The 72089-nt window shown below is 35.7% G+C and overlaps 3 protein-coding genes across 3 annotated transcripts; all 3 read left to right on the top strand.

Annotated features, from left to right (window-relative positions):
- Positions 1-41670: 41670 nt before the first annotated feature.
- LOC115445046 lies at positions 41671-42921 on the top strand. Its single transcript, XM_030171128.1, has 3 exons — positions 41671-41821; positions 42269-42476; positions 42852-42921. Exons 1-3 carry the CDS (start codon positions 41671-41673, stop codon positions 42919-42921), a joined length of 429 nt encoding a protein of 142 aa, XP_030026988.1.
- Positions 42922-55229: 12308 nt separating this feature from the next.
- On the top strand, positions 55230-56591 carry LOC115445057. Its single transcript, XM_030171141.2, has 2 exons — positions 55230-55504; positions 56149-56591. Exons 1-2 carry the CDS (start codon positions 55450-55452, stop codon positions 56580-56582), a joined length of 489 nt encoding a protein of 162 aa, XP_030027001.1. The 5' UTR covers positions 55230-55449; the 3' UTR covers positions 56583-56591.
- Positions 56592-58517: 1926 nt separating this feature from the next.
- Positions 58518-59491, top strand: LOC115445070. The gene is made up of 2 exons (XM_030171157.2): positions 58518-58628; positions 58921-59491. The coding sequence occupies exons 1-2, from the start codon at positions 58547-58549 to the stop codon at positions 59421-59423; spliced, it is 585 nt and encodes a 194-aa protein (XP_030027017.1). The 5' UTR covers positions 58518-58546; the 3' UTR covers positions 59424-59491.
- Positions 59492-72089: the final 12598 nt, after the last annotated feature.

Here is a 72089-nt window from a genome sequence, read left to right as displayed (position 1 = left end):
TTAAAGCGTCGCGTCTGAAACGTTTCTCGAGAACAATATCGACGTCACCGGTGACACTTACTTTTATTTTGATTGCGACACTGATACAGTTTAGTAAATTTTAATAACGAAGCCTTGAGTGTTGCGCACGTATACGGCAATGAATAATTGGTGAGTGCGGTCCGTCGCTCTTACACTGGCGATTCATTATCGTTACGGTCTCGCTCCGACGGAGATCTACGATATAGCTCTCTGATTGACCCCGCATTAAAAATTACACACAAACAGATAGAGGATACGGATACTAATAACGTAACCGTGTACTTCCTTTGTTTCGATTCGTTTCCAGAATCGATCAAACATTTATAAATGCAGGTAGCGATCGATGGAGGTTGCGGCGGAGGTTCATAATGTACGTAAATAGACACTAATGGGCACAAATTGAACGTAAGAATGATTCACAGACATGTAATGGCTCCTTTGATTCGTCAGGTTAATTTGGTAGGGGCCGAGCGGGTGGCGAGCGCGGTGGCGAGCGCGGCGGCCGCCGGAGGGTCGAATAAATATGTCCCAAAGAGTTAAGTGGGAGAAGTGCGGAGCGGAGACCGCGTCCGACGTTTGCTCTTCCACTCGTGTTGTTGCACCACTTATTACACACAAAGTTCTGTTAAAGTTTTCTCCGACACTCGAGCGCGAGTTTAATTTACTCGATAGTGTAAATAAAGCGGGCGGAGTGGGAAGTTTCGCGGCGAGCAGCCCCTGGCGACGCCCGGCGACGCCCGCCGACACCCGGCTGCGGTCGAGTGATAATAACGTCCCGCCGCGTGGGACTTCCTTATTAATCGAGAACGACAAATTTTAACGACAAGAATTAATGAATCTCGTTACATGGGTTAATCCCCCGCTCGTAAAGTGTGCGCTCGGAGGTAGTTAAGGTGCGCGGGGCGGGCATCACACCGCCGTACGACGCTCTGGCACCGGCATCTGCTTCAACCGCACACCTTACGTACCGGCCTGCTATTTTACACCTATAGTTTGACACTATAATTACATATTTTTCATATCATCTGGGTTTTCGAGCTGACATTCGAACTTAGCGTATTTAATATTTATGATATCCACTACGGATTGTACAGTATTTAATTTCTCAAATATTCAAAATGTAAAACAATATTTTGGATCCTTATGAATGTCATTAGTCAACTGCTCCAAATAGAAGAAGTTTGTCCTTCAACTTTACCAATGATGAAATAAGAAATGCGACAACAAAGTGAGTGCCGTTATAGCAAATTCATTTTAGTTTTGAACATGGTATAATTGAAATAGAAATAGTCTTGTGTCGGTAAGATGAAACAAGTGCACAGGCGGGCGAGCACAGCGTGCCGCCCGCTCGCGCCGCGCCGCGAGGGTATCCGAGATATATTGTCCAGTTAACGACCATGTGCGAATGGAACTTTATTGTAATTGCCTTTAGTAAGACCCGACAGGGTCACTGCGGATGGTCCTTACCGACCTCCTGTTTTGCAAACTTTCTTCTTCGGCAAGAAATATTTCAAGTTGAAGGGTTGCGTCAACAGTTTAACGATAATTTAGAATGAATGTCAATAATGGTCGTACATAAAAGCGTATGTGTTTAGTTCGTTTACACAGCGTCGATTAATTATAAATTAAATCATTTGTAAGGCACACGGGTGCGCCTATTCATCAGGTGAAGAGGTGTGTGGCACATTAGGGAACGCGGCGGCCTCAAAGCCAGAAGACTGATTATGTCTATCCGCAATTTCTCTCCGGCCCTATTCTCACAAGCGAAAACTAGCGAGTTTTCCACCGTGCTATTAAGCGGTCGCTTTTACATTTGTCCTTATAATGGAAAATGTGCTACTAATTAATTTAAAGCGAAACTCATTTATGTCGAAATGCGTCTCTATTAAGCGATGATGGGACGAACGCCTTTCGGCGCTACTCTTACGCGTTCCGCTGTGAATAGTTTGATTGTTTCTGCGCGTTGATAAGTGGTTTTGATCCGTTTCGCAATAGCGTTTGGCGTGTGTCCGGCCACTGCCAGAATGCTTGGTGATGAAAATTATACGTGGTCCGGTTACAAACCCTCACCCCATTAAGTAAAGGCGAGCTCATTCTCGGTAAGACTAATCAAATAACAGTCTCCCCATCGTTTGCCCCTCTCGCCCCCCGCGCCGCACCGCCGTCGCTCGTCCCGCCTCGCGGCCAGCGGTCATCTCTCTTATCGATTGTGGTGGAATTCGTGCACAGAATGTGATATTTCCCAGCAAAGGCTTCGTCGTAAGATACAAAACAACTACACAATACAATGTTATTAGTTTTTGGACTTAATCTATCAGTAACGCGTAATTGGTATTTGTTATATTTATTTGCTGCGTATGATTTAAAAAATATTATACACGGGTATTAAAGCATTTTATACTTTGTCCGTATGAAGTTTTTGGCTAAATTTGATTCAAAATGAACGCAGCCCAAAACGATAATAATTAGCAAAAGAATCATGAATCGAAACTATTATGATATTTATTTATATGATCTATTACCTTGAAATGTTAATTTTATATATTCAATTTCTATACTTCGGAGAGTTTGTAAACAACCAAATCCGCAATTTAATTAAGCCACAAAGTAACGCCTTACGTAAACATTATCCTGTACCTATCAGCCGATGTTATTAAGTTGCAGTGTATAATATCAGGCGCATATGCTATTTATTGGATTTATGGCTGTATATTTTATAACGCGCTGTAAAAAATTATTGACATATATCTGGATGTATAATTATGGCATTAGAACTGTTGCAATGATTGAACAGTCTACAGAACACCAGAATACAATATGTACTATGAAAATATTTATATTTGTAACCAGCAAAAAGCGATTCAAAATAATTGCGAGACAAATCCAGGCTGGTACAGAGCGGGCGGTGGAATCGGTCATCGTGCGAAGCAGCGCAGGCAAGCGGTCTGTGCCGCTCCGTTCCGCCATGTAATTCTAATGAGTATTAGTGTCGTTCGTCTGCCTGTAGTGTCCACCCTGCACCCTCGCCGCACTACATTCATTAAAACAGCTCCTGTTTCGGTAATGGTACCTACTAACTTGGATTGAGTTCTGAATGTCATTAGATTACGTCTTTTTAATCAAAATATAATTTTGTAGGAATCTTATAGAGACATTAGAATTATTAATAAAATACAAATGACTGATGCAAAAAAAAGCTTTATTAATCATCAATCATCTCTTAAATAGATTATAAATAAAACACAAATTATAATTAGTGTGTTCAGGAATGTAAATTAAAAATCCCAACCTGTATGATATATGCAAGGCTACGGTTTGTTGCGCTGCCGACTGTATACTGCGTCACTGGACTGTGAAAATGATTTTGATTTGACCCTTTGAAGGGTGCTTCCACCGCAAAATTACATTTCCATATGTGGATTGCTACGTACCTGCCAGTTTGTAGCTATAAATGCTCTATTGGCGGTGCTATAAACATACGTTCAATAGCTGAATACGTCATTCAAATGTTTCTATTAGATTTTTGCACAGATGTAAGAGATTTAGTTTCATAGAACCACAATTAATAAGACTTTAATGAAATATTTTACTTTCGGGAAGTATTTTTATCAGCTTTTATTTTACTTATAACATTAGTTGGTATATTGGCTTTTGGAATAAAAAAAGTAAAAAAAATTTTTTACAAGTTCTGGGTTTCCAATTGACCAGAAATTTTATAATTATGTTGAGTTGGGGATTTAATAAGCGCCGTTAAGCTGGTCTCATAGTGGTGATGGTTGTACACACAAAAATAATGTTTATATTATCGAGTTATTACGCCTTAAATATTGTTTATAAACATTATAATGTAAGTCTTATATTAATATGTATCCCTTCATTAGCTTAGTGGCAGCGTACTTCGACTATGAATTGTAGCTAAGTTCGTTGTATCTATGAATGGTGGAGTATTGGATTCGATTTCGATAGCCACCAAAGATTTTTGTGAGGTTTTTTGATCTGAAAAACACACCTAGTTGCACGGGATTGAAATTAATGCCTTATACGGCTATAGGTTAGTACCCTATCATATTGTAAGAAGGGTATAAATTCGGTAAAATGTGGGTACACTAAGTGAACCTATCTAATCTTTGGGGGTTAAAGACATGATCTTACTTATATTAAGGTTCTGAAATTTTAGACCTCAAAGGAGGCGAACTGCGGTCTACGTTTTAGTTTTAAAAATCTGACCTCTTTTAGTACATAAATCCAGTTATAAATCCCTGAAAGCTATCTGTCGCTCGTACCGCACGTATATACATGTGCGAATAATTCAGTGCTGCGTATCAAAGGCGTCAAAGCGTGGCAGCTCTTTATCTGCAAATGTGGCGTCGTTGGAGATAATTTTATTCTGAGTGTATCTCTCCTTACTGCTGATATATTCAACGGAATATTCCCATATGTGCGTAATTCTGCGGAATGGCAAAAAAGGTCTGTTTGAGGGGTGAAATATGTAAATTTATTGTCTTGGGCGGCTCTGGCGGCGCTGGCGATGCGCGGAGGCGCCCCGTCATATACCGACACGTAGAATAAAGGAAATGTTAATGCGCGCCAATTTATGTGCTTTTCTATGATTTTGCTGAATCGGGGCCGATGTTTCCCCCTTTATGGCTTAGATGTGAGCGTTTTGTTTATAAATTGAAGTGTTTCCAATGTACCGTTTCTGATTCAAATGCTGAACGTGCGAGCTCACGTTTTCTCGGCAAACATTTAGTTCTTTTAGAGAACTTCATAATAAGCATGTATATCAACAAAGGCTTAAATCTATACAAGTGTGGAAAGTCTGTAGGATGAAAATATGAATAGTTAAAACAAAATGTATTAAATCATCACATTGTTACGGTCGGTTAACATTACTGACGACCAGTTATTCCCCTTGCGATGCGCCGACTAATTCACAAAGGCCAAATGTGACATAATACCGGCATAATTCAATGTTTTGGCCACCATATTGTATTTTATTTATGAGTTATGGTCTGTTAAACATTGTCTCTCCTTTTCATTTATGTAGCTATAGTATAGCTGCGTCCTTGTTTATCGCGAGGGTGTTGTATCATCACGGCTGTATGAACGGATGGCTAAATAGTACGAGTTAAGTTACACCGCATCCTCTACGCGTCATTTAGGGGTGCTATGAATGATGTTATCCATAGTGGCTAATTTATAAATATTCTATTTCTATTTTAAAAGGTACGGCCTTATTTTTTTAAAGACAATGGGATAATATATTATTTATTAAAAGGTTTATGAATATATCTATATCTCATCCCAAGTTTTAATTGACTCCCTACTTTCAATACATGTCACGTCAAATATTTTATTTTACTTTGCATTTCTCGAAATGGGATCTGTCTTATGAATCATTAAAGTTTATGATACTAAAGTATTTATCGCAAATAATTATTAAAGACAATATATTTCACACTTTACACGACAAATAATGCTGTTCACTTTTTATATATGTCTATATACCCAATGTTACAATACAATACAATGTTACATACCATATGTTCAATAATTAAAAAAGTAAGAATTTTAAAAAAATCAATGTGCCGCTACATTTATTCTCATTGCAAATTTTATTTGAATCCCTACTTTCAGTACGTGTCAAATTTTCAATGTGAATCGAAGCCGGAAGTGCCTATCTGTCCATATTATTAAATATAAATATTAAAAGTCAATGTTTGATAAGTGATAAGTAATAAGACCGCCAATTGTCGTCTATAAGTGGATATACTGTCTGTTTTTCCTCATGTGCATACGTACAATAAAGGATTAAATAAATAAATAAATTTGTGCCACGTTTTACATAAAACCGTCCATAAATTGCATCTCAGTAGCGAAACGTCCCAAATACAATCATTCGGACACGGAAGAATAACATTTTGTATACGAAGCAAGTGGAACATTTTTCAGATGCACGCTCATTTAATTTAGGAGGGGTCTGGTCTGTCGATATTTAAATTTTTAAGCGTCGCCCAGACATGAGAGAGGTACAAAACCAATTTGTTTGAACAAATTGTCAGACGAAACACTTGGGTGATCTGACGGAGTCTCATAATTACCTTGATTATGATGATATGATTTATGAAAGTTCTTTCAGTTACAATTGAGGTTGGTTGGTTGTGGAGTATATAACATTAGCAGTAATTTACTCGATCATCATTTATACCAAGATACCGAAAGATGAGACAAGCTGGTGACGTCACAATATCCGTCCATTAATATAGGGTGATACTGGTAGGTCTCTCATATGTGAGAGGCCACCTGGGTAGGTACTAACGCAATGTCTATTTCTGGCGCCAAGCAGCAGTGTGTAGTCACTGTTGTGTGCCGGTTTGGAGGACATTATAGCTATTGTCACTACTGGACATAATAAGATTTAACTAAGACTCTCATGTATCAGGATGGCGAGCGCAGTCGAATACCAAACAATACTATGTAATTTAAGGTGTCGGATGGGGTTTCTACTATTTATGGGCGGTCGTAACGCTTACCTTCAGGCGAACGGCAAGCTCGCTTTGTCATTCAAAGCAATAACAAAACGAAAAATCCATAACTTTGGATCAAAAAGACTCCATATGGCTTTTTATCACCGGCCTAAGATGTTAAATATAATTATAATTATACCCAATAATTGCCGTGGGTTTAATAAATTTCATTTAGCTAATTGTTGTCAAAAAAATTGTTTATTCCATCTCATGATACAAACGTACCACCTGTTTAATCTCACAAAAAAGTATAAAATATTACGGGACATAATAAAAATTACCACAACAATTTAGGAATCACGACAGATGATACAAACAAGAAAGTGTGACAACACGGCCACATGGTTATAACAAAACGGTTACATTAGTGGCGCGTGCGCGCGGCGGGGCGCCTGCCAGCGACCGTGCGGGTTGCTGTTCAAATATTTTCTTATTGTGTATAATGTTACATGTATTAATTATACGGGAATATTAATTATATTACATTTTAAACGCAAATATTACGTTCGATTGGTGATGTTTTTAAAGATTTCGAAAATAGAACGTGGAATACTGGAGTTTAGAAATCATAATAATTCTGTGACTTATTGTGAGCTGAGTTGTGATTGAGTGTAAAAAATTATAGGACTACGAATAAAACTCTAGTATACGAAATAAATGGCATGTATTTTATGTAGTTTTAACAGCTAGGAGAACATGTTTAATTTTGGAATAATATTATATAAGCGATTCGAAACTCAATTAGGGATTTTGTTTTAGTGATTTATTTAGATATTTAATGACCATTGTTTTATTTTCATAGCTTTCAATAATCAGACAGTAGCAGCGTATGTAGACTGTCAAATGAGCGTAGTGCTGCGCTTGAACCCCAGGGTGGAATATTAAAACTTCTTTGTCGTCTTTCGATTCGATAACATACACATTAGAATTTGGGTTTAATATGGTTCAAAAGATGCTTCTTATTATTTCTTGGGATGAAAATATAGAGCTGTGTAATTCATTAGTTGCAACTTTACCTAGGTGAGATAAGTGTTAGGGAACAAGGTACAGAACTAGTAACAGAGGTTATAGATTTATTTTATAATATCTATATCTCATAAACTATTAATATTAAATAAGTAAATGTAAGCGGCGGTAGCCTTCGTGGATGTGGAACGGAATGCTGAGACGAATGTCCGCAAGTTCAAATCCCAAGAGCACACTCTTCTGACTTTTTAAAATAAATATGTGTGTATTATTTGTGCATTATCGCTCGATTTAACGGTGAAGAAAAACATCGCGAGGAAACCGGCATAAGAAGATTTCTATAGGAATTTTGAGAGTGTGTGAAGTCTACCAAGCTGCACTAGGCCTGTGTGGTGGATTAAGGCCTAATCTCTCTCAGTAGTAGAAGGAAGCCTGTGCTCAACAGTAGGATAGTATATAATACAAGGCTGATATAATTATATTATTATTAAAGTAAATGTAGAGCTAGTTTTGAGTGTATGCTATGAGTGAGAATTGAGAAAATAATTTTCTTGCGTTAATTGCTGATACATTCGTCAGGCTTAAGTTTTTTACATTGCGCCATATTTTTAATCAGAATTGAGAGAGATGAGAGTATTAAGTCTACCCTTAATTCTTCCATCCTATAAAGAAAAGAAGCAAAGATATTATAATATAGGGCGACAATCCCATCGCTGAAACGACATAATCTCATAATCACGCCCATGCAGGGGCAATCTGATCGATTCGTTGTCAAAGTATGCCAGCACCCCGGTGCGAGGGTGTTAATGCAAATTGTGGCTTTAGCGTATGGCCGGTGCTATCTGCCGGCGCATCGCCACCAAGCTTCACTATCTCATGATTTATTAACAACTAGCTCTTATGTCCCTTATTACTGTGATTAGTTTTTGCTCCCTCACAAGCATTTAAGCAATCATGTTCGGAAACTTTAGGCATCACAATCGTGAATTTTTTAAGCATTGGTAACCAAATTGTTCTGTTTGACAGATATCAAACAATGTTTTCGCATAAATAAATAATTAAGGAAGTTGGTAAATAAGCGTGCGGCCTCATTTATTATTCTTTATAAGGAAACAAAGGCGAGGGTTAGCCGTAATAAGGCTCCGCCACCTCGCCGGCTTATCTTTATTGCCTCCAACCCACGTAGAATAATAAATCGTTTTCATCAAAAACAAATACTCGACAGTTTTTGTCGGAGTCGAGCGAGCGGGCGGCGGGGTGGCAATTTTCCACCCCCATAATACAATATTTTCCGACATTTTCCACGGGAATACAGCTTCGAATCGCTCGCAACCAGCAGGTTCCTTTAATGTTTATTTTTCGTCCAATCAGAGACCGGCGAGGTTCTCGATATTACCTCAACTGTCACACATAAAGTGGAAAATATGGTCGGTAGATGTGGGGGGTGCGAGCGGGTGTGAGGACGCGTGCGGCGGGAGCGCGCGGAGGCCGGCGGGGCGGCGGCGGCGGCGGGCGGCTGCTTGCCAGTCGGCGCGCGTACGCGACGCTCCGGCGCGCCGGAAGAAACGCTCCGAACAGGTTTATAGCTTTTCTTTCAGCTCCACTCAGGTACGGGCCGTATCATAACAGGGAATAGCAGCGCGTGATGTGAACCCGTGATAAAATAAATGTCGAGATAGGCTTATGTATTGTACTGTTTATCTTAATAATGGCCGCCCGGAGAAAACTTTCGATTAAACTTTGGCTTTTTGCGTGGGGCTTTTTCTTGTTTTTATTTTCAGATGTAACAGTTTTATGTCAAATAAAAAGCTTTAAGTGAATTGCTAGCTTTTTATAATTGTAAGTTTCGGTAAAAGTTAAAGAACATTATATTATTTCCAAGGGGCTTTGTTTTTTATGGGTGTAACTTTATAATGCATGTATTATAATATAACACTCAATAGCTTATGAATAGATTATTATTGAACTTGCTATACCTATTGTAAACATTCTACGTAGGTATTTCATAAGATACCTACAGAATTATATGCATAGTGTTGCGCGTGCTCCGGCCGGTGCGGCGGCGGCCTCGCGCCTCTCTCACGTCAGCGCGGTGGCAAGTGTAGGCCGCGGCGTGGAATTGCCGGCGGATATAAATCGCGATTCATTTCTCATCGTAACTTTTTGTCGGTTCTTATCTGTTAGACTTCACTTTTCATCATCCGAGGGGATTTATGTAATGCCTAGTCATTTCTCGGCGTCGAGGCGCGGCTTATCTGCGGAGCGCGAGCTCGCTTGATTGATGAGCGCGCAAAAATAAATGTTCAGTTAAATTATTCGATAAGTTGGAAACGGAAGTTAAACGAGAATTATCTTTGTCTTGCCCCCGAAGATTTCACGGTTGTAACTGTTATGCCGGGAGTGATTGATCGATTCAAGTGCTTTGCATAGATACTTTGATGGGTAGTCGGCGAGGGGAAGAAAATGATCGTTCAACATCAATCTGTTTATATACCACGGGTATCTTATACAAGTAAATGAACCTGCTACTCAATGATATTATAATTTGTATTGGAAACGACCTAAAGAAAGTTGAAGAAACAAACGATACACGACAATATTGGATATTAATGTTATACCTCCCTCAAGACCTTGCCAACAGCAAACATATCGTGCAATAGATTAAATTGAGGCTTAATCAACGACAAGTTCAATTTATGTGAAGCACTTGACCACGTTAGGGACGGTAATAACTAACGATATAAAATTAGACATGAAAGCTAATGCCATAATTGAAGGCAATCGGCGCCCCTCCCGATGATTTATGGTGCGCCGTCGTGCCATTCCGCCTGTTCACATTTACATCTTTCGTACATTTGCCGCGATTGCTACACTGTTGCGGCGTCAATACGGGGTTATTAATTACATTCATGCTTTGATATATGTCATGCCGTTCAATAAATCCTATTGTTTTGTACATTTATATCCACAACTCTGATTTTTAGGTAAGTAATCCTCAAGAGGACACAGTGTAGTTCAATTTTGCAACTGCCGAAATTGCATTCTGGATTCTTAAATTGCATGTGGGAGTGCAGTTGGTCGACTTAAAAAGAGCATTGTGGCTAATCTCCAGCGACACATGTACAAACAAAGTTTAATTGTGAGCGGTGCGGTGTGCGACGGCCCCGGGCAAAACCGATTACAGTCTTAGCGGCACTCACCTTCGATTCCTGCACCGCTTCACCCCGCCTCGTCTCCGCACCAATCCCCCCTATCCCCGAGCCCCTCTCCCACCACACGTATTCAATTCCAATCAATCCTGCCACACATATTTATATGTACAAGTCGGGCGTATTTTTATTGCGAACTGCATGGAATGACGGCCGCAAACATTGCATCCGCCTCCCTCGCCGTGTCGGAAAAAACTTTTATTTTTAATTTCGATTTTGATTTTTTCCGAGCGCACCGTGTCGTTCCACTTTTATTTTGTTTCATTTCATAGAGCGGGGTGGGTGCGCGACAGATCGGAATTTCAGATATGTACAATTTAAAATCGTGTAAGTACGGTCAGTGCGGGCGAGGCCGGGAGCGGGCGGCGCTGGCGATGCGGCGCGCTTACTCTCCCGCTAGACTGACGCCTGTCGGTTTATTTTCTTTGGTTTTTTACGAATTCTATTTTCATTTGATTGCATTTGAATTTCCACCGCCAATATCCGCTAACTAAACACGATTAATGCGGAGCGGAGATGGACAGGCGGGCGGAGTAGAACGGCGCGGCGCGGCGGCAGCGCGGCGCGTCGCGGCGGTGGGACCGTGACGCTCTGTCGGGATTTTGTCGTTTTATATTAGAAACCAGCTAATTTATTGCAAACTGCGCTACGGGAATCCTCTTACAATACCGAAGGCGATTCGATATAAGTCGCATTATTTACATGCTGCCAATTGAGGGATTCGATGTAAGTCTCGTTTGACTTCTGATTGGCTGTTCTTGTTTTATTTAAGGATGATTTATTATTCATTTGGTATTGTGGCCTTCTTTTTTTGTATGTCCTAGTGTTTATATTATTTAGATATGAAATATCCTGCGACGAATGTATATGTATACCGGCACAGCTATTTATTTTACTAGTTTATGGTATGATTAACAATTATAATATACTCTTACTATTGCAAATATTTCGATCATAATGATAAATTTGATATGTATATATAACTCACACCAAAAGTCTCTCACAAACACTTCTTTACACTCTTCGTCCGACTTGGAACACATGCATTGTATTCTCTTATATAAAATAAGACAAAGCCACAACTAAGAACATAAATCAATAATTTCATAAAACTATAAACAATAATTTTCCAAGCGGCTGAAACACATTATAATGCAGAAACAATAGCCGGTCCGGGCATCACATCGGTCTCGGGCGTTCCGTTATTGGGAAACTTCTCCACAACACAGTCCTTGATTAAAAGTATGCAAATTTTATTACATCGCGCTGGGTGCGGGCCGCGGAGCCGCTTCTTCACTCCTATTTCATCGGGATTAAATAAATTCGTGTTGCATATAACATATTTCCGATTGCTTTATGTTCTTTCAATATGTGACGGAATATATATCATTATTTTTGATATGAGCAAATTCTCAGAGACTTGGGAGTTTACTATAGCGTCTTGTGACATGCAAACTTATAATATAATGTATTACTTTTTAGACAAAGATAAAATACTGGCCAGTTTAACATCAAAATATTATGAAAGTTAAAAAATATAAAATGTTTATTAAAATTTGAAAAACGAATCCATATTCTATATTTGAACGGCATTGAACGTCACAGTCATATAAATGAATTAAAACGTTGTATCACGCAATGAATGTTTTGTAATTAACATATATGTACACCATTATGCGCCTATCTGTACTTATTGATCCGGCCGTGTACCTATTTGTAATAAATAATTCTCTGTTACGTGTAGCGTGGGGTTTTGTTTATGTCAAATTGTAATTTATTGGTAACTCGGCTCGACTTGGATATTACAGCGGGACTATCCCCCTTCACCCACTATTCGTCCCCCACTTGGGTCCGATGAAAATTTTATATCACACCGTCGTCGTTACGGCATGTCATGCTGTTTTTTCTTGTCCGTGACCAGCTAAAGCGATCTTTTGATTAAATTAAGGGGATCAACTGGGAATTTTTACACTGATGGATAGGTTGACACAGCGTTTCGAAGAACAACGCCGGAATTTATATTGGGTATAAGAGATTGAGCAAATTTAGGTGTACTTATACAGTTAATAAACATTAGCCGTGATCTCCCTTCGATCAATCAAGCTTTTGTTCTTTGGATTTGACGGCCCATGATACTGCAATTATATTTTTTTCTAGGTTGTACAATCGGAGGGATAATTTTTATGACTTTTGATTTTCGCGTGAGATGAGACTATTCGTTTTACGATGAAAGTTGGTATAGAATAAAGTATTTCTTCATTGCCTGAAACTTCTAGGGATGATCGCAAAACAGTTAAATATCTGTCTTCATAACTACATTCTTGATAATATATATTTTTCTAGAATTTATTATTTAGCGATTCCTTATGCGACTGTTAGATATTGAAATAAAATTGGATTTTGGATTTTCTAGCGGTTTTTATTTTACCCCTGACGTTTCGACTGCAGTCTCATTGGCACGCGGGAAGGAGCAGGGGGTGTTATTTAATAATCTGATATAACGTTCTAATAGTTCTATATAAATAGGCAGTAAATAGAAATAATAAACATTTACGCGGATATTACTAAGTCTCATTTTTATCTTTGTTTCAATAAATAAATAGGCTATTTATTTTATTCATGAATCAAAATTTTTAATAATTATGTGTCATAAACAGAAATGGAATCTAAAGTGATGCATTTAAGACTAAAAAATCTTGAAATAAACATATTAGTTTCGTCATAATAAAGTCATTATTTTAGGGATCAAAATTGATTTTCCTCGAAATACAGAATTGCTTTTAGGAGAACGCATCCACGTATTTAGGGTTCCGTTGCATATCAAGGCATATTTTGTCATGTTATCTTACTCTTGCGCATTTGTCTCCATTTCTACAGAAAATTTGTGGCTTTATGCCCCCTTTTCATTATTAGAACAATTTCATTCCGATGTTATTTGAAATATAGTGCTGGTATAAACATACCTACGCATATATAAACTTTCTTGATATGTATTAAGACATATTTTCTTATGTTATGCGTAGAGAATTATTCTTCCAACTGGTATATAAAATAACTTTACTTTTTTAAAAATCAAATCTAATCATGTTGACATTATTAGATTCGATTTTTATTACATTGACATATTTAAAAAAAAATCCTACATCACAAAAATGCAAGATTCAATTAGTTTACGAACATAGCTGATAATATTATTATAGGTATATACGGAACCTTACACTCAGCTTGGCCTGACATGCTTGGCTTGGCTATTTTGTTATTGTAAGTATCGACAAAGGTGAACACCAACCAGCAGGTGATCATAGACTAATTTGAATGCTCTCTGACACAATTTTTTTTTCAATTTGTAGAGTTACAATATAAAGTTCCTTGTCATTCTACATCAGGTTAACTTTTGCCTTATTTTACATAGACTTTGGTCAGTTACTAATTTAGAATCGGTAAAAATGGCAAATGTTATCTAGAAATATTTAACCGTAGGTATTCTTTATCACTCCTAAACAGACACGGTGACCAAACTGAAGCTTCATGGACTTGCCCATTACTCTCAGTTTGTACCAATATATATAAGTAAATGGATTGACTATCCTTTCTATGTGGATCAATTAGTAATTACTTACATACATACATACATAACATCACGCATTTATATTCCCGAAGGGGTATGCAGAGGCGCAACTAGGGCACCCACTTTTCGCCAAGTATGTTCCGTCCCATGATGTGATAGGGGGCGAGCCTATCGCCATATTGGGCACAAATTCCAGACTCCGGGCTGATACTGAGCAGAAAAACCCAAATATCACTTTGCCCGACATGCAATACAACTACGCCACCGAGGCAGTCATTACTTAGCTCGTATTTTTTTTAAACACTCGCCTGTGGATTACAGCCCGTATTTTACCTGATGTCAAAAGACTTCCACCGCAAATAAACAGCATATAAACTTGATGCAGGAAGTTTATATGCTGGTGTTCCCCAAATGCTATGACTTGCCCTTTTTTAAACGAGGCTTAAACATTGTGTTCACCTCCAGTAGGCAACGGCTTGCCTGTGCTTCTAGCATTGCAGAGTCCATGGGCGGAGGATGCTGCTTACCATCAGGCGAATAGCGTGCTCATTTGCCAACAAAGGCAATAAAAAACACTCAATACGCGCCTACATCTTGGACTAAGGCTATATTGTTATTAAAATAAAGTTTTTTAATGTACAGTATACATTAAAAAAAAATCATGCTTACCATCTTACTCCATCAAAACTCCAAAACTGCTTACCATCAGGCGATCATCATATCATCGTACTTATTGGAAGTTATGATTACAGAAAATAATGTTTTCTTTTTACATTATTTTGAGCTCTTTAACATAATCGTCACTTGGCGCAAAACGATGTTTATAGTAACACGTCATGTCCAAAAATCGGTTAACTAGGTGAAAGTATGGGTGAAAGCGCGACATCTACATATTAAAACAAGGAGTTTATTTAATTTAGCGACATCAGTAATTTGCTTACGTATAGGATTATTTGCATGGCGCTATTTCGCTCCAGCACTTCTTTTCAACAATATAAGACATCGTATAGTTACATTTCTTTAAATTTTGTTATGAAGACGAAATTAATTATGTTTATAAATTAATTAAATTAATTTACGACACCTTATTTGTTGAAATCGTTTAATAACATTGGCTATTCCATATTGGGATTTTTTTTCTCACATAGTTTGTAAGAATCATATTCCTGCTTTCTTACAGCTATAGACGGGTTAAAAATGTAAAATTGCTTCTTATTGTATTATCGGGGTAAAATCTTGAGGATTTTTCAATTGTCTTCTAGATTTTTGATACCGACCACGAAAATATCGATTACATGTATTCACTAACAACCAAAATAAATTTGTTTTTGCTCTGACATTTAAAATTTAAATCTAAAATTAAATCTAGATAAAATCGGACTGATTTCATTATTTGGGTACTTTGAAACAAAAGTACTTGACAGATTTTTTTGCCATAGATAAGTATGTTTTTTCACTAGGTAGATATTGTAGCAATAAATATTCGGACAAGTAACACCTCAGTCCGCTCCGTGACCATGTAGACTACAAAGACGACGCAACGTCGGGAGTAAAACGACAAATTTATCACGAAAAAAACCGTCAAGTACATTATTAGTTTATTATTTGCTTTCTAATTTCTAATAATAGTATATGCAATTATGTTGCCCATATACATAAATGCATGGCATGGTAAACATTCGAGTATTACTCATAGAATTGGAAAGTCAACATCATTCGCATGCGCACTTTCCTGCATTAAAGATAAGTTTCTGACGATCGTATGATAGTCGTACAACTTTGATTTAAATGTAGAGACTTTGCCAGAACTCGTGCGCGAGGTAAAGGGAATAATATAAAACTAGGAGAAAATATAGGTGCTATGTATATATAGCGTATTTCTTGTTGTATTGGATGAGAGAGTCGGCAAGTTATTTTTGGTAGTGTTTTAAAATTTAATATTAAACAGCTCAGTATAAAATTCGCATTATACCACTTAATCGGGGTGATAAAAATGGATCCCATGAAAAAATCATTTGTAACCTGTCAGAAATTACGGCCCTTCAGCCGTATTAATAAGGTAATCTCACTTATGAATAGAATCTTAAGTACACATTTTATTTTGTACAGGTTTAAATTCTTTAATAAACAATACATGAACTGTCAATTGAGATCCCCTTGTCAGCTGAGTTGGCTCTTTATAATAAACAAAACAGTTGTCAAAATCCGTCATATGCATCATTTAATATGTCATTTGAGATGTGGTTGATATCTGATTTAAGATAATGACTTTAACTTGACAGCATCTCCATTGATATCGCACTTCGGAGCAAATAGAGTTGCATCTATTAATACGGCCCTAAGAATTCCTAATTTAAGAAAATAACTTTCATGATAAGCAATTTATTCTGCGTAGAACAGTCAACAGTTAAATTTAAAAAACAAAATTGTATAATTGTAAAATGTAGGTAGATATTGTAACTTTGACATTTCGGATGAACAACATCTTAGTCCGCTTTGGGACCATTAAGACTGTAAAGTCTTCGAAATGTCGGGAGAAAAACAAATATAAAAACCGTTATAAAATCCGAAAAATAAATTTATTTTAATGTCTAATATTCGCTTAAACGTAAGAAATCATTATGAAGCAATTCTTTATTTATTTATAGATATAATAATTTAATTCTTACGATAGTTCTCGGCGCCGCATAGCAGTAAACCAAATCAGAATTATACACACTATCTACGTTAACTGATACATTACATCGTAATAACGGATTCTTTTCTGAGTTACCAATAATTGCATTAGAAAATGCTGCATGCTAAGCTAATGGAAAAAGGTAAACAATTTGGTTTATCATGAGACGAATTAATGGTAATCTCTTTAACGACTTAATGGCAACGTAATAACACTAATTAAAGACTGTAAAGATCTCCCTCATGTTACGGATGAAACAATATTGAAGGAGAAATAATTTAAAAAAAGTTTCTTCATTGAGATCACACAGATGAAAAGTATACTAAAGGACATGTCTAAAAACGGTTATTTATTTGACAAGAATTTTAACCAAGATATATATTTGGATATAACTTTTTATTTTACAATATATAAATAAGTTTATAACGTTTTCGTCTAGTTAATTTGTAATGCTTACTGGTATTTTAAATTATGAATGTGTTTGTTACTTATTCCTTCTTGAATCGACATGTTTTATGCATATAGATACTTTATGTATAGAAAAGTGAAATCGGGCTCCAATACAGGCCTCCATTTATCGTAATAAATCATTGTTTATATGGGATTATGATTGTGGAGAGACAACTCGAAACCATTATATTGAAAGTAAATTGCCTTAGGATAGTATTACATGTTATTAATCACTATTATTTTATCCTTCATGAGACTAAAGAAGAGAATTAATCAAAGTCAAAGTTTCGACTTACATACAGATTACTAAATCTTACTATAACAATGAGTTGGTACCTCCTATAATTTATTTACTAACCTTGTGTAAATAGTAATAAATAATATCTAATACTCAGCGTCGACTTATTAAAAAGGTAGTATTGTAAATATACGTTTGTTTCGTAAACAATGTATTGTGGATGTTCGTGTAGTGTTTTCAGTCGACATTACTTTTGTTATCCGAGTGACCCGCGGCCCACTACTCCCACTGATAAGCAGTAAATTGCTTTTCTTTCCATTTCTTAAATAACCGCCGCTCCCCCGTCTCGCGCGCGTCCCTACCCCCGCATGCTGACACTCTCCCCTTCGGCACAAGGTACGCTCGCATCTAGCCATATTCTTTTACTGCTTCCAAGGAAAGTTTAATTACGAGTCCGTTTAAAAAGGGCAAAGTCGCGTTATGTTTTAATTATTGTACCGACAATAAAAATACGCAAACGAGTGTATTATACAATTAGACACCTCGCCTCGATCGTTAAAAGGGAAATTTAAATGGAATTTTTATGTCCAGCAATTAAGGATAACGTCGGCGTACTAGACATTATTGTAATTACAAAAATAAGGTTCTTGAAATGTAGCGTGAAAAAGAATTAGGGCGAGGCTCGCGGAAAATACTTCGGACTACAAGTTGACAAACGGGATGAGTGAGAAACGTTGAAACTTGCCGCCCGTTTAAATGAATGGCACGAAAGAGTTTGCCCACTCGCAATACTTACTAATTACGAGGACACGTGTAACTGTTAATAATGGGACTGTAAGCGCCAGATGCGACACACACACACCGAAATAGTAATGAAGAAGTCAGAGTGTTTTACATAAGTCATGTGTAGCCGGAGGTCGGACCGGCGCTGCTGGCTCACGGCGCGGGGCGGCGCGGCAGAGTCGGTTGTGTACGGAGACGGAGAGCGGTTAAGAAGCCCGAGGGAGATGCGGATTTATCGCCGCAGCGGGCTGACGAGCCGCGCCCGCGCCGCGTCGAGCCAAGCCCGCCGTCGGCCGCACGCCGCCCGCGCTGATTTATACAGCGCAATCTCGCAAAACTTACTTCACATTTAAATTTCCAAACTGTCTAAGCTGCTCTTAACGTCGACCATATTATCTCATTCGATCGCCTATAAATTTTATGAGCTGACTCGCCTTTGTCGCATTTCAGCTTTGACTTGAATTAATAGTCCGGAGGGACCGTATGCTTTTGTTTTTATGACCCTACTATTCAATACCATACTATGTGGAGCTATTTCGATGAAACATAAATAGCATATAATGTGTAAAGTAAAGTGGCCACTCGGTTATCTCGTAACTGTTTCGCGTGCCAGTATTAAGTAACTGTTATTCCCCAGAGATTTACGGAATAAGCGAATCCTCGACACTTGTTATGAATATATAATCCAAATTTGGAATTCTCGGAGTGCGATGGTGATGTTTGTTGGCGTGGCCGCCTCGGCAAACATTTGCTCCGGTACCACGAAACGTGGCGGCGTGAGGTTCGCGGCTTTAAGTCGCACACACTTCGCGGATGTTTTGCCGGCGCGCATTCTTGGCGATAACATCCCTTTAGATTAAATCTTAGCGACAATCTTGGTACGGACTCCAAGGCGCAACCCCTCTCATAATTTAGTTTGAAACTTTTTAATTAGCTTTATATTTGTGTTTGCAGATTGAGACTTCGCTCGTTGGCGGGTGGCTGCGGTCCTAAAGTTATATTATTAATAATGCCGTTAGAAGACTTTGAACTCGGTCGCTGTGTACCTTTCTCGGCCGAGTATTATACTTTGTAAATATGTACCAAATCATTCAATTTAATAAACAGTAGATGTTTAATTGAAACCGTAATGAGGTTGCTGTTTAATATTTATTTTCTTCGATAGTAGAAATAAGAAAGCGAACGATGTCGACGTGGGGTCGTTGGGAAAAGCATGTGTTACTTATATTTGCAGTGAGCACGTCGCGTGGTTACCGTTTACCAGCCGGCGACGACATGCCTTGAATTGAGATTAGGCTAAACTAAATTTTATTGTTAGACAAATATACCTGGCCGCTTGTTACAGAGGTACGCAAATGTGATTTAAGATGTTCAACACAAATATTGGAAACTAGCGTGGTGTGGGCCTGCTTGGCGTGTCTAATCAGGGAAACCTGTGTTGCGTACGTCATTACACAGTCGTGTCTTGACGACTCATATGCGTATGCTTTCTGAGAACTGCGCCTTATATGTCGATGACATTATCGGCGGAGGAAATATCTATTGTGTGGCGTTAACACAATTAGACAAGGAGTTTAAAGTTGGTGGTGCAAGGTGGTGGTGGTGGTGTGGTGATCCACAATTCGCGCAACTTATAAAAATATAATACTGTACTTACTAAAGAATGGAATTATAGGTTGCTACTTACATATTACATATCGATACTTTAAAGGCATAATATGTCACCATATCTAAGCGACGAGTATGCTGAAAATGAATTATATAAATATTTGGTATCGCCAGATTTTTCTGCATCGTTAGTTCTAGGTTTTGTAGCTCTAAGAAAATCTTAATGGCATTAGACTATATTTTTGTAGAGTAAATAGGTTAATTGTTATGAATTTTCTTATTAAAATCCAACCTTTGAATCGCTCACTAAAAATTTACTCATTGTCGCTTAAATATAATGCCTTTCAAAAGTCGATATGCAAAGTGGCGCAAATGTTATTACATTAGTTGAAATCATGAATAGTCCTAATGGAATACTTTCGAAAATCCAATAAAATAAAATTATTCGTATATTTTTGTATCTGAATTTTCATTTGATAATATTATAAATGCATACTTTGTTAAAGTTTTTCAAATCTAATACAGTCGCTATAACTTTTAATACATAGTTGACGTATTCACGAAATATTTCTGATTATTTCATTGATTTGAATTATTCTTCACGGCAAAATATTGTGAATTCGAAAAACTAAAAAAAATCCTGTGGCTAAACGATTGTTTTCTTTTCGTTCATATTTTACAAATCGTCTTAATATGTAATTTTTAAAATTTTTACTATTTTGTAATTTGTACTTTATATATAATGGGATATATACAGGGGGAAAATGAAATCAAAGAAATACTTTTGAGACGAAGAAAATTAGGAAAGTTTTATATTACACAGTATGCAAATTATATTTTATTAATATTATAAGTTACTTCCTACGGGAAGTTTGCTTACTTTCAGTCGTTGAAGTTATTGACAAATTTTATATTTTATCAGATTTAGAATAAAGTGCCTTTTATTTTCTTATAAGTACCTACCTTATCGACTGCAATCGGAATATCTGATAAGATCTAATGAATAACAAAATATAAAGTTTTATATTATGTCATTTCTTTATGTTTTTTATTATATCGACTTATTACAGCAAAAAAATCCATGGTTTAAACAAAATAATTGTTTTAAAAAACCGACTCTAAAAACTAATTTAATAACAAACCACTAAAACGCAAACAATGTAAATTTTCCAATTCGTGTTATTATGTTCATGTGCACATTACGTATTTGTTTGGCGTTGGGTATTTTTATACACTAGTTTGTTACTTAGCTCAGACGATAACTTATCTAATTAAAAGCATTACAAAAATCATCATTCTGATCTTATTTTAGTTTTATGACTTCCCTGCTGCATCTTCGAAGTCCAAGATCATGTAATAATCAAATTAAAATAGGACCACTTCGAAGCTTTACGAAATCGAACACAAAAATATACGTTTAAATTTGACTACGGAGTAAAAAATTATCGCTGAACAAACATAAAAAAATGCGATGAATAAATAAAAATAACCTCTCGCTTTTGTAGTTGGTTAATAACTTTAATGGTATTCCGTTACTTATTTATTTATTTTATTTACTAAGGAAACTAACAGAACAATAGTGCACATATAAACTAGATAAAATAGGTAACACACAATCCAATAAAGTTTCCACAGACATTTAGCACGTAAAGAAGACAGCGGATACAAAAGAAGGTAATGAAATAAATACAGTTAATATACAAAATTAAATGAAAATATCAAAAAGTACGATTTAAACGCTGAAGTATTTTACTTGAGCGTTTAAATATTATAAATCTCAGACATTGATATAATGGAATCTAAAATAGCCTTTTTAACTGATCTTATTGAATCATAAAAAAATCAATGTTGGAAAACCTATCATTATTCATTATGCATGTTCTACGAATGAATACATTAGAACCATAATTAGTTCGCGCGATTGGAGGCTGGTAAGAATATTTTTATTTGTTACTTTATTGTTTGTTACTTTGCCAATTATATATAAACCTTAAAAAAAACAAAATTCTAAATTCAAATCCACTCATTACAGTGCCTCAACGGTCGCGCAACACGTATCATCCATGTGTTTGATTTATTAAATTCGTTGGGGGTGTATCATTGGCGATGTCATTTCATGCACGAGCGCGTGTGTTTGTACAGCGCTGTCTGCACCGCGGAGGGATGACAGTATGGTACACGATCGGCTGGTTTAACACGTTCGGGGTTATTATGAGTTTATTTTAACTGTAGGTATCATCTTATATATAGAATACATATAATAATATCGGCCTTGTATTATATACTGTCCCATTGCTAAGCACAGGCTTCTACTACATAGGGGGATAAGTTAGTTCACCACGCTGGCCTAGTGCGTATTGGTAGACTTTACACACCTTCAAAATTTCTATTCAGCACTTTTCAGGTATGTAAGTTTCCTCATGATGTTTTCCTTCGCCGAAAGCAAGCGGTAATTCACAAAGAATACACACATAATTTTCGAGAAGTCAGAGGTGTGTGCCCTTGGGATTTGAAACTGGTCATTCATCTCCGCAGTCCAGACATCCAACTAAGATATAGCTGATAGAGCACATATTTATTCTTAATATTCAGCGTATTTCAATAACGCAGTATTAGTTTTTATAAAAAAAATCAAGATAACTAAAAATAAATAATTTAGAAAATCTTTATGTCAATGTAATATGTTATAATATTTATTGGTACAATTCTGTATTTCCTTATTGTTCGAAATGTATGTGTTTTGGACGCAACAATAATTTGAGCGTATCAAGTCATTCTATTAAGAATATTGTCCTTTTGTTATGATATACTTTCTAGTTTAAGAAGGGAGAATTGCCATGTCAATAGACCTTATTAACCTTATTATTATTGGTTTATAGCTTTATTTTACGTGTATATATGATGCAGTTCTAGAATAAATTTCTTGCCAAATATGTAGTAGCTATGTATCAAGATGTGGCCATATCATATTGAATCAAAAATAAGAATTATAATAAAATTAGTACATTTTAAACAAGCAGGATTAGTAAAAATATAGGATACATAAACCAGAAAAAAATCATATTTGACTTTACAAGTTTCGAAAACCAAGTAGATAATGTGGGATCATCAGTATTTATATAAAATTTCCTAATTAGATATATATGTTATGAATCTTGATACTTATAGTCAAAGAAGGACAATAATTTTGCAGCATTTCATATAAAATAACTTGATTACTATTTGTCCGTGTTAATTTGATTATTTTTTCGAACCGGTGCCTGTCTTTTTATTTACTGCAAAAGTTCATATGGTCAACAGTTTGGTTTGTATTTGTTATTCTTTTAAACATAAGATCAAATCATTATTTCAATAGTAGAATTAATCACTTGTACAGCTAACATTTCTACATCAATTGCTACATACAAATTTAGTAAAATATAAAATTCCAAAAACAAAATTCTTTTTTATCCGACATTCAACACGAATTAAGCACTCCGAAATATTGAATGAAAGTAATCGAAATTCGGATTACGGTGACCGGTTCTAATCTGGGCGGGCGGTATCAGCGGAGTTGTTATCTGTTTAATGTCTGGTAAACAGCAGGCTCAAAGGATAAGGAACGTCCTTTCATACGGCGCTGGCCCTGCGGCGGCTGGATTAGTGCGCCTTACACTGTGGCAGATTACTGCTCACGTATCGCGGTGATGTCTTAATAAATAAGGGCTTCATATGTTGATGAAATTGAACGTGGACATCAATTGTTAAGGAAGGGGTATAAATAAAGAATATTTATAAGAAAAATTATCGCTTGAACGCATATTAAACATATTTAATCTTACTTATAAACTTATTTTAGCGTTAAGAATTGCTTAAATAGCTGTCAAAAACATCACCGGTTACCTAGTTTAAATCTTATTAAGAAGCAAGATGGCGGGTTTTTGACTTACAGCTGATCGAGTAAATTTGTGTTATAACTAAGCAAAGCTTTGCGAAATTATAAGTAAGACTGATTGTTGTGTATTTTGGGTCTTTGTTAGAAATGTGAAATCTGTTCTGGTTTGGATGTTTGGCATATAGTAGTTAATATTGCTGTCGTATAACATATAGTTAGGTCCTTTTTATGTCGGATTAAGACACAAGAATTTGATTACAGTAAATCTCTTTGACGCTCGCAAAGCCACAAAACACAAACAACGTCTTTTATAAAATTCCAAACATTAACCTTGAGTATTGACATCAATTGGTCTACTCAGCTTAATGAAAAAAATGTTGAATAATCTAACGTAAATTAACATCGCAATTACAGTGGAGTTCGGCAACACGTGTTCATTATCTGTGCGGCTGGGAAGCTAGCGAGGATCCAATAGATACAAAAGGCTCAAGTTCGTAATCACATCCTAAACACTGGTGAACGCGTAAGCGTCCACTAAATGAGACAGCGAGCGCCCCACGTCTCAATCGGTGTCGACTTAAGACGCCATGCAAATTCAATTTGGTGCCCAAGCGATCCCACACGTAAGGCCAACCGAACATATTATTGCTGGATTTATCTTTATTGCAGCCGTAGAACACTCGAACTAACTTCGACTGTCGAACTTGCGCCATTAGTGAACACACCGAGATACAGGATTGTTTTGGTAGGGGCGGACTTGTAAGTCTTATTGCTTTTAGTACTAACGTAGGGCTGAATTGTTTAATCTAAGACGTAGTTTTGGGACCAATCCTATTTTTGGAAGTTGACATAACACACTTACATTATTATTATCGTCTTGAAAAACCCATTTGACTTCACATCCGTCTGCTATAATTAAAAACGCTCAGCAACGTCGCCGATTCTATTCAACTGGGGTCTTAAAATATAACTATTATTTAACGCCGTACAAAAGATACTTAGGATGTTTACAGTGATATTGTCAACACAGAATTCAATTTATAATAAAATAGAGCGACAAAAAGTACGAAGCACCGAGTGGCTCGAGTACTTGTCTGTTATGACATAATACGTGAAATACCAACCGTAATACCTGTGACATAAAAAGACGTCGTCGTCGGCCTTATATAAAAGCAGACGTCACGAACTAATCCATCCGTAAAATGTCCCAAACTATCACAAAAAGCGGCCGACAAAAGTGTTGTTGTACAAACTAAAATGAAATTTAATAAACATACGACAATGGGGCGGGTTGTAGATGCTCTGCGGAGATAGAGACAGTGAATGGGAGATAAGCTGGCAAAAGGTTTGCAGGAACTGCGTGTATGTTTGATGTCGCCTCTCGTCGCCGGAGCGTGAACGGTTTAAGAGTAAAATTGTACCAACGGCAGGGCATCTGTTAACTGTGCATTCAGCACAAATAGATACTTTTAATTTTGCAGATGGAATGTCATTCAACGACAGCTATTCAATAAAAATACTTTGAACAACTACTGATCTAGATACTGATGATTTTTATGTGCATTAATCTTGAATGCATGCTTTCAGTATTTCTATTGTATTAAAATATAGTTAAAAATATAAAAGAATAATCGTATTGATATACACATAAGTGCGTATAGTGAATAAAATTAATAATCAATATATGATAAATACAATGTATGATTTGCAATATAATCAAATATCACATTTTTTAGTATTGACAATATGACACAACGAATTAACTTTACGAAAGGTAAAAACGTAAACAGATTTCCATATTATAAATGAATGTTATACGCTTCCTTAATGAGTTGAACTTTAACAAATAAAAGCGTTAATTTCATTTAAATCGCGCAATCATCCCAGAAGTGTATTAGAAGATAAGTATCAAACGTTTCTATTTAACTTCTCTCCGGAGCGGAAACTCCCTGAGCGCCATATTGAAATGTTTATAATTAAATTACATAAAGACGAAGAAAATTAATTTCACAGTGCGAATTGGCGAGTGGAGGCGCCTCGTGCCTCGCGCCTCGCGCCTCGCTAGCACAAAAGCGGAAGCTCGCTCCGAAGGCGCTGGCGTCGCTTCGCCAATTTAATTTTCCAGATGTTTTTGGAAATTGCCGAGAAGTTGAATAATCACGTTATAACTAAAGGGTATTAAATTTTATACGTTAAAGTGTTAATATTTCATTTTCAAGTTTAATTTAATTAATTCTAAACTTAGAAGTCGAAGGAATGAGGCTACACGGGAAGATTAGAGTGTAAGATATATCTTGAGATTAAACGCGTCGAGTCGTACATATGGAGCTACATAAGTTGTATAATATGTCATTTTATTGTTTGAATATTTTAATAATAATTCTGACCAAGCAAAGTCAAAATTTGTTCGACTGTATGAATACGTTGTTATGTGCTATATTTATTAATATAAGAATACATGTGATATGAGAAGAAGTTTACTGCAAAGAATAATTAATTATCTATGTTATAGGTACTAATACTAAGCTTGTAGCTATAAAATGTATTTAAGTTTATCTCTTAAGACTTATCCGTGCTTTAGAACGCATCATGTATTGAGTTTTAGGACGCGGTAGCTGAGCGGAGCTTCGCGCGACGAAACAAATTGATGTACCCAAATAATTATTAATGCCTCACGAAATTTAATTGGAAAAGTTGAATTTGTATCGCGCTCACGGCGTAGGTGAGCGATTTGAGCCGCGGCGCCGCTGCGACTGTTTACGAGATAATTAATCTTAAAGTATTTACTGCTTTAATCGAGCCACTCCCGCCCTGATGGGGACTGAATAACTCTCGTATGTAATAATGTTGCCTACTATGTCGATATGTGTCTGCAATTTATTAAATAGATAACTCTGCCTCCGCGTCCTAATGGGACCGCCCCGCTGGTACCCATGCTTCAGAAGATAATAAACATACATTTATTTATGCTCTATAATGTGTTATAAAATATAGGAATGACAAAACTTTATTACTACACCGATCCTTTTAAAGTAATTAATATTAGCTCATAGTAAAGGTAATAGGTAACAGCAGAAATGTCATAAACATGATATAATGTAAATAATTATTAAAATTCAATGACATAAAAATAAACTGAATGAATTCTACCCGCTTACGTTTTCTCTATTCGGCGCTAGATGACGCTGGCAGTGTATCAAAACGTTCTATTACGTAGTTCGTCCAATCGACGCGTGCTCACAGCGCCACATCGTACAAATACAAAACAGGTGCTTTATAAAAAAATATTGTAAAAAGCGGCGCATTTAACAGGGAACATATTTGTAGTGTGTGTGGTAGTTTAGTACTAATTTAAAGGTTGCTTCCCGTCGATCGCGATTGCCTGGTGTAGCGCAGTGTAGCAGGTTTTGTTTGGCATGGCATAGCGCATGGGCCGTTTAAGCTAATTAACAATAGATCGAATCCGACTGCAGCAACAATGAAAAACGAAGAATAAATGTCAATTTCACAAACGACGAGGAGGGTTCGGCTTTAAATCGAATTCCGTTTAATAATAGTAGCGCGTTAGAGTTGAATGCACTCTTGATAGTGTGATAGTTTATTGTATTTAAACACTGTGACGTTAAAATTTTGGAATATTTTATCGATTAGTATTTTGGACTCGTACGGCAGACACAATTACATTTAAATCAATAGCCGTCGTGTACCAGACGCATAAAATATATGCTTAGAAAAAACCTAGTTTTTATTCGATGCTGTTTAGAAATGTATATACCTGCATGATATGAGCATTGAGCATGTCATTTGCATTTGTTCTATTGCAAAAATATACGAGAAACAATAAGTCGTCGAAACTATCAACATGTTCCACCAGACACATGACACAAAATGGCGATAAGTTGCTCTCAATATTTTGTATTCATATACTTTATTATTGACAGTTGAAGTAGGTTTTATAAAATGTGGATGAGTTTACTAATTAGATAAAAATTAAAACGAATTATTAATACCTCATAGTTTTAATTCGTTTAGTGATGAATGGAACGCATTGCTGTCACAGGCTTCGTGGGTTTGATTTCTGCAAAGCACACGACTCTATCTTTTTAAAAACGTATATTTTTAGTTTAATTATTGCTCGATTTAACGATGAGCGAATATACAGTGTAGAAACATTATAAGTGAGAGTTTTACATTAAGATTTTATAGTTTTGTTAAGTTTTATAATCCGCTCTAGACCAATATGGTGTGTTAAGTTAAATTATTGATATTGGTAGAGAAGTCGGAAAGTATTTTCTACAGGGCTAACATAATATAGAATAGATTATATTTTATTTTTCATACGTGTGTAATATAATTCAGATTTACAAAACACCGGTCTGGAAAACAAATTCAGATGAATTTGTCGTCTTAGTCATAAACAACAACTATTTCGCACTCTTTGTAAATAAATTCTTGTTGTAAACTGCTGGAACAACAAAAAAAAAATACTGGTACTAGGTTTCGTTCAAGAACCACGTAGGCTAATAAAATATAATAAAAAATGGCGTCTATCATCATCCCGTCTTAATTTTCTGTTTCAAGTTTTGCAAAACATTAATGAGTTTTTATATAGCAATTTATAAATTGATCCTACTGAATCACATATTCTTATGATTAGCAGAAGTTTTCTTAATGTAATTTTAAGTGGCGCCGAATCATTTATGGTTTGCAAAGGTTATCATAATCATTATATTTAAACATTGTCTGCCGATTAAATTTGCTGCTGTTATTATTTTATGTAATTGAATATGATTCACAAATTATTGGCTTTTTGTACCATAAAACTGTAGCAAATAACAAACGAGTATACTTTTTATTGTGTATTTAGGCTTAAGTTTTTTATGTTGACGCGGTGTTTAGTTCCAATATGTTCTAAGACTTGTGGTTAAAATTGCAGTATTGTTGCCGATGATGTATTCTTTCTTCCAACTGTTGTTATTCATTTCTGACCATTAAATATTTTGTCACACACATTATGCGCCGGACAAATAGATCTGCCCCCGAATCTTGCGCTTTTCCTGCCCCGTTCTACATTAACACAGGAAAGTTAATGGCATCGCAGAGAAAAACTGGCACCACAAAATAAACCTGAGCTATTTAGTCCCGGAATAGAATCGGATGAGTCCGTCCGAGCGTGCCGTCAGATTAAGATCTGCCGCTGAATACGTACATTTAAACCATAAATGATTCGGCGCCGGCGAAAATTCACACTTAAAAAAATCCTTTTAATGCCAAAAATACGTGATTCAATCGTCTCGCTTTGTAAAGTGTTAATTTGTGTTGCCGGTTGCGGATTGGATTTGATTTTGTTAATTTTACGTTTGATGCATACATTTGAAGTAAATAGGAATGTGGCACCAACACAACTCTACATTAATTTATGCTATTGTATGTAATATCAACTCAGAACCGCTGCATCATTATATTTTCACTATTTGTCAGTACATATTGGTTAATTTTGGAATGACGTAACCTTGGACCACATTACTTTAACGAGACTTGCCATTTCAACCATATAATTAGGTCATAGGTAAGAACCTATAAGTCATAATTCAATATCACATGTTTGTCAATAAGATCTATCAATCGAGTCTAAGTTATCACGATTTATATTCTCATTCTTGCACCGATATAAGGGTTTTCATCAACTACATATTTGCGCAGGTAACCGTCCATTTATTACATGGACACAAATACTTCAACCTTTTAGTATACAGAACGCTTTAATAACAGAAAGCGTAGTAATTCGCAGGAAGTAAAGGGATACATCACACAGCGTAGTGTCGGTATAAAGTATGTCATATTACGAGAGAGTGCCGGCGCTCCGAGCTGAGACATAAAGTAACATTAAACTTAACACGGTCCAGCACAACGAGAATAATTATCAGGGTCGGCCGGGAGGGTCGAGCGAACGAGTCGAGTATGAGGAACGGCTCACCCTCGCTGACCACTGCCACCCCGTTGCCTGGCAACACACCCGACACCTAATCATCATAAACAGATAACCCTGCCAACTTTGATGACGTTCAAACTAAACGCTACTTGTTCTTCAGTTTTAGGTAATTGAGTAGGATTTTCAAGTGCATTTGGGTTAGTATTGCTAGTCGACGTGATGGATAATTGTGCTCTTTGTAGCGTGAAGGATTATATACTCAATATCTACTTTTTTATAAGTTATTCACGTTTCGTACTGACGTCTCTCTTCTGTATACAGTATGTCCGTAATCCACTGAATTATGACTATTCTTAAATATATCGATTTAGTAGTATTTATCAAATATTAATAATTTATCAATATATAAAAATTATAAAAATATTTTCTGATCAGTTTACCGCGTCAATTCAAAAAAATATAACATAATTACATTTAACTCTAACCACCCGGCCATTTTCTTGTATAGGTAAGGTTTCTCCACTTCAGAGTATGAAGAAGCGAATGCCATAATTTTAGATCATCACATTTTGAAGCTGGCAAGGGGTGAATTGAGGTTACTTTCTATATAAGGTAAACCTTTCGCGTGATCGTTTAACCCCCATTTAAAGTTTAAGCCGGCTGAATATTTAATAAATTTCAAAGAGATGTCAATCGGGTGTTTTATTTTGCATAGGGCTTAGCGGTGCGCAGGGGTGCGCGAGTACATTTCGGTGTACGTCATTTGTTTGTCTCGCGAGCGCTCTCCGGGACACGCGGGGATCGCGCGCCACGCCGCGACGCCGCCGCCACGCCACACCGACACATCCGCGACACCGATTTTGCACCAACATTGCATTTGACATTCAACAAATTATATTTTAACTAGCTTTCGCCGGCGGCTGTTGTCGTGTGTATAGTGTATTCGTTTATTTTAGGGAGTAGTGCATTATAGAGGGAGTATCTCCTCTATGTATATTTACCTAAATCCCTTTAGACAGACAGGTTTCGCTGTACCGAGTAATTTCCACCGATGATGCATATGTCACACTTCATTTTAATTCAAAAGAAAGTAAACAGTTAATAAGTATTCATAATATTACTAAATATACAAATGAGCCACCATCTTGAACATGCATTAGAACGCAGTTACAAGTCGCCGCGCTGTCGTGAGCGACGCGCGTCACATACCTAATGAAATGGCGGCAATCAGGCCCAATATCGTTGATTATCGACTGCCACACGAAGACCATCAGTCAATTACAAGCCAAAAAGGGTAATAGATGCATGTCTTGTCGGCCATTGTCTTAGGGTAATCGCTTCCGTGAGAGAGCCGGCCGGTGGGCAGACGCGAGCGGCGAGCGGCGAGCGGCAAGCAACGGGCGCGGAGTGTCGGCTAGCTGCACCGGGCGCCGATCTACCGATCTGACAGTTTCAATTTGTATTCCGACCACCGACCCGGCCACCCCACATGTTCTCACGCCATTTCTTCATTTTAACTAATTATTATTTTAGTTTTTCCACCACTGACACATGTTTGGCGGTTAACAATGGCCGCTCGTGACGGTAATACGAATGGAATATTACTCAAGTTCATTTCGACTCTTTTTGATTGCTGTTTTTGTTTTCCTCAATTTATGAACGAAAGAATCAATAAGTTGAATAGCTATTTAGAATTAGTAGGCATTGAGATTGAACGGACAACCGTTATTATTATTCAAGTTATTGTATTCCATTTACAATGGTGTTTCTGTGTCCCTGTGTGGTAAGTCTGAAATTAATACAATCCCTTTAAGGCTGAGTATTTATTGCAAATATGTGAAAAACTGATTTGTAAACCATCGTTATTACAGATAGAAACAATCGATTTTTACAAAATTTTGGTTGAATTACATTTCCGTTTTTAATTTATTTGGGTTCAATGTTACGTTATAGTTATGTATATTCAGAACTACTGCTCAAATTCTAATTGAGTTGAATGTTCCAAATGTGTTGAACGTTTGGTAAGTACGGTATGTTACGGTTTTGTACTAAAATCGATCATTCGGGCGAATGTCCGTATTCAGTGCAATTTATAATCTTTAAAAATAGTTTGGTAATTACATAGTATAGTTTTTAAGATTAAATTACATAATAATAATAATCGATTTTTGATTAATTACACTCGGTAGGTAGCAAACAAATCTTTAATTAGACTATGATTGTATTAAAATTGATTATACATTAAATTATTTTTTAAATGTAAGTTTATTTATGTAAGTTAACAAACAAAAAACAACCTTATTCTCATATTAATTTATATACATGTAACACCATTAACGACACGTTTGTTCTGACAGTACTCAAACGCTATTACAATTCTAAAGATGAATGAACAAAAATCACCGTGCACTGGCAGACGAGCTGCGCAGACCGGCACGCTTCACCACCTGCCTATTTAGGACGCGTCTATTATGGCGTGGATCTAATGATCGCATCCCCATTTGGTGGTACTTTGAGATACAACTTTTTGTCGATTTTCTCCCCGTGTCCGCGAACGGGACGCCCGTAACGGACGTAACAGGTATTTTAATTATAAAATCATAACTATGGTAAGTGTATTTAACTTTTTGTTGGTAAATACTCCAGTCACATTGGCATGATCATTTGTACCGTTTAACAAGGCCGGATATTGGGAATTTAATTTATTAATATTTCAAATTATAATACAAGTCGATATTTGTTCGTTAATATGAATACTTTAAAGTTGATTTACCCGCATAGTTAATAAAACATTCCATACATGACAATGAGGTGACCCGTGCTCACGTAAATTATTAAAATGTGTTTACTATCTACTATCAGTGACCCGTTCTTCAAACGTCGAAGTTACATTCGCATAAACAGGTACAAAATGTATAATACGAGAATCACATTAGTGGCATTAAAATCCTTTTTGCATTCGTTAACGGCAACTCTGTATGGCAAAATATGCGCACCGACTCGCTTTTGCTATTCGCTCCGTATGATTTTCAGAAATGGTGTGGCTTATATGCAGTAAGGATACAATATTTTTATGCGGAACGTTTTTCCTTAGCTGCTGTTTTTACGGCCATTACTGTATCTAAAGTAGGAAAATCGCATGAGATGCTACATTCTAATGAAGTCTCGCCGTTGAGCGCGTGCGCCGGTACTTACTGCTCGCGCGTAGGGCTGTCTTAAATGTACTATTTTTAAATAAAATTTTAAAGTTTTATTTCAGATGTTTATTTTTTATTATGTTATTTATCTGGTAGCTTTAAATGTCGAAATGACTCAAATCTTACATAATATTTTTATTGTTATTAGTACTTTCTCTTTTCCGAAATTTATCATATTTTTATTAAGCATGAATGTACTTAGTTCCGCCCAGTAGGTATCTGTAACTGTCAGGTGTTAAAATTATTAATTGGATGAGAAAATTATTTTCAGTAGCTCGCGGTATGTTTGATAGCGACTGTAATGGGGCCTTGAATTATATTAAAACAAAGTATATGTGGCCACTTTTGAAATTGAATTACTATGTTGTAATATGCATTTGTATAACTATTTCTCGATTTGTTACAATTTAATTGATAGACCAAATAAAGCCATGTATAGTCGCCTAGGTAATACAAATTTCGTGACAGTAACTTAAATCCTGTAGTTAGCATGTTTAAGTTAAATTCTTGATTATTTCACTTGATATTTTTAAACACAGCATTCTAGAAATTCTGATATTTATTGTGTTTAACTAATAATAAAAAAAATAAGTAGAGTTAAAGACAAGTTAGTGGCAGCCCTTCACTCCCTGGACATATACAGAATATAGGTACTTACAAATCGCGCTGGCTGTGTACTTATTTTGTATTCTCTATATATTGTACATAGAATTAAGAAGAAATAATGCAACATTAATGTTTCTTACGTATAAATTAACGATGATTGTTATTGATATTGTAATAAAGGAATTTATCCTTCACCATCGGCGTAGGGTCATCACTGTATATTAAAGCTCATTATGAACACAGTACTGATACGTTATTTTAATGTCACTGAGATCTTTAGAATAAAAACTCAACGCAGTATAACTGTCCCCCTAAGACTAAATGCGCTAATACATGAACATGTTCTGTGGTATTTTAAACTTTCATTAGGTAAATACATTAATGTGTTAAATGGGAACAGAATGCGAAACATTCATAATACTTAGTATATTTCTTCTTACATAAACTGATGCTAGTTTTTTGAGTCATGATTTGCTAATCAATGAGTATATGTAATTAGATGGTTATTTACACTTGCAAATGCTTACCTAGATATTGATCATTATCCACACCCAGCTCGGCTTATTAGGGCATGCTAGGTAACGTATAAATATCAAAACAGCTATCCATTAATGGTATTACTAATGACATTACCGTCATGAATTGTACGTAAATGGTAAAAGAAAAGATGTAAGGAAAAAACGGGATGTAATAAAATGGGTTCAAATGGTGCAGAAGCATTTAGCCGCGCTAATTTGAAGGAGTCGGAGTGTGGCGCGGCGATGGCATCTTCACGGCTTACAATAGTAAACAAATGTGTCGCGCGGCCACAATTACACCGAACGCGCCGTGGCGATGCGGCGCGGTGAGGTGGCGGCGCGGCGCGGTGGTGGCGCGTTGTGGCGGCGATGCGGCGTGGCGGGCGGGCGGTGCGCGGGCGCAGAGCCGCGCGGGCGCGTCACGCCGAACGCCTGCGAATCGCGCGCGCATCACGCTCCGCGCCCGACTTATGCTAATGGCCACCGCACCGCGTAAATTGGAGTAAACTTGCGACAAAAACAACGACGCGTCCGCTTCTTTATCTTATTACTTGATGCGAGCTATGCGACTCCGGTCAACACACATCCCTCTGCAAAAATGTAGTTTATTTTCCAAGATATATAGTTTATTTTAATTCGCTTCCGAGGCGTGGACTGCCGGCCGGCAGTAAACTAGCACTTTGGTGAAGAGAAATTCGAATGCAAAACCTAGCACGGGAACGTGCAACCGATTAAAAGACTTCATCACGATCTTGTATGCACTTTGCACTCATTTTATCCCATGGGAGCGACAATGGTTACTTTACCAATACTTCGATTTTCCGTTTCGCGCCGAGTAAACAAATGTACCTTATAATTAAAGCGTTTGTTCTGTAATTATTCTTTTGTTCAAAGTAACATTGTGTTTGTATAGAATTGCAATTGATGTTTTTTTCTAGTATCGTCAATATTAGACGTAAATTGTGTGCCTATTGTTGATACAATCAAATTTGGAAAATGGTATAACTACTAAATAGTGTAACGAATGTTTCGTTTTTTATGAACTCATACAGTCCATCAAGTGTTGGTGAAGTGGCGTGATGATTGAATATTCATCCGTAGATCAACAATAATAGATCCCATCAGTGGCCGGTATGTGGCATCGTATTTAATATAATAAGACTTCAATACATCCCACCGTGAAATGTGTCGATACAAAAACTTAACTAACTATAACTGCTAACGTGTGAATCGTATTAAAAAGCTGTTTAGTCATTCGACTTCATAAATAGGTGGCATTCGATTTGTCGTGATTAAATTTCGTCCATTAGGACACCGTTATGCTGTTCGGTGAACGTACACGGATAATGTGTTTAATAATCCGGCAAATAATATTTCTGTGGCGATATCACGCGCTGTTATTTAATTAATAATACATTTTGACCGAACGCGATTATTAATTATCGGTTTGCTCTCTGCAATTCGGATGGTTTAGCTGTTTAATAACTTATTATTCATTTAAACTGGCGTTCGTGTTTAGTGTTAGATTAAAAATAGATTGTATTTGAATCAGATAATATCAGGGTTTCAATTTCTTTTATGCCATTTCTAGTTGTCGTATCTTTGCTCACTTGATAGAATTGAAGCGTTTTTATTGTGTTGAGACGTATTTGCCTAAAGAATACTTTGTTACAGGCTGTAAGCACTAATGCAAATTTTTAACTATAAAACATTTTTTTTTATATTTAAGCGCCAGTATAAACGTAAGGATAGTAAAAATAATATTTCGTCAACGACATACGAATAGATTAAAATGTTATATTTAAGTAAATGTTTGTTGCATTGTTTACTGAATGAAAAGAAGGAAACAAACGAGCATATTAAAGCGATACCAGTACCGTTGAACTAAGTATCTAATTCAGTTCAATTGTTTTACGAAGCGAAGTCAATAAACAATCGTTCATATTGAATGGGCGGAAATGTCCGTCAAGAAATTAGCTCGGAAACAAGGGAAAACTTTTAAAGCAAACCGTTTATTATATTTTAAATGTTTACCGTTGAAGAAAGCCGCGACAAATGCATTTCTTTTGTACCTTTTTAAAAATAACATTTTCTAATTGGTATGACAAGTGCGCAGTCATATTTACTCGACGTCGTGCAAGAGATCACACTGTTGGGCAATAAAATATAAAAACAAATATATAGCTTATAAAACTTCCGAATGAATATTCGGCGGCGGCGGTGTTCGTGCATAAGGAATAAAAGTCGACAGTGAATCCTATTTCAAAACGCATTTCACATACAAATACCTAATTTTGGAGTAAAGTACGCACATTATACAGGCGGGTTCGCATTTAAATTATTCCAGCGGATCGTTTATAGGCCATAACCGAATTTGGGAATTAGCTATAAAACAACATTTGATACGGGCGGGCGCGGGCGGTTTGCAATTTGAATGTTTCGCCCGTTTCAGAACTCATTAGATTGCGCGGCGCGTGCACAGCGTTATCTATCCCAAATTCTCGCCCATATCTCTTCGGCTGCTACCGGGGTTTGTGCAGCGATAAGTATCAGCTCCTCTGCCCTACTAAATTATTGTTATAGTGTAATGTGCAAATAATAACTGTCTAACTTATACAGATTTGTTTTAGTTTAGTCGCCAGCGTCAGTAAAGCTTCATATATTATATCAGAATATAATCTCCTTTTAGTGCACTTTATTTACGAGTCTACGTACACGTGCTGCAGTCATAGAAATACATAAAAGAATCAGTAACTTTAAATTGAAATAATTATAGCACAAACTTACAAGCGATCACATGAATTAAACTACTCAAGACTATAGCAGTTAGGAATAAAAACTTGGTATTATTTGCTTTGTAATACCTCAATAGTTTAATGAAAACAAAGTTGCGGCTAGTTTATCTTAGCAGAAGTAACATCACGAACGAGGATTAATCATAAACGCGACTGGAAGCCATTTTATTCGCCAATTTAAATTCCATTATAAGGAATGCAAGAGGCTAATTTGTAATCTACGCTTTTGTAATCCCCTTACAAGTGAAACGATGTTTTATTTTGAGCTGTAAATTTGCCTACAACATGGCTCGTCGATTACTTTCAGTGTTATTTTATTCCGGTGTTTCAAGTTGTTTTGTGGGACAAGATTTGTAATGAAGTCTTCTATAAGCCAAATTTGCAGTCGCTGTAGACTTCTAAGTCTAAGATACTGTCAATGCCGCTTAGTGAGGTTGTTTAAGCTGATAGGTTTCTAGATTAACATATTGAACGATATATTTATTTGAGCAAAGTACTATCAATTTGTATATTTTTATTACTGTAATAAAATTGTTGCTAAATATTAAAATCTATCAGTAGGTTACTTTTAATAAATTCTATGAAGGCTCATGTACTTCCGTAAGTTACAAATTGTTGCAAATGTGATTTATAAATGTTAAATGAGACACTTCTTGCAGGTTCATTTTAAAATAGGACTTCATATATTAAGCTATCATTTATAAAATGAAGAGGCAGAATTGCAGATTTGCAAAACCATTGCCGATACAAATCCAAATTCATCCACGGAAATCTTGCACAAGTCTTGTAACATTAGCAATTGACTAAACAATTACGTACCTACCCACATTAGAAGTAGGGCTTGTCATTCAAAGAGGCGTCGTTAAGTACACGCCAATGGCTTCAGTGCCGTGTGAATAGCGGACCCCAGCATTAACCAGAGCGAGCAATTTTGCAAATAAAACAATAATGATAGTTGCTGTAATAATGTTTCCTCTAATTTGAACTGCGCTTGTGATGGACATTTTGTTTGATATTATCCGGTTAAATAATGTTCTTTGTAACGTTTAAAAGGTTTATATTGCCGTTTGTAACTTTTGAGGATATAATTATTTCGAATTTGGAATTAAATACACTGATTATAGAGAGATAGATGATGTTCATTTTGTGATGTATAATACATGAATGCATTAAGCGGCGATAGGCTAATTCAGTGTGGAGCTGACCACCAAGAGGAATGTCCGCAGGTTCAAAACCCAAGGGCTCGCATTTTCGAGTTTTCTAGTAACGTATGTATTTGTGAATTATCGGTAGCCTGAAACATTAATACTTACCTGTGAAATTTTCTATAGGAATTTTGAGGGTTTCTGCAGTCTACCAATCGTTACTAGGCCTGTGTGGTGGACTACAGCCTAAACCCTCTCAGTAGTAGAAGAGGCCCATATGTAGCAGTGGAATAATATATAATACAGGGTTCATATTATTATATTATTAATGCATTATGGAACTTTGTCGAGATCATGTAGCAGACACCTAGTACAATCTATATATATAAAAATGAATTGCTGTTCGTTAGTCTCGCTAAAACTCGAGAACGGCTGAACGGATTTATCTTATCTTGGTCTTGAATTATACGTGGAGGTCTAGGGAAGGTTTAAAAGGTGAGAAAAATTCGAATAATTGCCGGGAAAATCCTCAAAACAGCATTTTTCTATTTCCCATACAAACGTTTTCTAACTAATACGTAGAGTCAATTTGAGCTTTATTGCTATTGTATAAAGTTCACTGTTGTCTAAGCAATGTAGGTGTGTTCCTAACATCAAAGCAGTGTGCGTTGGAGCACAGAATATAATAATGTAATGTCGCGTTCTGAAACTCAACAAAAGTGATATCGCGGACCCGACTAAATTGAACAGTCACAAAATTTAATATATCATTAGTTATTTGGTTGGCTTCACGATATTATTTCTTTTGTTTTACTTTAAAATGCATGTTTTCGTTATGGACAATTTTTGAGCTACTTTTGCATATCTATACTTATAATAAATCTGTAGAGAGGTCAATTCTGTACATGAAATATATTTCCAAAATAACTGGGGGTGATTAGGGATCGATACTGATGCCAAAAATGCAATTAGTAAAATTTTTGTCTGTCTGTCTGTATAACCGTTATAGAAACAAAAACTACTCGACGGATTTTAACTTAACTTGGTACAATTATTTTTCATACTCCTGAGCTGGTTATAGTATACTTTTCATCACGCTACAATTAATAGGAGCATAGCAGTGATGGAAAATGTTGGGAAAACGGGAGAAGTTACTCAATTTTTTAAGCTTCCGTCATTTCGTGTGCAACCTTAATGGTTAAAAGTTCCTTCGATTTCACCAGGATCCCATCATCAGACCCTGACCGGACAATCAGACCACCTGCATACCACCATAAATTAAAAAAACATCCCGACAAATTGAGCACCTTCTCCATTTTTGAAACCCGAAATCCACGCGGGCGAAGCTGCGGGCGGAAGCTAGTTGGATATAAAATATTCTGTCCATGAATGCGTTCGCTGTAATAAATTTTATATGTTCTGCAATCTATATGGACGGCATATACCGAATTTCGATAAATTATACGTAACACCACTGTAGTGAATTTAGAAAAATAACAGTTCGTGAACCTGCGTAGAAATGTATTTCATTCGCCATTTATACGTACGATTTAAATGTTCTCTAATAATATACGCTATTTGAAGATACCTTGAAAATGAAGAATATGAAATTAAATATTTTCGTAAAATAGTATATTTAATAAATTTACATCGATCTGTTTATAAGCAGAATAAAAGGAGGTAGACACATCAATCAAACACATACTACAACCATCTTTGTTTACTTTCATTCGTTTCCCTTATTCTTTTTTCCCAATTGGCATATTGTCAAAATACTTTTTCTCATGATTTGATAGACAAGTGAGCCTATAGTTATGTTAACTAAATCACAATTTGACTACCTAGAATCAAGAGTAAAAATGACTAATATACCATTAAATTAAAGGTAACTTTAGCGTTTTTAATATCAATTTCTTTACTATATTATAGCACTGGCATATAAATTTAGCTATTGTTAAATATCTCGGTTGATTAACAAAAAAAAAAACTTTCCGATTGATATTGAAGTCGATTTAGTATAGTATATAGTTGAAACAATGATTTACATTATACAAAGGACTACAGAGGGAATTAAGCCCTCCAGCGACGTCAGACTTAGATAGACAGCGTCCGACGGTCCCAATCGCACATCCATCAGTTCTGTTCATTGCACTTGTTGCATAATTATTTGGATCCGTGGCAAATAATTTCAGACTAAAGATATACTAAAATAGGGTTTATTATAGTATGTTGAAAACTAAACGGCTATTATAATAATTATTAATTATATTTATATTATTAATTGCAGATGAACGCCGAGCTTGAACTCTCGATCATGTACTGTGTTTATTTTTTATTGAATAATTGTTCATCTGAAAAAGTCATTAAGATTTATATGATGAAAAATGTGTTAGATATTATAATAAATAATAACATACGTCCCAAATTGTTTTTTTTTGTCTTGCTAATGTATATAGGTGTTAGAGTAAGCGACCAAAACTGCTCATAAATATAGAAAATATAAGAAGCACACCAAAGGAACTATACAACGTGAAGAGAGATATTTTAATACCTTGTTAAAATAAGGCCAGGTCATAGCGTTTAAGAAACCTGACGCGGCTTAGGAGAGTTCATTCCAAAGTTAATCGTTTTTAATACAAGACTTTATTTTAAACTAGTTTTTGCTTGCGGCTCCACCCGAGTGAAAAAGCTTTTCCGAACTAAAAGTTCCGCTTTATATTTTCCCGGTATTTAAAAAAACTGTACAACTAAGCCTGCTTTATTTTTCCGCGATGAAAAACTATAACACTAAGGAGTAACGTAGATTTCTATTAGTGAAAAAAAAAAACAGTTTAGTAGTTCCTGAGATTAGCGTGTTCAAACAAACAAACTGTTCAGCTTTATATATTAATATATATTTATTGTCCCACGGTAACAGTAACGGAAAAATACCATTCCGAAGATCATAGCATACATGATTTAATGGGATTAACCAAACCGCACGTGTTCAGAATGATAAGATACTAATATAATACTATTGAATATTATTCTCAATACAGACGGTTAATCCAAGTTTATGCAACATTTTCTTTTATCTTGATTGACTTCGTTATATGTATTATGTTGCGCAGGAAATCTTCGTTAACATAAATATTATTTCTTAATCACAGAATTTCCTGCTAACATTAAAAATGTGAAAGTTTGTGAGGATGGATGTATGTTTCTTTCTTTTTCTCGAAAAAACTACAACGGATTTGGATGAAACTTTACAGTAATATTGGTTATACATCAGAATAACACATACGCTAAAATTTATAATGATTTTGTGTAATTTGATCATAATGTAACGACACATGTCAAGTAAGTCGGAAAAAAAAAACCCGGAAAACTGCTTCACGCGTGCGAAGCCGCGAGCAAAAGCTAGTATTGTACAAATAATAGTTTGATTGCTGCTAAGAATATTTTAGTACAAGTTATGTAATCACAATTATGAAATTTCTGTCTCTGATTCTAGTTATGTTATTGCTGAGCGAATCTAAGAGTGTTTCTCTACGAAATGGTTCAATTACGTTATCAAATGTATGATAATAAAGGTCAATTTAGGTCTCATTTTCAAGATTTTGTAGCCGTTATTGACGTTGAAAGTTTAATGGGCGATGCAATTAAATATATTTATGATCCCGAAGTACTACAGTTTGTTGGTTTCATGTCTAATCCTCAATTGAAGAGTTGATTTCTGAATTGGAAACGATGGCGTAGTTTAAAGAGGGGAGAAATTTGATTAATCTTAAAACATTATTAATAATGGCTTTCGAGTATTCAGATTGAATACATTCAGTATCTTAATTTGCCTAATAACTTCTAAATTATGCATCAACAAGGCCCTGGCCTTACTTGTTCTTTTATAGTACAATAATATGGTAAATCCTAATAATGATTTCTTATGTTTACGCGAATGTTAGACATTGAAATTAAACTAATTTTAGGATTCTATCGCGGTTTTTTATATTTTAGTTTTCTCCCGACGTTTCGAAGGAGTCGATAGAATCAGAAAATTAGTTTAATTACAAAATCCTAATAATTTTATTTTTTCATGCACTTTTATTCTTGACATCAAAAGGATACCACCTGGATTATTTAATTAATGACCTTAACTCTGAACTCGCCACCTATAGAAATATCAAAAATGACATCTGGAAAAGGAGTCACTGGTCTCATTGAGGAGTTGATGAAGACTTTACCTTTGGAAGACATGAAGAAATTGTTTGAGATAAAACTAGAAAGTAGCGCTGAAGTGGCTCAACTCTTCGACACAATTAATTCCGAAGAAGTTTTAGGTATACTCAGACGTATGTCGAAGAATTTAACGTTTTTGGACTTTAAGTATACATTTGAAGGTTATGGTTTCGATTTTATATACCTTTCTCAACTGCCAAGTCAAGGAGTGTTTTGTATGTTTTTTTTTTTGTATTTTATTTCTTTAATTTTGTTGTTAAAACTAACTAACTAAATTTCAAAGTTTCATACAAAACAAAACTTAATTATATAAATAAAGGTTTTATAGTTTATTTCCGCACGTAGCAACGCGTGTTTTTTATTTACTTCTCCGTCGTACACTTATTTGAATAATCAAATGATATATTCTTTTTGCCAAATAACCATTGCCTTGAACTTGTGCGTTTTTTCAGAAGTCATTTAAATGCCGATAAAACATGTAGATATACTTCATAAAAAATATTGTCCATTGATATTGTGTAGGAGTAGTTTCAAATTGTGTTACCTGTGCCGGCGGCAGGACGCGAACTCATTACAAAAGTCGTTTATATAACACAGGTCCGCACTTAGGTTTCGCACGCGCTCGCACCCTCCACTGATAAATTCTATAATTATGGTTCTGTACAATTGACATGATGATAAGCTGTTTAATGTACGTACCCACAGAACCAACTTAGGTCTTAATTCACCGTTGATCAGAGTTACCAAACTTTACTATGAGGTGTCTAGAGCTTCAAAAATAGATATATTCAGTGACAATCCACTAAGTTTAAAAAAAAATATCTCAGTTTTATGAATCCAGACTTACATAATTCTTTATATGATACTGTTGTTATAAATCATGTTGGTTATTGCTGTTTTTAGGTGTAATTTTTATTGATTTTAGATTATTATTATAATTTTTTTTATTGATTTTGTATTACCTTTGTTTCTGGCATACCTACTTAAATAATACTTTGTAAACCTTTAGTGTAAATTATAACCGATGTAATATTTTATGTTAGTTGTGGTTGCCTGTAACTGGGTAGTTTGATTTGTGTGTTTGTTTTCTTTTGTTCTTAATGTTCCAACTGGCGATCCAATAAAATAAATAATAAATATTGCATTCTATAATGGTTATTTCGTCGTTTCTATTTCAGTTTACTGCATCGCTATATATTTTTAATGGCTCAATACGTAAGTGAAAATGTGTAAACGATGTTATAACAGTGAATTAAGATATTAAATAATTATTAAATTGCGTGACAATGACTGGAAACTTTGTAAAACAATGTTAATGTCATAGCAATGTTTTTCTAGTATTATAAATTGTATATAACGTTATGGAAATATGGGTTTGGCAATAGTCGTAGGGAACGCTAAAAATAAACCAATTTGAAAATAAATTAATTTGGTAGCACGCAACGTAATCGGCGATTTGGTTTTGAAATTAATTTGCTTTCTTGATAACCGCACTTCCTATTCGGAGCGTTTTTGTGGTTTTTATGTCAATTTCAATACTTTTCTTTATTAAGATCGCTATCACTTTTATTGTAGGGTGGAATATAATTTGTTTATTTATTTTGTGCGCGCATGAGGTTTTGTTTTCTATTTTATATTTATCTTTGTGTATTCCAACATGCAACCGTCTTTTTCAAAAGAGAGTAATCATGGGTGTCAATAACTATATATATTAATATATATAGTGTGAGAGATGTAAAGCGTTGTGCTGTCAATTGACATACAGATAAATGTTGTGTATTGGCCGCATAGTAGCTTCATTCCTTTTTACACTCTACTGAGTGGTCAATCTTGTCTGTACATCTATAGAAGTAAAATATTTGTTTTTGAAATGTTAAACGAAAAGACTGGCATATATGTATGCCACTATTTTTAATTAGTTATACTGTCTTATTCCATAGATTTCTTAAAAACAGGTGCATTAGTAAGTTATTATATTTCTAAAAGTTAATCGTATGTTAATGATATTAAATATTTAGAAGATTATAAGAAAATCATGTTTATTTTCTGATCGCAGCTGACTGAATATCTCCACAATAAATAACACTTATGATATTAGCAAGAGGATGTATCTGATCAAATGAATGGCAATTTTTACGCGCCCCGCTGGGTTAAGTGAAGGCAGCGCGCTCACCGGAAGTGGGCACGTCCGGCATCATGCATCGCTTCCTCTCGCCGACTGTCGTCACTTCCGCTTCCGCACGATCATGTCTGCTATGATTTAGCCCCCGCCCTATATTTTCTTAGGCATTAAGCTTTGATCTTTCAATTTATTTGGTTGTCAATATCAGGAAAAGGCCACGCGACTCTTATGAGCTTTAGGGTCGAAACGGCTCAATAAATCTTCAGTGAACGTCCAAATACAGAATGTTTAATAAATTCTAATTTTGCTCGTAAATCAACGCCTTAGAACCAACAATAGTGATTTCAACAGAGCGATGTTACGCCGAGTTATATAATTTTGTGTTCACTATACAGTAATATTCGAAATATTTTTAGTCACTGAATTAATTTATTATGTCATACGGTAATATTTTGATTAAATTCATTAGTCAAGCATATTTTTGCAAAAGGTTAAATTATACTGGAAAGGGCATTTGAAATGACACATTACTAGCATATCAAAAATGACAGGCATGAAGATGCTATCACGTTATATTTTAGATACAAGGTGTAGATAAACCGATGAAGATGGGCGCTCGCGGCTGATTATACAGGGTGCGTCCTGCCGAACATGTGGACAATCTTTCACGCTCATGTGTGCACTCACCCTTTTATTGGTCCGGGAGTAAACAATGGGAATAGCATGGATATGGAAATATATATAATAATATTCATATTTGTATTGATGTTATCAGTTGTTAACGTGATGATTAATGCTACAATTATCTCTGTGTTGTGTTAGTACGTTTATATTGACTATAATTATGTGTCCATTTGAGGGTGATAAATATGTATATATCTTATTATACTAATGGCTCGTTTCGAAGTCAACAGATGTAGAGCAAAAGTTTTATATGATTAAATCAGGCTAGCATAGTTTTGGATATTATGCTTACGTATTTAAATCATTTGACAAATTGGTTTTCTACTGTTTCATCTCGTTGTGATCGGTCATTTATGTAATTTGGATAATTGGCAGTGGCGATGCATCCATACAACCCGATACCTACTGGCTTCGCTTTTAGGTTTATTTAGGTTTGTCTTAGTTTTTTTTACTACTAACTAAAGCTTTGCCTCGGGTTACCTTTTGGAAAATTTCACCCTACGCCACTGATATAATTGGTATATCGATATATTGACAGCTTGGGTCACAATGAGTCAGACAAGTCTCATCCACGTTATGTCTCACATCCCGCTGATTAGTCCGTAGTGCAGGGGTGTAGGGAAGAGAGCGTGAAATTGTCTGCTCACTTCTGTAAATATAATTTTGGCGACAAAAGGTCTATAAATGATACACTCTGCGCCAATCGGTACCTCGTGTCGCATTTCTTGTTTCACGGCTTTTGAAATTATTTCCGCTCCATCGCTCATGCGATTAATAGACTGAACATAAATTGTTTCACTTACAAGATGATAAATATGTAAAATTTTGTATACTCATAATAATTTGTCTATAGGTCAAATAGAACGTTTCGTCATAACAAAATATCATTACATTGCACACACACACACTTAAATATACCATTAATCTTGAAGTAACATTTTTTAAATTAATTATAATTTTCTTTTCAAGTCCCATCTTAAAGGACAATGCCCAAAACCAGGCTATCTTTGCGTCAATCACGCGTCTCAACAAAATATACACAAAAAATCATCATTTTAATTATTACTTTATTTGTATTTATTTCAGTCATAAGCGAATGGGGGTTTAAAAGATATGAAAAAAAAAGTTGTTTAATTGTTGCAAATGAAACATCCGATAATTTACTGCCAATATGGCGAAATGATACCAATTTATAACAAATTACCATCTTAGATGGAATAAAAAAAGTAAATATGTACAATAAATGTGCTTGTACTTGAATTTATAATATATGTATATTATTTTATAACAATATATTTATTCATCTCAAATGTATTGTTATAAAATAATATATTTTACTTAATAATTTTGACCAAACTCCAAATAGCTAGTAAAAAAGAGAAAATATTAATCGTTCCAAAACCAAACAAATGGCGACTTGTACTTACATTGACAGAAATACTAAAGTCAGCTAAAACATGTCTGAACTTTATTTTTAAATTATGAATATATGGGTAGAGATTTTTATTCCACTGGCAACTGAAATTAATGACATTTTGACATTTCAGATTTGTTGATATTATAATATTTATCTTATTCAAGATCGGAATGTTTTTCTTATGTATTTTAATGTTGAGGCGAGAAATCCTCTGTTAAAAAACAACGTGTATAGTGTGTGTTTCGAACTTTGAGACGGAAGGCTCTTAGTTACCAACACAATGTCGTCTAGAGCCTAGACCCAGGACAGTTAATCGAGACGGCATATCCCGGCGGTGTATGGACTGCACCTTTGCGGTGCCACAGCAACATGTATATTTCTTGGACGAGCTGTCCAGTTTGTAAGTTTTGTAGATTATTATTAACATACCCACAATGTGGGAAAAATCTTGCCAAAGTTAAAGAAAACAGTTTAACAATAATAATAATCTGAACATGTTTACTCAACTTCTGCATTATATTTAAGGGTTTCAAGGCTGGAATGAATTTGTGCTGCTTGTTGGAGATCAGCTAATAAAGAGGTTCACAGACAACAACAACATGACATGACCCGACCAGCGCTGCAAGAAGCCATGCACTCACTTCAAGAGTATACATAAACGTGCTGCAGCTATATCAAATTCTTATTTTTATTTTAGGATGCCAAGAATATACACCTCTATTAAAAATATACATCTATATAAAAATATGCATCCGATTTCGTATTTCTCGTTTTATTTTTCTTTCCCTATGATAATTAGCTATTAGCGTAATCAAGCTGTGAAGTGAGTTCCTGGGTTCTATTTCCAGGCCAAGCAATATTTTATATCGGTGTTTCTAACATGAGTTGCCTGGGATCGGAATCCTCCAAAGAGGGTTGGCGTCAGGCATAGGCCGGTCATAAAATCTATTCTACAATATGTGTTGACGCCACATTGGAGTGAGATAATGGTAGGTGGATTTAAAGATTAGGTAATCCATGTAATAGAATAAGTCGTAAGTCAGACAAATATATACACAAAGGGTCAGGTAACATAATATGCTCTGTGAAAAAACTAATATTCCGTCATACTATCTTAGAAGTTTTATTGGAGTTTCGTCTTATCAGATACCTATCAGTTTCTTATGAGGGCAATTAAAGGTAGGTGAAAAGAATGTCCAATAATTGCTTATAGCAATAACAAGTAGGTTCTGCAATATTGAACTTAATTAGGCATGTAGTTACTTTCTACCGTACATTATTGCAGTCCATACTTAACCTCAAAATAACTGCGTTATAAAAATTCTGATTACTCCGAACTCCCATCGAATATCCAATTGTTTTCAATTTGTATAAGAATTAGGATATATTCCCTATAGTTTAGTGAAGGTTTTTATCAGACGCAAGCGTAGCCCAACTTTCATACAAAAATGGGCATTCTCCATTAGCATTCAGTATTGAATTAATGCATTAAAACGTGACTAATGCAATCACAGAACAAATAAAATTAAAATGTAAGTAGTGGAACGGCGAAATGGTAATAATAAATTTCTCCATTTTAATAACTGTTACTGTGCACGAGGGGAGCTTCTGGCCTGTTAAGTCAATATAACACTTCCATTACTCCAAATTAAATTCCTCGGGGAGAGAGAGATGAAGTTTTTATTCTGCCCAGACAAAGGCCCGGAAGAAAACTGCCCATGCAATAAGGGATGCTGGCTATATCGCAGCTCGTGTTGCACTTCATATCTTTTGATTAGATTTTTTTGTCGTGTTTGTGGTGTTTGTACATATACGTAATACGTTAATGCTACGTTATGCGAAATATTTTATGCAAAGTGAAATGTTTGTAATCATTAAAGCCATTGTTGGCCAGTCATCAAATCACAGTAAACAATGACGCATTGGCGTTAAATTTCAATAAGCCCCTTGTAAAAGACGCACAAGTGTGAAGCTCGGGTGCGCTGGGTATTAATATTTTACAGAATTAATCATTATAATCCTTCTAGCAAACAACTCGCCCTCGGGAAAACGAACAATATATAATGAAGTTGTCATTTTTTTGGCTACACAGGGGAGGCTGGAGGAAATCCAAATTGAATCATGCGGCGAGGGAATTGTGCTATTATGTTATTAAACAGACGAGGGCAGGACCCCGCGGCACCTATTTTTTTGCGCGGAGGGCGTCGCGGAGACAGTTAACAGTTTTCACAATAGAATTATGATATAATTTGACACAATTGCAGTCAATCGGCGTGAAGACTTGAATGAAAACGGTTTCAGCAGCGTTCTATGAATTAACAAAAACATATTTCATAAACGATGATAAGTCCTTTACGTAATCGAATTAAACAACTTGAGAGTTCTACAAAGGAACAATGCCAAGCTTAGTAATTACAATTAACAATTATTCTAGGTTAATGTATTTATTATCCTGAGAATAGTTGCAAAATAATTCCCGCTTATTTACTTAATAAAACAATTATATGGTCCCACTTCGCATCCATTCACCATATCGCACTCGAAAGAGCTAAGAGTGAAATGAAAGCTTTTATCCATATGTCAGAGAGAGTACTTACAGCGGCTTATTGTCACCCCCGCTAGAGAATTTGATAAAGCGTGTGCGAATATTAACAAAAGGAATATCTTGTTAAATTGATATTGCAAAGGACTTCAAGCGAATTTGATCTTTATCTCCAAATATCCACGCTCCTTTAAGATACAATATCAATTGAACCGATTTGGGTAGTTGCGACGTTACGATGAACCCGGCGTGAAATTGTCTCCGTTGGAAAATGTATAATTCAAAGGGGAAGATTAAAATATTATCCATGTTAAGTAAATATTCAAATGAATATTTTCCGTGTTAGACAACAATAGACTCTCGGGGAGGGGATGGTGCCGTAATTTGATAGATACCTATCTACAAAACGGTCTCTTCGTTAAGGGACCTCCCTGTTATTATAAATTATAAGCGCGATTTGGGAATTCTCCAGAATTAAACGGTTCTTTGCGAGAGGCGGAGTCGGCATAATTACTTTTTGCTTATATTTTCCGTTTCGCGTTACTCTTATTGTGAGTAATGTTTCTTGGAAGTAATTACTTTATTTATCATATTATCTATGTTTAGAATTTGTGTACAACTATATCTTATTGATAATACCGATTGTGAATTCATATTTTTATTTCATCGTTATTTAAGTTTTTGTTGTGAAAACATAGGAGACATTTAAATTTTAAAAAGCAAAATCTATAAACCCATATAGTTATTGTAGACAATTATACTACTTTATTGCATGTTTTTGTACCACTATTGTTAATAACCTAAGCAAAAACTTCATTCAATAAAAACATTAGTGGACCCAAATAAAAAAATGCAAAATTAGTTAACATCGGTGTATAATTGATGTAGCGAGTGAAAGTGAGTGCATTTGGCGACAATGTGTCATGTAGATTATACACTTGCACCCTCGGCCCGGGATTCGAAACTGGGATTCCGCCGGGAGCTACGCCTATTGTTATAATAAAATGCCATCTCACTGTATGAATGGTACCCGTGCAGGAGAATTTGGATTGTAATTAATTATTCTTTTTATAATTACACAGTAGATAAAGTAGATAGAAGTGAAATAAGTAGTTTTTGAGCGTTATAAGGAACTTCGAAGTATGCCTATGCTAAGCTGCTAGAATATTTTTAAGCTCAAATAAAAAATATTTTTAAGCTCAAATAAAAAATGTTACAATTGACAAAAGAACTGCAATCGTTATCGAAAAATGGTATAAAATACCAAAAAGCGTATTTATATAAAACATCGAATTGGCGCTTTATAAAACAATTCTTAATTACTAATGAACGTTGCTAGTCGATATCTTTTTTATAGACCGTGAAAAATCTACAATTTATAAAATACAATAATAACATGACAACGATAATTTTCGAGGAAGTTGAAAACAATTGGTGCCGTTGTAACTGTTATTTATTTTTGTTCAACGAATTTTTCGAGAAAATAGAAATACTTAAAACACTCACAGGCAAAAGGAGAAAAAAAAAATGTTTATGCTAGTAGTAACTTAAATATCATACAGAAACGACTATATTATAATATTGCGATAGTATAGAACATATAAATCGATTTCGTATCAATAGCCAACATGTCGTGCAGTTGTACATCGCGAGGGTGTAACATGTTTATATGTTTATTTTAATACGCGTGTCGTGCGTATAATACGGAATTTATTACGGCACGACCCTCGGCCGGATTAATGCGATACGGAAGATTTGAATTCAGAGCATTAACTTGGATTGGTACATTCTGTTAGAGGGGAGGCTGTCGCCCACCGCCTGCCGCCTGTCACCTACCAACTTGTAGCACCGATTAATGATAATATCACCCGTTAATGCATCCTTATTAACGTTTATATACTTCAGCGTTTGTATATAGAGTAAATGTTTACCTCAACCAGCCTCGGATGATGGCATTGACGGATTCCATCACTTCAGATCTTATTTTAAGGATCAGTCGCTACGGATGCACAATGATTTATTGCTACTAATAACGGGAAAAACTGGCTATAATCTATTTTCATTCGTATACAAATCGGTTGAACAGAAAACCATAAAACACCCCACACAAAGAATCTTTATGTAAACATAACAAACGTAAAAACCGTTATATCTGTTGTTTTAACTCATTTCGAAAGTCATTCATTACGATGCATTGTATTGGTTTGCTTGTATTGTAACTATTATAAGATTTTATTAGGTACACAGTGGCAGGAAGATAACACCCTTCACGAGAAGTGAAGCAGACGCGTCTTACACAAACGCACTGACAACGTATCAGACGTTCATAAACATCGACACAAAACGAATAGTTTTTAACGCGAATGTTAACGTTCCTTTTTTATGTCCTGAATTATCAAAATTAAGCGGTAACGTAATAAATTTAAACGAGTCGATGGACTACGGAGATTAAATAAAACATCTCGCATAGGAACGTACACATCCGTCTATACTGTAAAAGTCCGTTACTATGAGTACGTGTTTTCTTTGATAATTAACTCGAATCATTTATTACTCCTGTACAACTGAACAAAGGTATATAAAGAAACAAATACAAAATATGTATGTTTTTATTTTATCGAGTCGAAGTGGCTTTCCTGCACCCGATAGTAGGTGATGTCCAAAAAAATTTCGCCGGCAAGAGATAAACATTCTCAGACGATAGTACAGTTATGTCGGCTTGCTTAATTGCTTCTTCACGCATTATTATTAGGACGTAATGCACTGGTGGTAGGTCTCATGTGAGAGTGCACATGGGTAGGTACAACCGCAATGTCTACTTTTTCCGCCAAGCAGCAAAGTGTTACATAATAAGACTTAACATCTCATGACTCGGGATGGCGAGCGCAGCGGAAACCAAACAATACTATGTAATTCAAGGTGTTGTATGTTGTTTCTACTATTTATGAGCGGTCGTATCGCTAACCATCAGGCGAATGCAAAGCTTATCTCGTCATTCAAAACAATAAAAAGAATTGCAAAATTTTTAATCAGGCAACTCAGGTTTTTAGAATGATAAAACGATATATTTTTGCTTTAATTTGCGGAAAGAATAATTATGATAAACCAATAAAATAAATACACGCAGATCTGTTTGTTAGAGTCTAAGAGCAATAAACACATGTAGTGCGTCATTTATAATATAATATAATAATAATATCAGCCCTGTATTATATACGTGCCTACTGCTGAGCACGGGCCTCCTCTACTATTGAGAGGGATTAGGCCCTAAGGCTTAATCCACTGATGGACTAATCCACCACGCTGGCCTAGTGGGGATTGGTAGACTTCACACACCTTCGAAATTCCTATAGAGAACTTCTCAGATGTGCAGGTTTCCTCACGATGTTTTCCTTCACCGTTAAAGCGAACGATAAATTCACAAAGAATACACACATTACTTTTTAGAAAAGTCAGAGGTGTATGCCCTTGGGATTTGAACCTGCGAACATTCGTCTCGGCAGTCCGGTCCACACCCAACTAGGCTATCGCCGCTTTTATATACATACAACAACATTTACAACAGTCATTTATAAACGAATAATAGGTATATTTTTAATGGATGTATTTATACTTCTTTCGATGAGTCTGCCGTAACATAGGATTAATATCTTAAGTAGAAGTAAGATTGGCTTACCCCTGTCACATCATGGGACGGCATACACACGGCGGAAAGTGGGTGCACCAGTTGCGTTTCTGCCTACCTCTTCAGGGATAAAGGCGTGAGTCTACAAGTGTAGAAGTAAGGAAGTAAGTTCTTCTGATTTTTCTTTTGAATCACATTATGATTCGTAAATAAGCTAAGTCCGATAGTACATACAGAAGAATTGGTGCAGAAAAACGAATAAAAAGCGCTAGTGTCAGAATATTTTTACTATAGCAAATATGTTATGGCTGTCATGAAATGTTCAAAATGTGGCATTAGTTATCGTGACTGAGTCTTGAGGAACAACACTTAGTAATGCAGTTTAGATTATGACACTGGAATATTAACGCGGTCGTATTTTCTAGAATACTAACTTTGTTGAATATATTTTAATTTTGATAGGAATAGCGTACGATACTTAAGTCTATTTTAGGAATGATGAAGGATTTCCAAGTCCAATACCATACTTCAGTCTTCATGGAGAGTAAATTCTTAAGACTTTGTGCGAGCTAACCCACTGGCACACTTTAGTCTTTTCGTCTCACGAGTGGAATGGATATTGAAACGTTTCATACCGTCTGCGAACATACATATAATCCTCTTGTTATATATTTCCAATTTTGTTTTATGTGAGTTGCCAACAGCTCCCGAATATCTCCACGAAATGAGAAAAGAAACAATTAAAAGCCAGTTGGCGACTTTGTTTTGAACAAACAAATTTAATTAACATTGCCTTATTTTCCCGCTTGATCCGAGAGAGACAAATAGTCTAAGTAAAATTTATGTATCGGAATCAAATTCAATTTCGTCTTTGCATTTTTTACACGATTTTTTAGGACCGTTTTACTTTACTATACTAAACTGGAGCATAAAGTGGATATGACATATTTTTCTCATATTTACTTTGTTCGAATTCTGATATTATTCTGTAAGCGCCATAAGCATGAGTATTATTATATGCATTTTAAAGGTAACTTTTTTGTTAAATTTTTTAGCTGCAATAAATATATGTGTACATACGTGGGTTGCCTTCGCGTAATAAAAACGCAAAAATATGAAGACAATAAACGTCGGTAGTCATGCCGAGGTTATCTACGACGAGACAATAATAGCGTTATCTAAAATTAAGTACGGTCACATACTTCCTATCTTCCTTTCGATCTTGTGAAATTTGTTTTCTTACAGGATTTTTCTAATCTTCTTTAGCATCGTTTATATTGATTATGGCGCTCCTCCCGCCTAATTTATATTCAGCTAGTGTTTTTTCATCACGCCCTGTGCTTAATATCGCAATTTGTACCGTAGTTGGCGTAAGCCGAGGGGCCTGTCACCTTTACTCTCGGACGCGCTGTCTTTCTCTCGCGAATGCCTATTTTATTGCTCGCTTACACATAAACAGCTAAAGTTTACGATCGTTTTTACATTCACAAATCGGCCATGGGGAGTAATAAACTAATTATTAAATGAAAATTAAATACCAACGGGTTCCGTAAATAAGAATGATTATGAATCGGCATTCGAGCCTGATTTATAGAGTTGGTGACGTCTGATGACAAAATTATGCCTTCGTCATAAATGTTCCCCGCGACGAATGCCATCCATGTTAATAGGTGGTTTTTTCTGAGTGACGACGTCGCCTCGGCCGCCCTGGTCGCCACCGCCTGTCTGCGTTCGCCAGCCGCTGGCGCGTCGCACGCTGGACCATTATACTCGTGTGCTGGCTGCTGCGGCACCGAGTTTCTTTATGCCTATTATCCTGCATAAAAATATGTTAATATGCTCTTCCAATACGTGGTTAGTATCTTATGGTGCTTTATTTATGTACCTATACTCGTACATATTTATTGTATTTTACAGAAGCAAAATTAAAATGAATTTAAAACAACTTACGTAAGGGTTTATGGGATTCAGTTGCGAATGATGTTCGATATTTTGAAAATGGAACAGCGTGTGTCACAAAATGTAATAACGCAAAACATGAATATTTTAGTGCGATTCCGTGCTCGACAGATATGTATTGGAATTTTGCGAACGTTTAAAAACTGTGGCGCCGTGCATCAATTAGTTCCGAGTAATAAACAAAAGCAAATACGTCCGATATGATTGGAATTTGGCTGCGGGCTTTCTTTTGCAACATCAATCAAAATCATACTGATAATGAAATCATCATTTGGGTGGCCATAGAGAAGTTCGTTCTGAGAATTTTGTCTCCGAACTGGTCTCCCAACGTGCATCTAAGTCATTATCACATTCCTGATTTATTAATTAGATGTCAGAGATCTGCGATGCAACGCCGATGGCCGGCCAGCCGACGACCGACAACAAAACAACTCATAATACATTCAATTATGCGCAATGACATTTCATTAATATTTATAAACGTACATACTAGGAATACTACCCGAAAATTATAAAAATAATAACTCATTACGTATAAAAACACAATTACCTTAATAATGCGTTTTTTAGAACACATGTACTTATAGACAAAATATATTAGTATATAAACAGAGAATAAAAACGAGACAAGCAGTTGTAAATTTAATGATTTATTCGTGATTGATTTAATTAATTATTATGGATTTTAAAGTTCGTAAATTTCAATATAGCGTTGATAAATTTTTATGGTTGTTCGTAGTGTGTTGTGGTTTTTAATGAACTTAAACTAACATGAAAATTGAATTTATATTAGTATCGATATGTGCAACTGTTCAATCGTTAGACGGTTTGTATAAATTAGAAATACAGAGATTTTAATTTTATAGTGAATTTTACGCAAATTTATCCTGGGCCTGTGTAGGATTCGGCGACTTACTGCACCGGAAATAAGGCACAGATTTGAAAATACATATGTGCTTTAGAAACTAGGTTATTTTTAGTTTAACTAGACAACTATTCTGAAATAACAAAAGATATTATGTCAATACATATTATTAACTATAATTTATGAACTTACATAAGCGTTGAATTTTTTCAGTTTATATAATATTTATTCTATGACATTATATATGATAATGATGTACAGTCAATCACATAAGTAGCTGAACAAATTCGAAACTACAAATCATAGCTACACGTTAAGTTTAATTAAAACATAAATTATTTAATAAAAAATAATAAGGAAGCAAAATTATTGTACAGGCAATATGATTATTTTTATTTGTTTACCTACATATATAGGTGATACAATTTGGCACCCAATTATGCAGTCTTTGTATCTACTTCGATATTCTCGCGGCGATGGTCATATCAGTGCTCATGAGTGCGTCGTATTTACAGTCAGCGTTCAAGTTCACGTCTGCGCGGCGCCTTAGTTATAAATATGTTATTATATTATTATTAAAGAGGTGATATAAAAACTCGTTACAGATGATAAAAACATATCAAGAAAACATTTCGGATTAAGTTTCTACAACAGATGCGAGGACTACATAAAAACATTCAAATGTATGACGGCATGCAAAAGCATCGGCTTCCAAATATTCAGGATGAACCGCCTGTGTAAATGTTCGTGCCACGAGATGAAAACGTCTACTATCCTCCCATTCTTCAAATGGAGGACTAATGGGACTACTAGGAAGCGGCCCAGGACTTACAGTCCCAAGCTGTACCATGTTGTTGGAAGCCTTTCCCCACCTACTACTCCTGGTGTTGATGAAGAGACAACTGATAGAGTTGACACTCCCCCGTCAGATTCTAAAGTTGAGTGTACGACTGTTGCTGAAAAGGGAAGCGATACTCAAACTAAATCGGCAGCTGAGACTCCAGCAGGGGGAAATGCAGCAGAAACAACCGCCAGTTAACTAATACAACAAAATGACGAGGAAGTATTTTATTTTTCAAACCCTTGGTTTCGTTCAAAATAAGGATTTTATTTTAAATAAGAATTTTGTACGTATCCAGAGACGAATATAATATAAAAGACTTCGTAGTCGATACTAGACCCATAACTCAAATGAAAAAAAATGATCTGGTGAATGCATCATATTTGAATCTTGTTGTTAACTTACATTTCAGCTTCTTAGTCTGAATTTTAATTGTAATTTTATGATGATTTTCACCCAAAAACTTATTTAATATAGAAGTGAAACATCGGAATTCCTAACGATGTCTCGTATCACAAGGTTTTTTTATATGTGCACGGCAACGTGATCCCACTGCACCTGATGGTAAGTGGAGTGGGGTCCAATAGAATACCGACTGTCGAGAGATGATTACCCCTCAGCAGTCCACACAATTATGCCCGCTTGTTGGAACCGGATATACACAAGCTAATTTCAGAATGCTACACACTTACGTAGAACACTATGGCATCCTGGCGGATATAAAATATATCCTACCACCAACAAATTGATTTGAAGAGGCGTCAGTTCGCTTTGTGTTATTAAGTCAGTAGATTTACCTGTTGCGATATAACAATTGAATACAGTTGCTAAACAAGCTGCATAGGAATACTGATATGGTCTGGCGACTGTTTGCACTTGGCACCTGCATTGTTCGACGATATAACGTACTCGTTAGGTAAGAGAGCTCTAGATTTGACCACTTAGTAAAACATATATACACAGTATTTTTCTCCTTATCAAGGGTTGGCAGAGATGTAAGATGCCCACATTTTGCCAGTCATGGTAACCCCACAAGGCCATGATTCAAATCAAATTCAAATTCAAAGTTTATTTCACTTCACAATCAATTTATACAAAAGATGTTACATTTTAATATACATGACATAATCGTGGACCCACTCGTTATCAAAGGCTACAATTCTGGACTTCAGGTTAATACTGAGCAGGCACACTCAATATCATTTTACTTAACTCAGCGATCGAACAGGAGACATCAATATGGTAATTACGTAGGCTATACAATCAACCAATATACCAACATAACCAATTATTTTAACTGTGTGCATTAGAAAACCTAATGCATTGTCAAATTTTACTTCATTCTATAAAATAATAATAATATGTAATAATAACATCAGCCCTGTATTATATACTGTCCCACTGTTGGGCACGGGCCTCCTCTACTACTGAGAGGGATTAGGTCTTAGTTCACCACGCTGGCCCAGTGCGGATTGGTAGACTTCACACACCCTCGAAAATTCCTTTTTAGAGAAAATCTCAGGTATGCAGGTTTGTTTTCCTTCACCGTTAAAGCAAGCGATAATTCACAAAGAATACATACATATTTTTTCAGAAAAGTCAGATGTGTGTGCCCTTCTGATTTGGACCTGCGGACATTCGTCTCGGCAGTCCGTTCCACAACCAACTAGGCTATTGCCGTTACTCTACAAAATAAGCTTTGCATTATTAAATGAGGGTGTGAGCTTTCTTTTACAATCTGAAGTGGCTCTTGAATACATAACCACGCAATTTAAGACCTTATTAACCATATTGAATTGAAAAGCAAACACGCATTCAATACGCGCATTCTATCTCTTCCTCTATATGCTTATTGATACATACATTAAATATCAATTATTCCTTATTACATATTTGACATTATTGTTCGTATTGTGTTATTTATTCATTGGATTCAAGGTATTGTCTTACTTATGCAACGCATAACTATCGTAATAAATATAATTTAAATTAGCCTCGTTATATTAATGAATTCTTACACATGTTTGCTTGTATCATATAATGGGAATGATTAATTAATTAAACCAATCAAATATACATTAAAATTAATTGAATTTTTACAATTATATTTTCTTTATGCTGTAGTCCCAATTTATAGTTCGTTAATATTTAGAGATACAGCGATGGGATCAGATTATTTTCTTTTACATATTTTTGCACATTGTTTAATGTTAGCAATATATGGACAGGAGATACCTAAAATGAGTAAGTTTTGTTTATTTGATTAAAAATATAATAATTCTCGCGGAATAATATTTTTAGGTTATAGTATATTGTATATTATTTCCATGTATGTAACCAATTTTCAATTTAATTTTATGTATGGTTAATTATTGTCTTGTCTCGGTATTTTCTTCATTTCCTATATTATTTACGTATATTTAAAATTTAAAACAATACAGAAAATCGCTATTGTATTATGTTTATTAAGTAGTCTATTAATAGATTTAAGGACGCATGAAAACAATTTTAATTCAATGAAACAATAATTTGACAGATTTAGACAAACCGATATTACGCTACGGATTTCAAAGGACGAAGGAATGTCAAGATTTTCAAAGAGCATACCTCTGTGTAAGGAAATGTAAAGACTTGAAATACGATGTTGCACATACGGATAAAAACTGCGCATGCACTTGTTACCAACGGAAGGATAAAGCCAAGTATACACCTGTCGCTTTGGGGAACAGCACCAAATGGCGGCTTGGGGCACCGACGACTTCAAAGCCGGCTTGGGCACAACCAAAGCATAAATCATCGGAACAGGGCTTCATAGACATGAGCCACGAAATGGGTGGTATGTCTGGGGAACAAAGTGATACTAGTAATGGGACGTTGGTTGAGTTGGATAAACCTACGGAAGCTAGTGTGGGGGATGATTCAAGAAATAAGGGAACAGCTGGCGAAGGTGTTGCGGATCCAGAAGCTGCTGGAAACAGCACTGGTGCTGTATCAGCCGATGGTACTGCTGCCGATGTTCCTACAACTGTCGCCGCTTAGGCGTAGGAGACTTTCTTTAACAAAATAATGTTTGATTGTATTGAAAATAAATTATGGAAGTATGCTTTTAATTTGCCGCTATAAAAAGTGAAATAGCTGAAAATTATACATTGTTTAATATTTTCTGATTTCCTATTTAGGTATTAGAGACATTCGTAATTACTTTATTATTTTTATTTCTTTGGTAATTGATATAAAAAATATTATTACTAAGACGTTTTAACATGATACATAAAAAACATTTTTTAGTTCAGTGCTCACCTACATTTTAGAAAGAAGTCATTTGCAAAAATGGTTCTTGAGTTACTGATTTACGATGAGCAGTGTCATGACACTGTCATAATCATCTTCAGTCAGTCATTATTGACAATTTTACTAAATAGCTTTGAAAACAACTAGATATTATTGTATTCAGTAATTGCACAGATATGTATAATTACACACGCTCGTTTATTTATGCGTATTGATTACTGTTGTATATTAACGGCGGCTGCGAACTGAATACGTACGAAGCCTTTCCGATATAATTACCGATATGTTTTGCTAACGGCTGTATTAGGGAAATAAGATGCCCCTACATATAAAATATTTATCTTAATATCTTGTAGTTGGAAGAAAATATTGATGATAATAGCAGAATAAAATAAATTGCTACATGATGATTGATTTACTTTGAAAACGCGTTAAATGTGTATAATGAACATAAAACTACAGCCTAATTTTTTATTTCAATAATCGAATAACTTGTTATTTTTTATACATATTGTTTTCATCTTCGGTTTCAATAGAGTTGTCAACGGTAAAATGAGTATTATCAACATAGGAAAGTGAAAGGGAAACTGGGAGTCCGGCGCGTAAGCGGTCGGGAGCCGAGGCCCGCGGGACCGAGTGCTTGTCGATATTCATATTTACAGTAAGTTCTTTGATCGAACACTCGGTGCTCGTGCATACAAAGCTACTTCAATATACAATATTTTCAATTTCGCCGTTAAAATATATATTTTTTAATAATTATAGTTAAGGCACGTGTGCTTGTTATGTGAAATATGTAGCAAAAATCATATTTTCAATTTCTTCATTGATTTTTTTTGGTTAGTGAGACGCGCAAGGTCTGATGATGATGAGTAACAACTCCTATAAACAAGGAAGCACTAATAAGATTAGAATGAAAGGATCTTCACCACCAGGTTGGCATTACTATTTTGTAGAAGTCAGACGTGAAAAGTAGGTTCACTGTTGCAGTACGTGCGGCTAATACTTAATGATCTAAAAAATTATATTGTTTGTCGTTAAATCCCCATGTTTTTCCTTAAAGGTTAGAGACCTCTGGTTTTAGTTTGAATTAGAGATGCAATCGGGCTTCATAGTTCTCTTACCTGCAATGAACTCATTTCCTACTTTACCATTTACTACTATGCCAGCTACACAAAATTGTGTGCTTAACTAAAACATAACTCAATTAAACTCCATAACTTATCATGCAAACAGTTTAAGTAATAATAGTCTTACAAACATAACAAATTATGCTACTGTACAAATAAGTAGCAAGCAAATTCTCAAAATCCAAGCGTTTTATTCGATTCTAAACAGTGGCCATATTTCAAAGCGCTCCTTCCGCGTCGGTTTCATCGCCTGGCTATAATTTTCCTTCACTAGTGTGCAGGGGTACGAAAACTTTTTTATGCAATACCCGGGAGGCGATACGAGTGACTGACGGCTATGACGTATCAGTGAGATTTTTTTCCAGCACAATGTGAACATATTTTTGCTTTTACATCGATATATCAATTTCTTTTATCCTGTTTGACGTTTTTTGGCAACACTATCACACACGTTTCACGAGGGTACGCGGTGCAAGTTTATTTTACGTTACTATGATCGATTTATATAGACGCTGTCGTTTGTAGGTTATTATGATTACATATTATACAATATTCTGGGAAATGAGAGTAGGATTTTTGCAACTAGTGTAGAAAATTGACTGATTGATTGGCATTGGTATAATTACGTTTATGGGATATTCGGGAATATCGGAAGATAAAGGGCTATTTAGTAATCTTTTTATAAACCAATAACGATCTTGAGGAACACAAAATCCTAACATAAGTCTTATATAATCTATAAGATAGATATAAATATATCAGAGCAAGCAATCAGTGTTAGTCAGCCAAACTTTTATAGAGACTTTAGATGTTATGATGCAAAAACAGAATATGACTAAATCCAAACATCTTTTGTATAACACAATTCACGATTTTATGATTCAGTATTTAACTCTCATGGTTGTGCCAGTCAATACTTTTTTGTTTTGGTGATTAACAATAAAAACTTAAAACACACTTCTATATGAGAATTAACGAATTCGTGGATGAAATATTTTATTTATTATAGTAAGTATTTTTTGCATGGACAGCTAATACTTAACTTGACACTAGATAGGTATCCTTAGGAGTGATAAAAAAAGATCGTCAAATTATTTGACAAAAGTTGAGGTATCAGCCAAACATTCAAACATACACTACAAGATTAATTATACTCTTTATGAATTACTTATTGTAAGAAAGATATGAATTAGGAAGTTACAGACAATATAATAAAACTGAACTAATAAGATGTATTAAATTAATTAAATAACTGCGCCATTTCTTTCTCTAAGCACTAAGCTCTTAAGATATGAATTTATTAACTTCATAACAAATAGTTTATAGATTTAAAAACATCAATTGATCGCTAGACGTACCATAAATAGAAATCATGCGCCACCTTCAAATAAATCAAAAGTATTGGTAATAAATATGCGGATTGTGACAATATTTGGGATAGAGCGAGACGTCGCATTTCATAGTTTTGGTTGTTTGTCAACGTAGATCGAAGTTATAAATCTCGCGATGACCCTCCCTTATGGAGCACTGAGATACACACGATATGGGTCAGCTGGGGATGGACACAATCAAACTTCAACCGGTCAATATTTATTACACCCTGCGCGTCAAATTGTTTTGGAAACTGCTTTTATAGTTATGTGATGTCATATTGTAGTTTCGCTCAGGACAATGGACGCGGTATAATTTATGATCATAGATTGATGCAGCGTATCACTTAGTTTATTGATGGAGGTGTTAGTATAGAACACTACAATGCAACTGAGAGTGGCAGAACTTGATAGCGTCTACGCGGCGCCTTATAGTCCGTCTAGGTTTCGCTATGATAATTTTAATTTTTGTGTGTTTTTGACTCCAGTTGCGGTCAACGAGAACTGATATTAACGGTATATTCAATCAATGTATCTAGTCCTCCGTAAATAATAAGTTTTAATTAAGTATTTAATCTAACAAATGACGACAAAAAGTACCCATACCGTTACAATATAATGATTGTTATTGATGTATAATAGTATTATAATGAATGTTATTGATGTATCAGGCAAATAATAGTGCTACTTTATTCATAGGAACAAAGGTATCGAGTCCAAGTATTTATTGTAGCAGTAATTTCCAGTCACAAAGAAATCCTATTTAATAGAAACAAAGAAATTATTGCAAAGACAAAGCTAGTTAATCCGCAAAGCATACTTTGATTAAAGACTGATTTATTTCTAATAAAACGCTTCTGAGCTCTCCTTTATCTGTCTTCACACAATCGAGGGCCATATAATAGAGGAAGCTAAACAATAAATCCTCCTCCATAAAAATTGCAACAACTTTCTTCATAATGCCTATGGAGGCATCATCAAAAGTTGGTTCGCTTCGCACCCTCGCGCCCATCCGTGCAGAGATTACCAATAAATCCAATACGGGATAATTGGCCGGCTTAATTCTGTTCTATCTTTCTACTTAGTTCAGTCGTCAGAATGTGCCAGCTCAGGCCCCTAGGGAGAGTCCAGCCGACAGTACAAACAGGGCGCCCTTGCCAAACCGAATTCGGATCTTTAGTACATCAATAGAATTGACTTTCATTTGTCGACACTTATACGAGCAGAAACAATGGCAAATGAAGAAAATAGCACGCTTAATGAGTCAGTTTTGGTGCGCTGTTATACATAAATATTTATTATTGACGCGCTATCAATAAATAAATACCGGTATGATGGAGTGACGCACGACGGACTGAGATGTCGTTTCCCCTGTCATCTAATGGGTATGAGTTATAGAGTTAAGGGGTGGCAGCGATTTGATATTCGCATCAGCCGCTAGCCCTTGGGACCACTGTGACGTGATTCAATACCGATGCTATGCGATCGGTATCGGCGTGTTTATAAAACATGCGATACTCAATATATAGATAAGGTAAATTCAATTTGGAAATATATTCGATCTTAAAGTTTCTTTTAAATATTCCATCAAATCAATGATAATTCTCATAGTTGTGATGTGTCATAAAGTATTTTGAAGTAGTTCTTGGTAACTAAAAATTCGTAATAATGTATTTTAGAAACATATATTTTACTTACATGTTGAAAATAATCTGAATAAAACATTTTCTCGAGAAGTATACGATTAATTAAAATATACTATAAAATAATTATAGAATCCTCTATAAACAAACGATTAATGCATTGAGCAATAATAAACCCGTGGGCTGGATAATACAGTAACCTATCAAATTGTACATACGCAGCCCGACTGACGAGTTGGAATTAAAACGTCACTCAAAGCGGAAAAATCTCGTTCCGAAAAATTAGCTCACAAAATTCCTACAAATAATTAATCTGGAATAATCATACAAAACGATGCGAGCGGGACGCTCGGCCATTATTACCATTCATTTCAAATCAGCCGTGCGGAGGGTCGGGGAGCGCGGGCCTTGCCCGACCTGAATAAGCATACATTTTCCAATCAGGGCACGTATCATTTAACTCGCTATTAAATTCGACTTCTTCCCTTCGAATTATTATCATGTCAAAAGGTTCGCAACGTGTAAGTAAATGTCTGTTTATCATTTATGTGCTCCACCAAAAACTTTCTTACAATACCGTCGAAATTTTTACGTTTTTCCAAAATTGTGTGGTGAGCGCGCTTACCGAAAAGAAAATTTCAATGGTAGATACCTATGTTTGTATACAAACCGTGAAATACTTTTCATAAACACCGTCATAACATTCATGCTTAAGACCTTTTACAGTAATTACTCGTTTCGTGAGTGCTTGCCGCGGGTGAATTAGAAAATTAAAATGATATAAAAGAAGTCTTACATTTTCTTATACCTGTATAATTCAATGGGCCGAGTGTTTAACTAACGTGTTTCTTTATGAATATACAAACCTACTTTTATTTAGGAATGAGTGTACTGGTAGCATCCTTTTTATTTTTCAAACGCACAATGACGTCATAATGGGGTTATTTTTAGGCGATGTTGATTAGGCTACAAACAACTGTCAGTTTATGACATGTTGACGCGGCGCGTGGCGAGCATGACACACGGCGACCCCGTCAGTGCAGACACCTGACACGGTGCCATCTGAGCCCTGCCGGCCCCTCTTATTAAATTAATAACTTCGAACACCGTCATTATCCGTCTAATTAGAGGGGTGACAGCCACCTCTTTCAACACATTACCTAAGCGTTTAACGTGCATTTTATGAACTGTGTAATTAATATACATCTAGCTGCGTGCCGTGAAGAAATTGAATTCCGACATATGCAGAGGCAAGTGTTTTTAAAGTAGGGTTACAAGCGCGATGATTAAAAAAGTACGCTCTTAAATAAATTTTAGAATTCATCTGTGATGTTATTCCATAATTATACGAGGATTGTAGATTATGTTAATGTTTGCAAAATTGGAGGTTATTAACCCTTGCGTTAATAGCTCTGATTTGAATGTTTTTGGTTCGACCCTTCAAGCTCCCTCACCTTAAAATTGAAACGTGGATTATTATCAAAATGTATAATTAGTGTTTAACGGTAAAGTTCAGAGTTGTTTACAAACATATCATTTTGCTGCCATGCCACCGCTCTAGGCGAAATTTTACTTAGAAATTTAAGAGATATAATTAAGAATTTTGCAGAGCGCAATAATTTAGGGATCGTCTAATGAATGATATCAGGTTTCAAGTAATTAGCGCCGGCGGCGGATTTTTATTTTTGTTATCAGATATCGATAAACATTTAAATGTCTATTTTTGTGTGCATGTTACGGTTTGACGTGAGAACTATGTATATATTAGAAGTCTTTGATATTAGTGAGGAAAATTGTATAATATAGAGAATAACTTCATTGAAATAGATCTTCGAGTAAAATCTTATATATTATGCATTCAAGTCTGCGTTATTTTTAAACTTTACTTCGTGTCTAGTACTTTATATATAATTTTCTTTCGTCCGTGATTTGCGAAGTAAAGAGGGCTTTAAACGGATTAAATAATGTGATTGATTATAATTGATATCCTTATATAATGACGTATTCACACTCATGTCTTTTGCGTTTTATAACTAGCTTATCTAGTTGTAAACGTCCCTATCCTTGAGGTTAAATCGCCTCCTTAGATCATGATTTTGTCACCCGCATTGCTCTGGAGGGAAGTGGACAATTAATATTTCCAACTCCTCCCTATCTTTCTATTTGATTAATTTCGTTGCGGGATAACGACATATTAGTTTTCCCTGAGACTCGCCGAGCTTCACTGCTTGGTGTCATAAAATGCGTGGCACTGCTGATCCTCGCTTACAGGAGTTATAGTGGTGGGTGTGAGGGCGGGAAAGTCTCATGTCTTTTTTCGCCGAAGAGGTAGACACAGACGTAAATAGTGCATACACTTTGCGCCGTGCGTGTTCTGTTCTATAAGGTGATAGTGCCGAACCAATCGTCGTATAGCTTACAAACTTCAGACTCCGGACTGATACTGAGCAGAAAAACACTTTGCCCGACCCGGGGTTCGAACCCGAAACCACAGAGTAGTGGACGAACTGCGCACGCAATTCAACAATGCTATTAAGGCATTCCTTATTTGCCATAATATAAGTTTTCTTTTACTTTACCATAGTAAGGCCGAAATATAATTAGGTTTCTAAAATGAAGAAATTCACTATCAATTTATGTTTCATAGGCAAACAACAAACGTGAATAAATAAATATTATATCTAATCGCATTACTTTACAGGCTTAAAATGGCATTTGCGAAAAATACACAATTTTAGGTGGGGGTGACAGGGTTCCATTAGACGAGAGTTCGATTTCATTAGACATGAAGACGTTACATTTCATTGCATGAAAGCAACTGGTGATGGTTTGTCGGCTTTGTAACCTATATAACTCCTAGACTTTAAAAGGATTCATATAGCACCCCACGTTTTAGGGTAATGAACAACTTACTACACAATTCAAGATGTTGTCTACGTTTAATTATAACTCTTTTTTTTATTCAGGGGGTTCAGTAGAATCTCGACTGTCGAGAGGTGATTACCCCTCGGCAGTCCACACAATCATGCCGGCCTGTTGGATATACACAGGCTGATCCCGGAATGCCATATACTTATATAGGCTACCATGGCGGGTTTTAACACCTTAAGTACGGTGTTTGCTATATGTGTGGATATTAAATATACCCTACCATCTGCAAATTTTCTAAAGATCCATTTACCCAAAATTAAGATTTACAATCACATCCTTTAAGAAATAGCAAAAATAACAAAAGTAACTCCAAACTTACGAAACTTCAACATTACTTAATCAGCGACTACTCAAGTGTCAAAAATAAGGCCTTTTCACACGTACCGGCTTAACTGAACTAGGCTGCCGTTCTTAATATGTTGTTAACAAGATATGATACATAACACGCTAAGTGGATGTAATGCGTGTAGGCCTTGGCGCGTGGTGTACGTTTCGCCTGGCCATAGTTGAGGCCCTACAATCGCGAGCGTGATACAGATATACATATAATTTTAATGCCGGGGGTGAAGCATTAAAAGTCAGGGATCAAATGCCTCTAATACGGCGCGCGGGTGTCGTGGAGTTGCATTGGATATTTATTTTTTTATATTTTTTTCGGATTAAGGGGTTGCAATATTTCTTGGTAGGAAAATGATCGTTTTAAATTCAAATACACAACAGTCACTATCATAGTTCTTAAAATAGATCTATAATATATAACGAGAACGTATAGTTTCGTGAAATATAGTAGAGTTTGTCAAAATTTGTCTCTTTATAAAACGGACAAATTTTGTAAAAGTGTTTCCGTATAACAAAACTACAAGATAAAAAATAGATACCTTCACTGTTGCCCTATTAAATAAAGAATATTCCATATATTAATTTGGGACTTTTCTTTATTCTTCTAAAAGGTACTTTTTTATTCTTAAAAAAGGGACTTAAGGCGCACAAGCGATTATGTTTTGGTAAAGAGTAGACATTTACTTGAATAGCTTCGATTAAAAATAGTAGTCCAACCTCCTAACTCCACACAATTATCACAAAACAAAAAAAGTATCAAATTATTTACTTACAAACGTCTATTTTTAAACGTGTGCAGCTAATTCAAATAATACTTGTAACTCTAAGGCTTTCGTATAAAATAACTGAAAGCATTTAACCCGAGGGTGCACGCGACTCGAAGTGCGCTTCGCCGGCTCACACATATCTATCTTACTTGTTTAATCTCTACTTATATTTACTAACTAGTTGTTCTCGTGACTGCGTACAATTTGATGTGACATCATAACTTGAGCCTTGGAAATATTCAACTTTGTTGCTTCGAAGCAAGTAGATTGTATGATAGGGTGCTCGTAGGCTCATAATAGCAATACGGCTGTTCGGGAGACTATTCTACTAGAAATTCCTTATATTTAATTTTAAATAGAAAGCAAAAAATAACTATTAACGGCTCCGAGGCAGTAAAGTCATATTATATCCAAAATAGTTTGTTTATTCGTTAGGTTCGATCATAATTATATGTAATACTGTACTTAACTTAGTTAATCCTTTTTATATAAATATAATAAATGCCATTATTACGTTTTTCAACTATTTATATTAGGGTACTAAAAATACATAGGTACGTATTTAAACCCAAAAATTAACTTGAATAATAAAATGGTAACCATTGCCCAAAGTTGATTTCCACAGATTACCATACACATTCTCAAACGAATTGATGTATCCGAATGCCTATTATCTATCATCAAATATTCAGTACAAATCCGCTCACATATTACGCATTCGTCAATAGGGTTTGAGCCGTCACCCTTTTAATTTAGAGTTGGACGAGGGGTCATTAAACAATAAAGTGTTGATTAAAAGCCCCCATGGCGGCTGGCGCGGGCACTGCGAATAACTGCGCTTCCTGCATTGATGCCATTATTTTATCACCGATGATTGGCACGGGCCGACACTCGGCTCGAGTGTCGCTGCTTCACTCGTCGCCGTTTACCGACTTGGACTAGCAATTGTTGCCATATTGTTTTATGCACACAGACACAATATTTCATCTAATTCGATTTTAACCCCGAATTAATACGCGTAGGAATAGGTTTTCTTAGGCTAGGTTTAATAGATACCGGTGTGAAAATACGAGTAAAGATTGCAGTTATATTTGATGGTTTATTTTGTGCTGCGCTGTTTGACACAGACCTATAATATAAGAGAATTTAGGCATTGCGTTCGTTACCTTGTTCCAAGGTGTGTTCAATAACTTTATTTTTGCCTGGGGAAAAACGAAAAAAGATAATGTAGAACTGTAATGTATGCAGGTTTATATGCAAGGTTTTTTTACATATTTTAAACAAGAATTATTAATAAATATAACATCGAAAAGTCTGTGCTCGATGGCGTCATCGAACGTGCGACCTCCGTGTCGACAGTCCGTTCCTCTCCATTTCCAGTTACCGCTGAATATTTGTTATACCTATTCAAATAAATAAACAGTTTCATTTCAATGATAGATGCAGCGGAATGAAAACCGCATTTAAAATTAATTCTAACTTATTGATTTTCATCAAACTTATTTGCTAACTAAACATTCAGACATACAAATCCTTTCATTGGGACAAACAACCTAATGTTAATAAAACTATAATATGTATAGATGTAGCGCCCGGTCTGTCACAATATAGCTATGTCGAAGCATTGGTACGCTGCAGGAGATAATTACTCCAGATAAAGATAATGCCTTCATATGGGGAGCAATGAACAGAGACCTCATTACGGCGGGGATTTCTGTTTCAATTTCACTATTATCCCTCATATCATTGTTCGTTCGTATTCATTTCCCGTGGACGGTAGGCTCGCCCCGCGGAATGTACCTTACACCTTGTTATGTTGAGTATTCAGACTACAACGATAATATGAAAAGCCATTTATGGAAATCGTACAGCAATCGTTAAAAAGAGAACCGTCCTGTTAACAGATTTTAAATCATTGCCGTCACCGGCCACCATTGTAACGTCAGGTTAGTTCAAAAGCGGTCGTTCCAGTCGAACAAAATGATCTTCGTCGGATCGGAATCGCGGTTCCACACCTCTCGCATCTATAGATCTCATTCAAATAATAATAAGGAGTTATAGATCAGCGGCGCGCTGTCAGCACTCGAGCGGGTGGTGATGCGGGATGACGCTCCGACTCTCGTCTGCGCCTCTTTGTACTCAACTGCTGTCCGCATTTGAGTATGGAAATGGATATTTATTTCACGTGTCGGTGGCCACGGCCGCCGCTGCCGTCTGCGGTGATCGCCGAAGATGATAACGCTTCGATTTATATATTTCACCTGATGATAGGTAGCTGCTACGCTTAACACATAACAGGGAGCTCTGTTTACTTATACAGGACGTTCACTGTTTTACGCACATTTCACACTTCTATTGACTTTTAAATGTCATTCTCATATACTTGAGGAAAATATCAGTACAGCGATTGTTTGATCAAACTCGCTTCTTCTTATTTATATATACTTTATATAAATTAGCGATGTTATTACTGTTATTTTTATACATTGAAAACAATTCTGAATTTGCATTCTCCATGATGATTTTTTAAAATATTATATTCGATTTATAAGACGCGGTATTAGAGCATCCTGTGATGTGTAATTTGACATGCACGCAGAATCTACAACTGACCATAAACTCTATTGACAATCGTCGATTATGTTTAAATGATTGCTTACGTCGAACAAAATACAATATACTGACTTTGAAACAATTGAATTTTAGCATAATATCAAAGCATGTTATGTTAGTTGACGTTCGCTTATAATTTATTGAAAACGTGTAGATAGTGAATACTTAAGAACATGACATAAATTGTTTAATACGTGCTTAGCGGAATAATGTAAGGTGGTGATAAATTATATTGTGACGATAAGAGGACGAAACGCCGAAGGTAAATCAACTACAAAATTTGTCTCGGCTTGTGTTGTATCTGCCGATGACTACCTGCACTCAAGTTTTCAACTCAGTGTAGAGCAGTGAGAAATATTTTTAAATGCCACGAATAGCCAGTATCGCATGCTCGATTTATTTGTTTTGTTCTAAATTATTCAGTGCTCTTTGGCATTTATTTTTTCCCAGCGGCGGCGAACAGATTTTAAATTTATAACGTAGCTATGTCACGTCTCCGGTTAATTAGGTGTTGGTCGGGAGCGCGGCATGCGCCCGCGCCTGTGCCGGCCTCGCGCCCTCGCCCTCCTTGCCCTCGCCCGTCTCCTATTATTTTCACCTATATGTGCTCCATTCAGAATAATTATGGACCTCGTCGCCGCCTCTACTAAAGTTTTGCATACAGTTTGTTGAGATAAAACTATACTTTATTGGAAATATTTTAATGTTCTCTCGGTGGAATGTTAATTGTAGCATTAAGTGAATGTTTTAGAGATTTGAAGATGCTTTTGCGGATTTAAATAATTGTATTTATCTGGAACATTTTTAGTCGCAAATTATTCGAATTTAATTTGTGAAAAAAAAAACACTAAATTCAAAAACACATTTAATGCTAAGCTATCTCCTGTTGATACATTAATGAGGTTACAAGAAACTTACATTATGGGTAACGTACATCAAAACTGTTACACTTTTAAGCTGATTTAATACACGAGATAAAGGCGAACATTATGAAAGGTTAATAAAACATGGCGTTGCGAGGAGCCGGCGCATATTTCCAGCATTAATTGGAATATTGCGATAAGTGGCGAAGAGGTGGTTCTTCATCATTAAGATAATATGCAAATAACTTAAGAAAAAGACGCTATAAATTCCCGCAGCAAGACATTGCGGATCGGGCTTGATTGATTCGCAGATGATAATGTTAGTAAAATGTGAATAGTTAATGGCTGTGTGTATCTAAGTACATGAGGCAGTTATCGAGATGGTCCAGTGAGTAGTTAAAAATAATATGGCGTCAGAAGTATCCGAGACGGGATTGCTGACATGCAAGGAAAACCACTCAACTTTACCTACTACGATTTTCGCCACTCGATATTATTAATCCAGAGTTATTAAACCTATTAAAAGTCGAGAGTCGCCACCATTGCACCCGGAAGGCAGAACAATATTTAGCAATATTTGTGAAAACGCCAACGGTCCTCGGGCACGTTTCTGCACAATGCAGCGGAGTACTGCGTGGTGCGACCCCTGCGCCTGCGCATATTTACATCTCACTTTAGTGCTAACTAGCAGTGCCGCGCGGCCAATCTATTGTACGGAAATGTCGGCACGAAACAATCCGATACCGTAATATCTGCAT

The sequence above is a fragment of the Manduca sexta genome, chromosome 23, assembly GCF_014839805.1.
Source record: "Manduca sexta isolate Smith_Timp_Sample1 chromosome 23, JHU_Msex_v1.0, whole genome shotgun sequence".
Taxonomy (NCBI): domain Eukaryota; kingdom Metazoa; phylum Arthropoda; class Insecta; order Lepidoptera; family Sphingidae; genus Manduca; species Manduca sexta.
The sequence above is the reverse complement of the archived record's forward strand: the minus strand, read 5'-3'. Positions and strand labels throughout refer to the sequence as shown.

What these genes read in the sequence shown, in the direction of transcription:
- LOC115445046 (XM_030171128.1), top strand. Translation starts at nt 41,671, where the DNA reads ATGTATGATAATAAAGGTCAATTTAGGTCTCATTTTCAAGATTTTGTA. An exon ending in GTCTAATCCTCAATTGAAGA is followed by an intron (nt 41,822 to 42,268) that starts GTTGATTTCTGA and finishes CGCCACCTATAG; the next exon opens with AAATATCAAAAATGACATCT. An exon ending in TTAACGTTTTTGGACTTTAA is followed by an intron (nt 42,477 to 42,851) that starts GTATACATTTGA and finishes GATATTGTGTAG; the next exon opens with GAGTAGTTTCAAATTGTGTT.
- LOC115445057 (XM_030171141.2), top strand. Translation starts at nt 55,450, where the DNA reads ATGAAAATTGAATTTATATTAGTATCGATATGTGCAACTGTTCAATCG. An exon ending in AACTGTTCAATCGTTAGACG is followed by an intron (nt 55,505 to 56,148) that starts GTTTGTATAAAT and finishes AACTCGTTACAG; the next exon opens with ATGATAAAAACATATCAAGA.
- LOC115445070 (XM_030171157.2), top strand. Translation starts at nt 58,547, where the DNA reads ATGGGATCAGATTATTTTCTTTTACATATTTTTGCACATTGTTTAATG. An exon ending in ACAGGAGATACCTAAAATGA is followed by an intron (nt 58,629 to 58,920) that starts GTAAGTTTTGTT and finishes ATAATTTGACAG; the next exon opens with ATTTAGACAAACCGATATTA.